At 60.0% G+C, this 60,948-nt stretch overlaps 4 protein-coding genes across 11 annotated transcripts; 3 read left to right on the top strand and 1 right to left on the bottom strand.

The window, feature by feature from the left end:
• The first annotated feature begins 22,887 nt into the window (after positions 1-22,887).
• SALL2 (spalt like transcription factor 2) lies at positions 22,888-37,902 on the top strand. Of its 3 annotated transcripts, none has more exons than XM_044986465.1 (4): positions 22,888-22,987; positions 34,425-36,682; positions 36,824-37,222; positions 37,613-37,902. In XM_044986465.1, the coding sequence occupies exons 1-3, from the start codon at positions 22,915-22,917 to the stop codon at positions 37,202-37,204; spliced, it is 2,712 nt and encodes a 903-aa protein (XP_044842400.1). In that variant the 5' UTR covers positions 22,888-22,914; the 3' UTR covers positions 37,205-37,222; positions 37,613-37,902. The 3 variants fall into 3 exon arrangements, with proteins under 3 accessions (XP_044842400.1, XP_044842402.1, XP_044842401.1); XM_044986467.1 differs by having other exon boundaries at positions 34,425-36,409; XM_044986466.1 differs by lacking the exon at positions 22,888-22,987 and adding an exon at positions 32,431-32,535.
• Positions 37,903-40,409: 2,507 nt separating this feature from the next.
• On the top strand, positions 40,410-45,734 carry METTL3 (methyltransferase 3, N6-adenosine-methyltransferase complex catalytic subunit). Of its 2 annotated transcripts, none has more exons than XM_044985177.1 (11): positions 40,410-40,639; positions 41,540-41,730; positions 42,030-42,428; positions 42,887-43,062; positions 43,360-43,576; positions 43,993-44,180; positions 44,898-44,936; positions 45,018-45,126; positions 45,215-45,280; positions 45,383-45,495; positions 45,577-45,734. In XM_044985177.1, the coding sequence occupies exons 1-11, from the start codon at positions 40,546-40,548 to the stop codon at positions 45,686-45,688; spliced, it is 1,704 nt and encodes a 567-aa protein (XP_044841112.1). In that variant the 5' UTR covers positions 40,410-40,545; the 3' UTR covers positions 45,689-45,734. The 2 variants fall into 2 exon arrangements, with proteins under 2 accessions (XP_044841112.1, XP_044841113.1); XM_044985178.1 differs by lacking the exon at positions 40,410-40,639 and adding an exon at positions 41,241-41,376.
• A 123-nt stretch (positions 45,735-45,857) lies between these two features.
• On the bottom strand, positions 45,858-57,062 carry TOX4 (TOX high mobility group box family member 4). Of its 2 annotated transcripts, none has more exons than XM_044985175.1 (9): positions 56,914-57,062; positions 53,663-53,731; positions 52,610-52,852; positions 52,079-52,336; positions 49,865-50,104; positions 49,684-49,755; positions 48,587-49,282; positions 46,153-46,316; positions 45,858-46,069 (listed from the first exon to the last, which is right to left on the bottom strand). In XM_044985175.1, the coding sequence occupies exons 1-9, from the start codon at positions 56,917-56,919 to the stop codon at positions 46,006-46,008; spliced, it is 1,812 nt and encodes a 603-aa protein (XP_044841110.1). In that variant the 5' UTR covers positions 56,920-57,062; the 3' UTR covers positions 45,858-46,005. The 2 variants fall into 2 exon arrangements, with proteins under 2 accessions (XP_044841110.1, XP_044841109.1); XM_044985174.1 differs by having other exon boundaries at positions 49,865-50,107.
• Positions 57,051-60,679, top strand: RAB2B (RAB2B, member RAS oncogene family). Of its 4 annotated transcripts, none has more exons than XM_044985183.1 (8): positions 57,051-57,171; positions 57,648-57,719; positions 58,226-58,293; positions 58,611-58,693; positions 58,797-58,889; positions 59,221-59,332; positions 59,676-59,744; positions 60,072-60,679. In XM_044985183.1, the coding sequence occupies exons 3-8, from the start codon at positions 58,246-58,248 to the stop codon at positions 60,174-60,176; spliced, it is 510 nt and encodes a 169-aa protein (XP_044841118.1). In that variant the 5' UTR covers positions 57,051-57,171; positions 57,648-57,719; positions 58,226-58,245; the 3' UTR covers positions 60,177-60,679. The 4 variants fall into 4 exon arrangements, with proteins under 4 accessions (XP_044841118.1, XP_044841115.1, XP_044841116.1 ...); XM_044985180.1 differs by having other exon boundaries at positions 57,075-57,178; XM_044985179.1 differs by lacking the exon at positions 57,051-57,171 and adding an exon at positions 57,204-57,515.
• Positions 60,680-60,948: the final 269 nt, after the last annotated feature.

Below are 60,948 nucleotides of genomic sequence, written 5' to 3' on the forward strand. Positions count from 1 at the left end.
CTGGCTCTCTGCTCTATTTAAATGGCAGCTTTTCGGGACAGGGCCCATCTATAAAGTGGATAGAAAGTTGGCTAGATCATCGGGCTCGACGGGTAGTGATCAATGGCTCCATGTCTAGTTGGCAGCTGGTTTCAAGCGGAGTGCCCCAAGGGTCGTTCCTGGGGCTAGTTTTGTTCAATATCTTCATTAATGATCTGGAAGATGGTGTGGACTGCACCCTCAGCAAGTTTGCAGATGACACTAAACTGGGAAGAGTGGTAGATATGCTGGAGGGTAGGGATAGGATACAAAGGGACCTAGACAAATTAGAGGATTGGGCCAAAAGAAACCTGATGAGGTTCAACAAGGACAAGTGCAGAGTCCTGCACTTAGGACGGAAGAATCCCATGCACTGCTACAGACTAGAAACCGAATGGCTGGGCAGCAGTTCTGCAGAAAAGGACCTAGGGGTTACAGTGGACAAGAAGCTGGACATGAGTCAACAGTGCGCCCTTGTTGCAAGGGGGGAGGGAGGGAGGAGAGAGAGAGAGAGAGAGAGAGAGAGAGAAGCTCAGTGGTTTGAGCATTGGCCTGCTAAACCCAGGGTTGTGAGTTCAGTCTTTGAGGGGGCCACATAGGGATCTGGGGCACAAATCAGTACTTGGTCCTGCTTAATTTATGCCAAGCAAGGACCAAAGTATTGTGCCAAGTCCTTTATTCTTTCATTATTTTAGCTTCCTCCCAAAAGATGACATTACCTGCCACCTTTTGCCAGTTCTGTCTCTGTTTACATGGCCCCTATCAGCTCAGGCACACTGATGGATTTGTCCTCACACTAGCCCCAGGAGGTAAGAAAAGGTTATCATCCCCATTTTACAGAGGGGGAAACTGAGGCAGAGAGTGACATGGCTCAGGTGACACAGCAGAGCTGGGAATAGAACCCAGGAGTCCTGGTTCTCAAATCCACCCACACCCCCATGCTAGCCAATTAGGCCCCACTCCCCTCCCAGAACCCAGGAATCCTGGTTCCCAGCCCCACTACTTTAACTGCTACACCCCACTCCCTTCCCCAGGAGAAGAACTAAAACCACACAGTAAAGTGGCAGGAAGGCAGAGAATCCAGTCAGCCCTCCAGGGAGCTGAGTCTGTGGGTGCACTTCAGAGCAGGTGCTTGCAGAACCGACCCTGCCCTGCGCCGCTGAGAGAGTCTGTCTGGCTGTAAATCACTGGGTTTTGGAGCTGGTTCTTGGCACCCAGTCTGCACTAGCTGAGAACAGGAGAGATCCAGACACACAGGCTTGGAGTGCCTAAGGGAATTAGACACTCAAGTCCCTTTGAATTTCCCGGCCCGTCATTTATCCCCTAGTTTGGTTCAAATAAAAGTGAGAATTTTAAGACCAGGTCATATCTCAGGAACCTCTGGTCCAAATGATCTGATCTTTCCCGCACATACCTCCCATCTATCCTAGCAGTTTTCCAGCAGATCTCATGCTGCATGCAGATTCTAGAGCACTTTGAAAGTCTTTTGAACAGAAGAGGTGCTTCAGCTTGAAGCGAGGGGCACCCAGTGCTGGGCTGGCTCAGGAGGACCCAGCAGGAAGCCAGGCTGCAGGTTTCTGTGCAGCTGGCACCTGGGTTCCCCTCGCTGTGTCTCTCACTGCGCAGTAGTAGATGCCGGCGTCACTCAGGCTGGCTCCATCTCGGGTGAGGTTGGTGGAGCGGGAGGCCTTGTCCACCACCATGGTGAATTCTCCAGCGGTGGAGGAGCCGTCATGCCCAATTCCTAGAAAGCTCGGTGCCCTCCAGCCCTGCTGGGCTGTTTGTACCAAGACATCGAGTTATGGGAGGTGGCGTTTTGGCTGCATGGGATCAAGATCCTTTCTCCTTCCACATACGTGAGCTGAGAGGGCTGGAAAACCTGGACCAGGGCCCATCTCGGAGCCACTGCAGGAAGAGAGGCAGGAAGTGAGAGAGGGAAGGACTCTCAGCCACTTGGGCGGTGATGCACAAATTGCCTAGGGATAGAGAAAACCTGGGTGCAGAGACACTGACCTCAAAGAATGAGCGTCTCTAACCCATACTAAAGGTGCTTAGAAGTGCCATGCTGGAGAGAGAGCAGGAAGACAGGTGGATAAATTGACGGATCCTGCCAGGGGTAAGGTGACCAGATGTCCCAATTGTATAGGGACAGTCCCGATAATCAGGGCTTTTTCTTATATAGGTGCCTGTTACCCCCCACCTCCGTCCCAATTTTTCACACCTAGCCAGAGGATTGATGAAGACAAGAGACGGGGAATCTTACCCACCGAGTAGGGACAGCACAGGCAGTAATTCCTTCATGGCAATGCTCAGAGCACTGCTCGCGTTCTGTGCTTTCCAGCCATGACTGATGCCTGCCACCCAGCTGCCTCTGCAACCGCAAACACCCTGTCTGCACAGAGCACCTAGCCCACCCCTCCCCTCCACCCACCAGCCTCTTCCCTTCTGAGCTGGTCACAACAGCAGAGCAACCCCTTTGAGCTCCTCCGAGGTAGCAAGAGCGATGCAGCAATTGTAAAACTTCTCTCTTCTAGCTCGCAAGCTGCATTCCCAGGGTCTCCATGTGCTTAGGTCTTCAGTGGGGCCTGGTGCTCAGGTGCGAACGTCACCCCCCAGTGCGCAACTCTGAGACTGTCCTGTCCCGTCACACAGCCATGATCCCACCCCTGAGCTCTCAGGGCTGCGGGCGGGGGTGCGGGGGCTGGGCTGGGAGGCTCTTCTACAAGGGGAGTGGGTTGTGGCTGGGAGATCCTCGCCTGCGGCAGCAGTCGCTGCAGGGAGGCGGTGGGGTTGGGATTGGGAAATCCTCACTCTGGGACAGAATGGGGCTGGGGATGGAGGGGGCTGGGGGGGCTAGTTGGGGGGATCATGCACAGAGGAGGGGGCTGAGAGGGCTGGGGCTGGGTAGGGAGGTTCTCGCCCTGGGACAGGATAGGGCTGGGGGGGGGAGTTGGGGGGATCATGCACAGAGGAGGGGGCTGAGAGGGCTTGGGCTGGGTAGGGAGGTTCTCGCCCTGGGACAGGATAGGGCTGGGTGGGGGGGAGTTGGGGGGATCATGCACAGAGGAGGGGGCTGAGAGGGCTGGGGCTGGGCAGGGAGGTTCTCACCCTGGGACAGGATAGGGCTGGGGGGGGAAGATGGGGGGATCATGCACAGAGGAGGGGGCTTGGGCTGGGTAGGGAGGTTCTCACCCTGGGACAGGATAGGGCTGGGGGGGGAGTTGGGGGGATCATGCACAGAGGAGGGGGCTGAGAGGGCTTGGGCTGGGCAGGGAGGTTCTCACCCTGGGACAGGATAGGGCTGGGGGGGGAGTTGGGGGGATCATGCACAGAGGAGGGGGCTTGGGCTGGGTAGGGAGGTTCTCTCCCTGGGACAGGATAGGGCTGGGTGGGGGGGGAGTTGGGGGGATCATGCACAGAGGAGGGGGCTGAGAGGGCTTGGGCTGGGTGGGGAGGTTCTCACCCTGGGACAGGATAGGGCTGGGGGGGGAGTTGGGGGGATCATGCACAGAGGAGGGGGCTGAGAGGGCTGGGGCTGGGCAGGGAGGTTCTCACCCTGGGACAGGATAGGGCTGGGGGGGGAGTTGGGGGGATCATGCACAGAGGAGGGGGCTTGGGCTGGGTAGGGAGGTTCTCACCCTGGGACAGGATAGGGCTGGGGGGGGGGGAGTTGGGCGGATCATGCACAGAGGAGGGGGCTGAGAGGGCTGGGGCTGGGCAGGGAGGTTCTTACCCTGGGACAGGATAGGGCTGGGGGGGGAGTTGGGGGGATCATGCACAGAGGAGGGGGCTTGGGCTGGGTAGGGAGGTTCTCACCCTGGGACAGGATAGGGCTGGGGGGGCTAGTTGGGGGGATCATGCACAGAGGAGGGGGCTGAGAGGGCTGGGGCTGGGCAGGGAGGTTCTCACCCTGGGACAGGATAGGGCTGGGTGGGGGGAGTTGGGGGGATCATGCACAGAGGAGGGGGCTGAGAGGGCTTGGGCTGGGTAGGGAGGTTCTTACCCTGGGACAGGATAGGGCTGGGGGGGGAGTTGGGGGGATCATGCACAGAGGAGGGGGCTGAGAGGGCTGGGGCTGGGCAGGGAGGTTCTCACCCTGGGACAGGATAGGGCTGGGGGGGGAGTTGGGGGGATCATGCACAGAGGAGGGGGCTTGGGCTGGGTAGGGAGGTTCTCACCCTGGGACAGGATAGGGCTGGGGGGGGGGGAGTTGGGCGGATCATGCACAGAGGAGGGGGCTGAGAGGGCTGGGGCTGGGCAGGGAGGTTCTCACCCTGGGACAGAATTGGGCTGGGGGGGGGAGTTGGGGGGATCATGCACAGAGGAGGGGGCTGAGAGGGCTGGGGCTGGGCAGGGAGGTTCTCACCCTGGGACAGGATAGGGCTGGGGGTGGGGAGTTGGGAGGATCATGCACAGAGGAGGGGGCTTGGGCTGGGTAGGGAGGTTCTCGCCCTGGACCAGGATGGGGCTGGGTGGGTGGAAGTTGGGGGGATCATGCACAGAGGAGGGGGCTGAGAGGGCTGGGGCTGGGCAGGGAGGTTCTTACCCTGGGACAGAATTGGGCTGGGGCTGAGGCTGGAGGGGGCTCAGGGGGAAAGTTGGGCGGATCATGCACAGAGGAGGGGGCTGGGGCTGGGTGGGGAGGTTCTCGCACAAGGCAAGGCCAGGGCTGCAGGGCTGTGGGACTCAGTGCGCAGAAGAACACAGCCGGAAGCAGCTGGTGCCAGCTGCTGTCATAGGCATGAGACTGAGTGAGATGATTGCTGGGAGTGGCAGCCCTTCTGTTCCTTTGCAAGTGGTCATTAATAACACTGCCGTCTTTCTCTCATATAGCATCTCCCAATCTTTCACATATTGATCCTTCCAGCCCTCCCTCCCCCGGGAGGCAGGGGAGGGCAGTTTTCCCCTTTGGACAGATGGGAACTGAGGCTAAGTGCTGGCCCAAGATCACCTGGGAAGTCTGTGGCAGAGCAGGGGCCTGAATCCAGTAACCTCTTCACTGTTCGCAGCAGCATGAGATAACTGCTCTCAGCAGGAGGGGAGATCTGAGGAGCCCATTCCCCCACCATACACACACCTGCTCCAGATACTGCAGAGCTCAGGAAGCCTCTGGAGTCAGTGTGTCTCTCACAGCACAGGTAGGAGGCAGCCCAGCATCTGAGACCCAGTAGAAGTTGGCAGTTTGGTATGTGCAATTGATCTGGAAGGCGTCCCCTTCCTTGGCGGTGACCGGTCCCTCTGGCTGGTGTACAATGGTCTGGGCCATCACACCTGGAACAAAACAATCATTGGGGGTCTCATACTGACAGCCACAGAGAGATTGTGTAAAGCCCCGGGCGGAATGGACAGCGAGCGTCGGGTGAGACAGTCAGAGGCTGTGCAGCAGGGTACTGCTCACAAAGACAGGAAAGTCCAGAGGGAAGCCTGGCTAGAGGGAGGGAGCTGTCATCTGTCTTGCACATGGGGGTGAATCACACCTGGTCCATGGACACACCTTGGTCATCTCGGGGAGATCAGGAGGCTGGGCTCCCTGTGCCCTGCAGAGACAGCTGAGCTGAGCCCCAAGCCCAACACGGGACGGAGAGGCTGGCAGGCTTTTGTGAGCAGGGACGCTGAGTTCCCAGTCCAATGTGGGTGCCAGGGCACAGGAGTAACCCACGCTGTCCTGCAGGGCTGCCCCTAGGATGCTGAGGGGAGCCATGTGGTTCTGCGGATGCAATGCTGCCCAGAAGTGCCCACTCTGGGACAACTCCTGCCCATAGTTGTTGACACGCATGATAAGCTGGGGTGGCTGCTCCTGGCGCTGCCGGCACCAAAACACATCCAGCTGGGAGCGGCTGCTGGAGAAGTTACAGCGCAGGGTCATGCTCTGCCTCTCTGTCAGCATCACCTCCGCAGGCACCCAGAACACCGAGTCACTGAGGGCCTGAGCTGGAAGGCAGACAAATGGCAGGATCAGCTGCTTTGGTGCATGCAATCCCAGCAGGGCTCCCCAAAACCCAGCACTGCATTAAGCTGAGATTATAAAAGCTGGGCAGGAGCCTGACCCCGCCAGGTCCCACTGTTCATGGGAACTGGCCATTCCACTCCCTTTAGCAGCTTTGGAAGTCTCATGCTCCACTGGCTGCTAAAAGCTAACGGCTGATCAGCCAGCAGCAGACTGGGGATAGAGAGATCTTTTCTGGCTCGGTTTTCGGTTCTCCGCTGCAAAGGTTCCGGGATCTGTGAAGGAATGGCCAAAAACAAAGCAAAGAGAGATCCCCACCAATCTGCATTTCCCCAGCATTAAAACCAGCCCCCAGCGCTTTCAGTCAGCACGTTCCATTCCCTGCAGAGACCTGGGAAGGGCCAAAGGAGACGGGAGGAACTTCTTAGGAGAGGGGCTAATAAGTTGGAGGCCAAGTCCATGCTTACCCCAAAAGCCGCTTAGAGCAGCAGCGAGGAGGAGACTCCTGAGGTGCATGTTGAAATCTCTCCCTCTGTGTGGAGGAGACACAGAAAAGCTGAAAGAGCAGTGAGTCAGGAAATGACTCAGCCATCAGAGCAAAGAAACCAGAGGCAGAAGGCCCTGTTCCTCCAATCCCCTGTCATGGCCTCCCTTCTAGAGACTAACTGGGTATCCCTGCAGCCAGCACCAGACTCAAACTGACCACAGCACGAAGACCATGGGCTGAATGAGTCAGCAAGAATGAGTGAGAGCTGGATGGATGGCTGCATGTGAGAATGGATGGGGAGGCTGCTGAAGGTTGTGCATTGGGAGAGAGAGAAGGTGGGTAAGGTAATAACCTTGATTGGACCAGCTTCTCTTGGTGCCCAAGAAAAGCTTTCGAGCTACACAGAGCTCATCTTCAGGTCAGCGTCTCACAGCAAAACAGAAGGTAGAACAGATGGTTTAGCCCCAGTAATTAACATATTCTGAGCCCATTCGAGGTGACATGGCCCATTAACACCCCTGCAGTTATAGGACAAAAAAGAAGGGTTAGTGGGGTTCATATTGGTGTAGCAAGCCATAAAGATGGTGCCTTTATTAAGACCATGATTTTTGGTGTGTAACAAAGTCAGGAATTGAAGCTCTCCTGCTTGTCTTTCGCAGGTGCTGTGCAGGTTCCTTTGAGGACAAGCCCTGAGAGGTCAGATGTGGAGTGATCACTTTGTTACAAGTGTTTGCCCAGGGCAGGCAGGGTGTTTTTATCTTTTGTTCATTGTTCCATGTGAGGGGTTGTGAGACCATAGTGAGCGTCTGGTTTGAGCCACATACTTGTTACTGGGGCATTTAGTGCACTGGATGAGGTACATCACATGTTGCAACAGGCGTGTGTCAGACAGACAGATAGATAGATAGATAGATAGATAGATAGATAGATAGATAGATAGATAGATAGATAGATAATGATGTGTATGTGACTGGATGGATGGAGAGTGAGAGAAACAGAGCACTCCTCAACTGGTGTAAATTAGAGTCATGCTGATTTGCACCAGTGGCGATCTGGTCCCAATCATGGTACAGTCTGTGTGGGGGAGGGGGGGTGCCCTTACACATGCTGTAGAAATAAACAGAGGAGTCAGACTCCAGGGCATGTTCCCCAGTGCTACAGACGCTCTGTACAGACCTGAGTCATCACTGGACTGATTCACTTCAAACAATTCCCATTGACCGTGAGCTGAAAGCCACTGCAGTCTTGCCCAGAAGCACAGCAACCCCTGCTCAATGCTTAGGGCATGCTGCCCTCATCTGGGCATCTGATGTGGTTCATTCATATCTGAGCCTTAGTCAGGGGGCAGAGCTATCCAGAAAGTCAGGGCTTTATAAAGCAGTGATCAAGCGACCAGGGGCTGCTAACAGGGAGTTTTGCAAGGGAGTTTGGAAGGGGAATGGGAAGGGGCCAAGGTTCACTTGCTGTTCTTTAAAACCTGTAAACTAAACTACATTCAAAACTTCTTGATTTAAACAAACCCCTTTCATTAACCTAGGTAGCTGCAGGAGACAATGCAGGCAGAAGCCCAGCAGCAGAGTGGGGGCTATCCAGTTTATTGCGCTGAGTGCAGCATGTATGATTCCCTGCCCTGTGGGCAGGTGGCATATGTGTGCAGTCGGTGCAAGGGCTCCTGGCCCTCAGAGACCATGTATGGGCTTTGGAGGCCAGGGTCGGAACTAGAGGAGCTAAGAGAGCAGAGAGGTATGTTGATGAGGCTTTCTGGGACACTGTAGGATTGTCCCACCTTCAGACAGCCCCTGCACTGTTGAGGAGGATGAAAGGCCCAGGGAAGGAGAGCTGTCAATGGGAGCAGAGGGAAACCTTCCCATAGATGGGACCCTCTTTCCAGATGGTATTGGGGTATCCTCTCGCACTGAGGTTACCTCTCAGTGGGAGGGAACTCCAGTCACTAGGAAAAGGCAGGTGTTAGTAATGGGAGATTCAATCATTAGAAACATAGATAGCTGGTTTTGTGATGACTGGGAGAACCATATGGTGACTTGCCTGCCTGGTGCGAAGGTTGCGGATCTCTTGAGGCATCTAGACAGACTTATGTGTAGTGCTGGGGAGGAGCCAGTGGTCATGGTACATGTAGGTACCAATGACATAGAGAAGGGTAGGAGAGATGTCCTGGAGGCCAAATTTAAGCTGCTAGGGAGGAGACTGAAATCCGGGACCTCTATGGTGGCATTCTCAGGTGTTCCCAGTTCCACGCACAGAGCCAGGTAGGCAGGCAGAGCTTCAGAGTCTCAATGCGTGGATGAAACGATGGTATAGAGAGGAGGGGTTTAGATTCATTAGGAACTGGGGAAACTTGGGATGGGGGGAGCCTATACAGGAGAGATGGGCTCCACCTAAACCAAAGTGGAACCAGACTGCTGGCACTAAACATTAAAAAGGTTGCAGAGCAGTTTTTAAACTAGGAGATGGGGGAAAGCCGACTGCTGCAGAGGAGCATGTGGATCGGACAGAGACTTCTCTCAGGGGATAGTCTAATGATAGAGATTCTCTAGGTTATAGTCAGAAGCAGAGGATGGAAGAGGATAATGTAAGGGCCAGATCAGATGAGAAACAGTCACATAAAAAAGAATGAGACACATCAGAAAAGAGCAGACAAATAAACAATGACACGTTTTTAAAGTGCTTGTACATAAATGCTAGAAGTCTAAATAATAAGATGGGTGGATTAGAGTGCCTTGTGATAAAGGAGGATATTGATATAATAGGCATCACAGAAACCTGTTGGACTGAGGACAATCAATGGGACACAATCATTCCGAGGTACAAAATATATCAGAAGGACAGAACAGGTCATGCGGGGTGGGGGAGAGGGAGTGGCACCATATGTGAAAGAAAATGTAGAATCAAATGAAATAAAAATCTTAAGTGAATCCACATGTTCCATAGAATCTCTATGGATAGAAATTTCATGCTCTAATAAGAATATAACAGTAGGGATCTATTATCGACCACTTGACCAGGACAGTGATAGTGATGATGAAATGCTAATGGAGATTAGAGAGGCTATCAAAATTAAGAACTCAATAATAGTGGGGGATTTCAATTATCCCCATATTGACTGGGAACATGTCACCTCAAGACGAAATGCAGAGAAAAATTTCTCGATACTTTAAATGACTGCTTCTTGGAGCAGCTGGTACAGGAACCCACAAGGAGAGAGGCAACTCTCGATTTAGTCCTGAGTGGAGCGCAGGAGCTGGTCCAAGAGGTAACTATAACAGGACCGCTTGGAAATAGTGACCATAATATAACAACATTTAACATCCTTGTGGTGGGAAGAACATCTCAACAGCCCAACTCTGTGGCATTTAATTTAAAAAAGGGGAACTATGAAAAAATGAGGGGGTTAGTTAAACAGAAATGAAAAGGTATGGTGACTAAAGTGAAATCCCTGCAAGCTGCATGGGCGCTTTTCAAATACACCATAATAGAGGCCCAACTTCAATGTATACCCCAAATTAAAAAACACAGTAAAAGAACAAAAAAAGAGCCATCGTGGCTTAACAACCATGTAAAAGAAGCAGTGAGAGATAAAAGGGCATCTTTTAAAAAACGGAAGTCAAATCCTAGTGAGGTAAATAGAAAGGAGCATAAACACTGCCTAATTAAGTGTAAAAATGTAATAAGAAAAGCCAAAGAAGAGTTTGAAGAACAGCTAGCCAAAAACTCAAAAAGTAATAAAATGTTTTTTAAGTACATCAGAAGCAGGAAGCCTGCTAAACAACCAGTGGGGCCCCTCGATGATAGAGATACAAAAGGAGCGCTTAAAGACGATAAAGTCATTGCAGAGAAACTAAATTGCTTCAGTCTTCACGGCTGAGGATGTTAGGGAGATTCCCAAACCTGAGCCGGCTTTTGTAGGTGACAAATCTGAGGAATTGTCACAGACTGAAGTGTCACTAGAGGAGATTTTGGAATTAATTGATAAACTTAACAGTAGCAAGTCACCAGGACCGGATGGCATTCACCCAAGAGTTCTGAAAGAACTCAAATGTGAAATTGTGGAACTATTAACTATGGTTTGTAACCTGTCCTTTAAATCGGCTTCGGTACCCAATGACTGGAATTTAGCTAATGTAACGCCAATATTTAAAAAGGGCTCTAGAGGTGATCCCGGCAATTACAGACCGGTAAGTCTAACGTCGGTACCGGGCAAATTAGCTGAAACAATAGTAAAGAATAAAATTGTCAGACACATAGAAGAACATAACTTGTTGGGCAAAAGTCAACATGGTTTCTGTAAAGGGAAATCGTGTCTTACTAATCTATTAGAGTTCCTTGAAGAGGTCAACAAACATGTGCACAAGGGGGATCCAGTGGACGTAGTGTACTTAGATTTCCAGAAAGCCTTTGACAAGGTTCCTCACTAAAGGCTGTTATGTAAATTAAGCTGTCATGGGATAAAAGGGAAGATCCTTTCATGGATTGAGAACTGGTTAAAAGAGAGGGGGAAAAGGATAGGAATAAATGGTAAATTCTCAGAATGGAGAGGGGTAACTAGTGGTGTTCCCCAAGGGTCAGTCCTAGGACCAATCCTATTCAATTTATTCATAAATGATCTGGAGAAAGGGGTAAAAAGTGAGGTGGCAAAGTTTGCAGATGATACTAAACTACTCAAGATAGTTAAGACCAAAGCAGACTGTGAAGAACTTCAAAAAGATCTCACAAAACTAAGTGATTGGGCAACAAAAAGGCAAATGAAATATATTGTGGATAAATGTAAAGTAATGCACATTGGAAAAAATAACCCCAACTATATATACCAGGCCTGCACAACATACGGCCCGCGGGCCACATGCGGCCCGCGGAGCCTCACTGTGCGGCCCACCGGGGGATTCTAAATCTGCCCCCACACGCCGCTCTGCGGGCAGCCCAGAGCCCTTTGAATTCCAGCGGCAGCAGGGAATCAAAGGGCTCTGGGCTGCCTGCAGGAGGCATTGGAAAAAATAACGCCAGCTATACATACAATATGATGGGGGCTAATTTAGCTACAACAAATCAGGAAAAAGATCTTGGAGTCATTGTGGATAGTTCTCTAAAGATGTCCATGCAGTGTGCCACGGCGGTCGAAAAAGCAAACAGGATGTTAGGAATAATTAGAAAGTGGATAGAGAATAAGACGGAGAATATATTATCATCCTTATATAAATCGATGGTACGCCCACATCTTGAATACTGTGTACAGATGTGGTCTCCTCATCTCAAAAAAGATATACTGGCACTAGAAAAGGTTCAGAGAAGGGCAACTAAAATGATTAGGGGTTTGGAACGGGTCCCATATGAGGAGATAGTAAAGAGGCTAAGACTTTTCAGCTTGGAAAAGAGGAGACTAAGGGGGGATATGATAGAGGTATATAAAATCATGAGTGATGTGGAGAAAGTGGATAAGGAAAAGTTATTTACTTGTTCCCATAATACAAGAACTAGGGGGCACCAAATGAAATTAATGGGCAGCAGGTTTAAAACAAATAAAAGGAAGTTCTTCTCCACACAGCGCACAGTCAACTTGTGGAACTCCTTGCCTGAGGAGGTTGTGAAGGCTAGGACTATAACAGTGTTTAAAAGAGAACTGGATAAATTCATGGAGGTTAAATCCATTAATGGCTATTAGCCAGGATGGGTAAGGAATGATGTCCCTAGCCTCTGTGTGTCAGAGGGTGGAGATGGATGGCAGGAGAGGGATCACTTGATCATTACCTGTTAGGTTCACTCCCTCTGGGGCACCTGGCATTGGCCACTGTCGGTAGACAGGATACTGGTCTAGATGGACCTTTGGTCTGACCCAGTACGGCCGTTCTTATGTTCTTATGTTCTTTTATACACTTCTGCTTCTATGCAGTCACTTCTCTCTCCTGGCCTAACAAATCCTACTCTATTTTCAGCTTCTTAGATTCTCCATCTATGTTCTAGGTTACTCACTGGGTTTCTAGGTTAGTCACTGGGGTTCTTCTGGATATATATTTCTCATTGGGTTCAAGATTCTCCACTGGGAGTATAAATTCTCCCATTATGGTTCTAGGTTCCATAGAAGAGTGTTGGGGAACTTCTGGATATAGATTTCCCATTGGGTTTCTAGATTCTCCATTGAGGCTATAGATTACTTGTTGGGGTTCAAGATGGTCAGGTTCATCTGTGCTCTAGATTCTCCTGCTGCGTTCTAGGTTCCCTAGAAAAGTGTTGGGTTCATTCTGCGCCATTTTCCTCACTGGTGTTTTTGATTATTCACGGGGGAGTAGCTATCCCATTTTATAGGTGCCATGTGTGAATTTTAGGTTCCTGGTAGAGGTGTAGGATCTTCTGGGTAGAGATTCTTCAGTTGAGGAGAACTAGATTTTGTATTTGGGCTTCAAGTTCTTCCACTGGGGTTCTCAATTCCCTGGTAGCAGTTTGGGTTAGTCTGGGTACAGATTTCCCTTTATCATTCCTGGAACAAAATCTTCCCCCACCTCCTTCCCCTGCCCACAGGGAACAAATTGCTAGAGTTTCCTCATCAATCTTTTAGTTTGTGCCAGCTCCAAATACACCTCCTGCCTGATTATTCCCTCTGAGATAGAGCATGCAGCAGCAGCCAGGTGGCAAAATCTCCCCCCACCTGCAAAAAGGAACTCTCCCCAGCACCATCAGAGGTATTCTAGTCAGTATGTCATATTAACCAGTCCAGATGGGTTAACTTGCACCTCCAGATGTGACGCTGGATCAAGTGATAACCATATAATTTGCACAAATCTAGATGCTTGTGATTACAGCCTATTATTTTACCCAGGTGTCGTTTATGATTGTGTCATAATCACCAATCCAGATGTGGTTTACACCTGCACTCAATTAACCAACCCAAATAAGAGTCACAATTGTATTGTGTTCACAAATCTAGTTGGGGTTCATGATTGTGCATCATAATCCCCAACTCAAATGTGGTTTTTGAGTGTATCCCTATTCATATATCCAGATGTGACACAGTGGCCAATACTAGCTGCTTCAGAGGGACTGAACAGAACAGGTAATCATGAAGTGATCTATTCCCAGCCACCCATTCCCAGCTTCTGGCAAACAGAGGCTACGGACACCATCCCTGCCCATCCTGGCTAATAGCCTTGATGGACCTATCCTCCATGAACTTACCTAGCTCTTTTTTTTAACCCTGCTATAGTCTTGGCCTTCACAACGTCCTCTGGCAAGGAGTTCCACAGGTTGACTGTGCATTTTGTGAAAAAATACTTCCTTTTGTTTGTTTTAAACTTGCTGCCTATTAATTTCATTTGGTGGCCCCTCGTTCTTGTGTTATAAGAAGGAGTAAATAACACTTCCTTGTTTACTTTCTCCATACCAGTCATGATTTTATAGACCTCTATCATATCCCCCCTTAGTTGTCTCTTTTCCAAGCTGAAAAATCCCAGTCTTACTAATCTCTCCTCATACAGCAACTGTTCTAAACCCCTATTTATTTTTGTTGCCCTTTTCTGAACCTTTTCCAATTCCAGTATGTCTTTTTTCGAGATGGGGCAATCACATCTGCACGCAGTATTCAAGATGTGGGCATACCATGGATTTATACACAGGCAATATGGTATCTTCTGTCTTATTATCTATCCCAGGGTAGGCAACCTATGGCACATGTGCCGAAGGCGGCATGCGAGCTGATTTTGAGTGGCACTCACACTGCCCGGGTCCTGGCCACTGGCCCGGGGGGGCTCTGCATTTTAATTTAATTTTAAATGAAGCTTCTTAAACATTTTAAAAACCTTATTTACTTTACATACAACAATAGTTTAGTATCAGAGGGGTAGCCGTGTTAGTCTGGTTCTGTAGAAGCAGCAAAGAATCCTGTGGCACCTTATAGACTAACAGATGTTTTGCAGCATGAGCTTTCGTGGGTGAATACCCACTTCTTCAGATGCAAGGCGAAAGCTCATGCTGCAAAACGTCTGTTAGTCTATAAGGTGCCACAGGATTCTTTGCTGCTTCAACAATAGTTTAGTTATATATTATATAGACTTATAGAAAGAGACCTTCTAAAAACGTTGAAATGTATTACTGGCACACGAAACCTTAAATTAGAGTGAATAAAAGAAGACTTGGCACACCACTTCTGAAAGGTTGCCGACCCCTGATCTATCCCTTTCTTAATGATTCCCAACATTCTGTTTGCTTTTTTGATGCCTCTGCACATTGGCCTCCTATTTGCTAATCCAGATGTGGGCTGGTGCTGTATCCTACTCACCTGTCTAGGTGGGATTTATGCCTGAGTTGCACCTACTCCCCCATCCAGATGTGAGTCTGTGATTGCCTGATGTTTACACACCCAGATGCAGCCCATCAGGAACATGACCCACCACGCTACGCCCCTAGAAGCTCTTGACTAAGAGCACAGAGCAATCCGTCTGCCTAGCTAAGATGCACTGGTTCCCTGCACCCCCCAGGAGCAGCTGCCCTGCAAATTTGTTCCATTGTAGCCAAAAGGCTTTGAATGTGCAGTTCTGACCTTTTCACACCCGGGTGGGTCCCCTCCCCAGACTTCTCCAGTCCCACCAGGAAAAGCTCAAGAAAGGAGCCAGGGCAGAACATTGGACCTTAGTGTCTCCTCTAGGGCAGTTTGGCCTCTTCCCCAGCCGGGGGTGCTGCTTCCTCATCAGGCTGCAGCGGACTTAAAACACAAAGATAGGGCCAGATCCCCCAGCTGGTGTCAGTTGGCCGCAGCTCCATTGGAGCCAAGCCAGGCCGGATCCCCAGCTGGTGTCAGTCGGCCACAGCTCCATTGGAGCCAAGGCAGGCCGGATCCCCAGCTGGTGTAAATCGACTGCAGCTCCATTGGTGCCAAGGAAGGCCGAATCCCTGGCTGGTGTAAATCAACTGCAGCTCCATTGGAGCCAAAGCAGGCCGGATCCTCAACTGGTGTAAATTGACTGCAGCTCCATTGGAGCCAAGGAAGGCCAGATCCCCAGCTGGTGTAAATCAACTGCAGCTCCATTGGAGCCAAGCCAGGCCGGATCCCCAGCTGGTGTCAGTCGGCCACAGCTCCATTGGAGCCAAGGCAGGCCAGATCCCCAGCTGGTGTAAATCGACTGCAGGTCCATTGGTGCCAAGGAAGGCCGAATCCCTGGCTGGTGTAAATCAACTGCAGCTCCATTGGAGCCAAAGCAGGCCGGATCCTCAGCTGGTGTAAATCGACTGCAGCTCCATTGGAGCCAAGGAAGGCCAGATCCCCAGCTGGTGTAAATCAACTGCAGCTCCATTGGAGCCAAGGCAGGCCGGATCCTCAGCTGGTGTAAATCAACTGCAGCTCCATTGGAGCCAAGCCAGGCCGGATCCCCAGCTGGTGTAAATCGACTGCAGCTCCATTGGAGCCAGTGGGGACAGATCTGGAGTACTGCCTCATCTGGTGTACTGTGTCCAGTTTTGAGCCCCACACTACAAGAAGGATGTGGATAAATTGGAGAGAGTCCAGCGGAGGGCAACAAAAATGATTAGGGGGCCGGAGCACATGACTTATGAGGAGAAGCTGAGGGAACTGGGATTGTTTAGTCTGCAGAAGAGAAGAATGAGGGGGGATTTGATAGCTGCTTTCAACTACCTGAAAGGGGGTTCCAAAGAGGATGGATCTAGACTGTTCTCAGTGGTACCAGATGACAGAACAAGGATTAATGGTCTCAAGTTGCGGTGGGAGGGTTTAGGTTGGATATTAGGAAAACCTTTTTCACTAAGAGGGTGGTGAAGCACTGGAATGGGTTATCTAGGGAGGTGGTGGAATCTCCTTCTTTTGACAGGTTTCAGAGTAGCAGCCGTGTTAGTCTGTATCCGCAAAAAGAACAGGAGTACTTGTGGCACCTTAAAGACTAACAAATTTATTTTAGCATGAGCTTTCGTGAGCCTTCCTTAGAGGTTTTTAAGGTCAGACTTGACAAAGCCCTGGCTGGGATAATTTAGTTGGGAATTGGTCCTGCTTTGAGCAGGGGGTTGAACTAGATGACCTCCTGAGGTCCCTTCCAACCCTGAGATTCTATGATTCTATGATCCCTGGCTGGTGGAAATCAGCCAGCTCAGGATCTGTCCCACATTCCTTCTCTCTGGCCTGGTCTACACTAGGCGTTTAAATCGGTTTTAGGAGCCTAAAACCGATTTAACGCCACAGCCGTCCACACTAGGAGGCACCTTATATCGATTTTAATGGCTCTTTAAATCGGTTTCTGTACTCCTGCCCGACGAGAGGAGTAGCGCTAATATCGGTATTAACATATCGGAATAGGGTTAGTGTGGCCGCAATCGACGGTATTGGCCTCCGGGAGCTATCCCACAGTGCACCACTGACCGCTCTGGACAGCATTCTCAACTCGGATGCACTGGCCAGGTAGACAGGAAAAGCCCCGCGAACTTTTGAAATTCATTTCCTGCTTCGACAGCGTGGAGAGCTCATCATCACAGGTGACCACGCACAGCTCATCAGCACAGTTAACAATGCAGTCTCCTGAGAATCGAAAAAGAGCCCCAGCATGGACCGCTCGGGAGGTAATGGATCTGATCGCTATATGGGGAGAGGATTCAGTGCTAACAGAACTGCGTTCCAAAAGACGAAATGAAAAAGTATTTGAAAGAATTTCTAAGGCTATGACGGATAAAGGCCACAGCAGGGACTCCGTGCAGTGCAGAGTGAAAGTTAAGGAGCTCAGACAAGCCTACCAGAAAACCAAAGAAGCAAACGGAAGGTCCGGGGCAGGTCGAAAAACATGCCGCTTCTATGATGACCTGCATGCAATTTTAGGGGGCTGCGCCACAAGTACCCCACCCCTGACCGTGGATTCCGAGGTGGGGGTTGTAATCTCTGCCATGTCAGACGGGGAAGATGAAGAGGAAGAAGAAGAGGAAGACCTCGCAGAGAGCACACAGCACTCCGTGACCCCCAGCAGCCAGGAGCTTTTTATCACCCTGACGGAATTACCCTGCTCCCAGCCCTCACAAGCAACTATTCCAGAGAATGACGCCATGGAAGGGAGCTCTGGTGAGTGTACCTTTGCAAATAGCAAACAGTGTTTTTTAAGCAAGCCTTTTTTAATGATTGATTTGCCCTGAGGACTTGGGACGCATTCGCAGACAGTATAGTTACTTAGAAAAGTTTGTTAACATGTCCGGGGATTGAGAGGAAATCCTCCAGGGACATCTCGATGAAGCGCTCCTGTAGGTACTCCAGAAGCCTTTGCAGAAGGTTTCTGGGCAAGGCATCCTTGTTCCGCCCACCATGGTAGGACACTTTACCATGCCATGCATGTAGCAAGTAATCAGGTATCATTGCGTGGCAAAGCATAGCGGCGTATGGTCCCGGTGACTGCTGGCATTCAAGAAGCATCCGCTCTTTATCTTGTTCTGTTATCCTCAGCAAAGTGATATCGTTCAGGATAACCTGGTTAGAAATCAGGAATTTAAGTAAGGGGGGTGGCCATTTTTCTACTGGGTTCGTGGAATGCAGCAGCTTAAAAAAAACACTTTCCTGCACGTAGCGAAGCGGGGGGAGGGGAGGAGTGAAATGCCGATGATCTTTTCTGTTTGGTCATCGGCGAGGCGATCTTCCCCAAGCTACCGGACAAGCAGTGGGTGGGGGGGAGGGGGAAGGTTGTTGATTAGCAGGGAGCTAGCGTGGTATTAGCCATGCGTTGGGGGGGAGGGGTAAATCACTGAGACAGTGGCTTACCATGGCCGCATGCAAGCTGAATCCTGATGCCTGGACCTGTGTCTGAGATCTGTAACCCAAGAGCTGCAAGCAGGCACTATTAAGATGAAAAATGCGACCTTGTAGGGAAATCACATGTGCTATGTAAGGTGAATAGTGCTTTTCACTGTGAAAGAGTATAACCATTGTTCTGTAAAATGTATCTTTCTAAATATTTATCTCCCTCATGCAGCTGCAAATTTTTCAAGCGTCCCTCCTCCATCCCAAAGGCTAGCACAGATAAGGCGGAGGAAAAAGAAGACGCGAGATGAGATGTTCTCGGATATTATGGAAGTTACACGCAATGAAAGAGGTCATCTGAATGAGTGGAAGGACGTGGTTTCAAATTACAGGAAAGAGGCCAGTGAACGTGAGGACAGGAGGGACAACCGAGATGAGAGGTGGCGGCAGGAAGACCGGCAGGAAAATCAGCGGTTGCGGCAGGAAGATCAGCGGTGGCGGGATGCAACTCTGGGGCTGCTGCGTGATCAAACTGACATGCTCCGGCGTCTTGTGGAGCTTCAGGAACGGCAGCAGGATCACAGAGTGCCGCTGCAGCCCCTGTATAACCACCCTCCCCCCTCACCATGTTCCTTAGCCTCCTCACCCAGACGTGTAAGAACGCGTGGGGGGAGGCTCCGTGCACCCGCCCACTCCACCCCCGTGGACAGCCCAACCAGAAGGATGTCGTTACTCTGAATTTTTTTTTTAATGGCCTTCTCCATCCCTCCTTTCCTCCTCCCAAAGCACACCCTTACTTCTCTCCCTCTTTTTATAATGAATCAATAAAGAATTCATGCTTTTTAAATGAGAGTGACTTTATTTGCATAAGTAAGCTGTACTCGAAGGGGGAGGGGGAGTTGCTTACAGGGACTGAGTCAATCAAGGGGGTTGGGTGTTCATCAACAAACACAGCAGTCACACTGTACCCTGGCCATTGATGAAGCTCGTTTTCAAAGCTTCTCTGATGCGCACCGCTTCCTGGTGTGCTCTTCTAATCTCCCTGGTGTCTGGCTGCGCGTAATCAGCGGCCAGGTGATTTGCCTCAGCCTCCCACCCCGCCATAAAGGTCTCCCCCTTACTCTCACAGAGATTGTGGAGAATACAGCAAGCAGCAATAACATAGGGGACATTGGTTTGGCTGAGGTCTGAGCGAGTCAGTAATGTGCGCCAGCGCGCCTTTAAACGGCCAAATGCACATTCCACCACCATTCTGCACTTGCTCAGCCTGTAATTGAACAGATCCTGACCACTGTCCAGGCTGCCTGTGTATGGCTTCATGAGCCATGGCATCAAGGGGTAGGCTGGGTCCCCCAGGATAACGACAGGCATTTCAACATCCCCAACTGTTATTTTCTGGTCTGGGAAGTAAGTCCCTTGCTGCAGCCGTTTAAACAGAGTAGTGCTTCTGAATACGCGAGCGTCATGAACCCTCCCTGGCCATCCCGCGTGGATGTTTGTGAAACGTCCCTTGTGATCCACCAGTGCTTGCAGCACCATTGAAAAGTACCCCTTCCGGTTTACGTACTGGGTGCCCTGGTGCTGCGGTGCCAAGATAGGGATATGGGTTCCATCTATCGCCCCCCCACAGTTAGGGAATCCCATTGCAGCAAAGCCATCCACTATGGCCTGCACGTTTCCCAGAGTCACAACCTTTCGTAGCAGCAGCTTAGTGATTGCTTTGGCTACTTGCATCACAGCAGCCCCCACAGTAGATTTTCCAACTCCAAATTGATTCCCGACTGACCGGTAGCTGTCTGGCGTTGCAAGCTTCCACAGGGCTATCGCCACTCGCTTCTCTACTGTGAGGGCTGCTCTCATCTTGGTATTATGGCGTTTCAGGGCAGGGGCAAGCAAGTCACAAAGTTCCATGAAAGTGCCCTTACGCATGCGAAAGTTTCGCAGCCACTGGGAATCGTCCCACACCTGCAACACAATGCGGTCCCACCAGTCAGTGCTTGTTTCCCGGGCCCAAAAATCGGCGTTCAATGGATAGAATCTGCCCCATTACCATCAGGATCTCCAAAGCGCCGGGGCCCGCGGTTTGAGATAATTCTGTGTCCACGTCCTCATCACTGTCATCGCCGCGCTGCCGTATCCGCCTCTTACTCGCCTCGGTTCGAAGGTCCTGGTTCAGCATATACTGCACGAGAGTGCGCGAGGTGTTTAAAACATCCACGATTGCGGTATGGAGCTGAGCAGGGTCCATGCTTGCTGTGCTATGGCGTCTGCACGGTTCACCAAGCAAAAAAGGCGCGAAACGGTTGTCTGCCGCTGTCAGCGAGGGAGGGAGGGGTGAGGCTGTACCCAGAACCACCCGCGAAAATGATTTTTGCCCCATCAGGCACTGGGATCTCAACCCGGAAATGCCAAGGGGCGGGGGAGGCTGCGGGAACTATGGGATAGCTACGGGATAGCTACCCACAGTGCAACGCTTCAGAAATCGACGCTAGCCTCGGACCATGGACGCACACCACCGATTTAATGTGTTTAGTGTGGCCGCGCGCACTCGATTTTATAAAATCTGTTTTACAAAACCGGTTTATGCAAATTCGGAATAGTCCCGTAGTGTAGACGTACCCTCTATCTTGCTGCCCACCCACACTCACACACTCACACACTCTCTCTCTCTCTCTCTCTCTCTCTCTCTCTCTTTCACACACACACACACACACACACACACACACACACACACACACACACACAAAATCAGTTTCAGTATCTGAGTTCCTCTCTCTTTCCTGATCCTTCTCTTCAGGCCCTGGAGTTTCCTGGGGCCAGGCAAATTGGCTGTGTATGCCCTCCACAGACCCCCCACTCCCCAGCACGACGGGCTGGGGCGCAGCCTCCTGTCTCCTCTTCCCCCAGCCCACACCCCTTGTCTTTGTGCATTCAAGGGGAGCTGTGTGGGGCTGGGTGCGAGGCACGGAGGGGTGTTACCTCTGCCCAGGGACTCAGGGAGGGGGCCAGGGACAGATCCAAGGGGATGGATGGGGCAGAGAGATAAAGCTGCATCTGCACCCCTCGGCTCAGCCCCACAGCAGGACTGGGGGCGCTCTGTGCTCATAGCTGTGAGGGCCTGTATTCTCAGACACTTCTAGGCACTGCGGGTCACAGCTGGCAGCTCTCCAGTGGGGCCCCTCAGGGGCCGCTCAGCTCCTGGGAGACTTCTCAAGCTAGGCACCAAAAACTGGGGGCCACTTTTGAAAACCAGTGCCCCGCTTCTGCTCAGCTGTTTACAAAAGGGTTGGGGGAGGAGCATGGTCCCTGTCTGTGCCCTCGCGCCCACCCACCCCCAGCAGTGCCCCTGGTGCAGCTGAAGCTCCCCACACATGTCCACAAACACAAGGGCCAGCTACACCCCTGGGGGGCAGAGAACATCACCCTGTGGGCTTCAGGAGCTTAGCTTCCATGCATGTGTCAGGGAGGCTGGACTGGGCAGGAAGGGATGAGGATTAAAGTCCATGGGAAACCTCCCCCCCCCCCCCAGTGCCCCCTTAACACAGGGATTGGGGCCCTATGGAAACACAGCCCCCCCCCGCACTCCATTTACATGGAAAGCATGGGCCTATGGTAAATTCAGCCCCCCCCACACCCTGCACCCCCTTTATACAGGGAGGGGGGCCCTGCAGGGGACACAGCCCCACACCCCCTATGCATCCCCCCCCCCTCCAGCCCCAGTGCCTGAGTCTCCTCTCAACTGCATGAATGGAAGGGGGCAGGCGTGGCTCCCACAGGCAGCATGTTGAGAGGTTCTCAGAACCCTCCCCCACCATCCCCCCCAACCCCTCCCCACTGAGCCACACACAGCAGTGAGCCTGTCTCAAAGGGGCCCTTTCTGAGGGTTTTTTCGAAGTCTTTTCCCCCTTTGTGCTGCGGCTTCATTAACATTCCCGCAGCGCCGGCTCTGCCGAGGCCTGGGCTTTTGTGGTGCTCGGGGAGGTCAGGAGGCCACGAGGAAGAGGTGAAAAGAAAAGGGGAAGAAAGAGGAAGGAAGGGTGTAATGGGGGGTGGAGGAGAGCGGGGTTGGGGGAGAGGACACGGCTGGAGGAGGGAGGGGCATATGCTGGGTATGGGGGGCTCTGCTGCAGGGTGTGGGGTGAGGGGCTCAGTAGGGGGCGCCCTCTGGGGCTCTCAGTGCTGACCCCAATGCCCCAGTGCCCCGGGGGGGCATGTTTGGGGAAGTTCTGCCCACGTGGTGAGTGGTAAAGGGATGCTGCATTTCCCCGAACTGAGGTATGAACGCCAGTGTCATGGTTCACCTGCCTGCGGGCAGCGCCTTCACTTCCCATCCTAACCCCGCTCTGCCTGGCTTAGAGGGGCTACAGCATTGCCAACCCCCCGCCCCCCAGAGTGCAGCTGTTCAGCTCCCCCTGCCCCACCCCAGAGGCAGCTGCATCTCAGCCCCCGGCCAGGGCTCCGTAGAACAGCCCCAGCGCCGCAGCTCGGGGCCAGGCCGGCCCAGGGTAACCAGCCACCGCAGCCCAGCGCCCGGCCCTGCCAGGCAGCAAGGGGTTAAGGAGCACAAAGGAGACCCGAGTGACCGGCCGGATTAGGACTTTGCTTCCAATGAGGGGCGCAAAGGAGGGGGCGTGTCCATGCTCCGGGGAGGGGGCGAGACCCCGCCTGGGAGCGTCCCGGTGCCCACGGGCTCCCGAGCCGAGCGGCGGACCCAGGGGGGCCCGGCCCGGCGCCCCCGCGGGGATGTCTCGCCGCAAGCAGCGCAAACCCCAGCAGCTCATCTCGGACTGCGACGGGTCCACGGGCTCCGAGAACGGTGGGTGCCGGGGGCGGGGGCCCGGGGGCGGCAGGTGCTGCTGGGAGGGGCCGGGGCCGGCAGGGGAGCCGGGCAGAGCGGGCAGGAGGACTTATCAAATGCGTGAAACTCGCCAAAGTCTCCAACTCCCCCGGGCTGTGCCCCCTGCGCCAAACACCGATCCCTGAACCCCGCCATGGGTCCCCCGGAGCCCCATCTAGCTATGTATCCCCTGCACCCCCCATGAGTCCCCCGGAGCCCCATCTAGCTATGTATCCCCTGCACCCCGCATCTGTCCCCTGCACCCCCCATGGGTCCCCCGGAGCCCCATCCAGCTATGAATCCCCTGCACCCCCCATGAGTCCCCCGGAGCCCCATCTAGCTATGAATCCCCTGCACCCCCCATGAGTCCCCCGGAGCCCCATCTAGCTATGTATCCCCTGCACCCCGCATCTGTACCCGGGACCCCCCCATGAGTCCCCCGGAGCCCCATCTAGCTATGAATCCCCTGCACCCCCCATGAGTCCCCCGGAGCCCCATCTAGCTATGTATCCCCTGCACCCCGCATCTGTCCCCTGCACCGCCCATGGGTCCCCCGGAGCCCCATCCAGCTATGAATCCCCTGCACCCCGCATCTGTCCCCTGCACCCCCCATGGGTCCCCCGGAGCCCCATCCAGCTATGAATCCCCTGCACCCCCCATGAGTCCCCCGGAGCCCCATCTAGCTATGAATCCCCTGCACCCCCCATGAGTCCCCCGGAGCCCCATCTAGCTATGTATCCCCTGCACCCCGCATCTGTCCCCTGCACCCCCCCATGGGTCCCCCGGAGCCCCATCTAGCTATGAATCCCCTGCACCCCCCATGAGTCCCCCGGAGCCCCATCTAGCTATGTATCCCCTGCACCCCGCATCTGTCCCCTGCACCCCCCATGGGTCCCCCGGAGCCCCATCCAGCTATGAATCCCCTGCACCCCGCATCTGTCCCCTGCACCCCCCATGGGTCCCCCGGAGCCCCATCCAGCTATGAATCCCCTGCACCCCACATCTGTCCCCTGCACCCCCCCATGGGTCCCCCGGAGCCCCATCTAGCTATGAATCCCCTGCACCCCGCATCTGTCCCCTGCACCCCCCATGGGTCCCCCGGCACCTCATCTAGCTATGAATCCCCTGCACCCCCCATGAGTCCCCCGGAGCCCCCCCATGGGTCCCCCGGAGCCCCATCTAGCTATGTATCCCCTGCACCCCGCATCTGTCCCCTGCACCCCGCCATGGGTCCCCCGGAGCCCCATCTAGCTATGAATCCCCTGCACCCCCCATGAGTCCCCCGGAGCCCCATCTAGCTATGTATCCCCTGCACCCCGCATCTGTCCCCTGCACCCCCCATGGGTCCCCCGGAGCCCCATCCAGCTATGAATCCCCTGCACCCCGCATCTGTCCCCTGCACCCCCCATGGGTCCCCCGGAGCCCCATCCAGCTATGAATCCCCTGCACCCCCCATGAGTCCCCCGGAGCCCCATCTAGCTATGAATCCCCTGCACCCCCCATGAGTCCCCGGAGCCCCATCTAGCTATGTATCCCCTGCACCCCGCATCTGTCCCCTGCAACCCCCCATGGGTCCCCCGGAGCCCCATCTAGCTATGAATCCCCTGCACCCCCCATGAGTCCCCCGGAGCCCCATCTAGCTATGTATCCCCTGCACCCCGCATCTGTCCCCTGCACCCCCCATAGGTCCCCCGGAGCCCCATCCAGCTATGAATCCCCTGCACCCCGCATCTGTCCCCTGCACCCCCCATGGGTCCCCCGGAGCCCCATCCAGCTATGAATCCCCTGCACCCCACATCTGTCCCCTGCACCCCCCCATGGGTCCCCCGGCACCTCATCTAGCTATGAATCCCCTGCACCCCCCATGAGTCCCCCGGAGCCCCCCCATGGGTCCCCCGGAGCCCCATCTAGCTATGTATCCCCTGCACCCCGCATCTGTCCCCTGCACCCCGCCATGGGTCCCCCGGAGCCCCATCTAGCTATGAATCCCCTGCACCCCCCATGAGTCCCCCGGAGCCCCATCTAGCTATGTATCCCCTGCACCCCGCATCTGTCCCCTGCACCCCCCATGGGTCCCCCGGAGCCCCATCCAGCTATGACGCCCCGCCACCCCGCATCTGTCCCCTGCACCCCCCATGGGTCCCCCGGAGCCCCATCCAGCTATGAATCCCCTGCACCCCGCATCTGTCCCCTGCACCCCCCCATGGGTCCCCCGGAGCCCCATCTAGCTATGAATCCCCTGCACCCCGCATCTGTCCCCTGCACCCCCCATGGGTCCCCCGGCACCTCATCTAGCTATGAATCCCCTGCACCCCCCATGAGTCCCCCGGAGCCCCCCCATGGGTCCCCCGGAGCCCCATCCAGCTATGAATCCCCTGCACCCCCCATGAGTCCCCCGGAGCCCCATCTAGCTATGAATCCCCTGCACCCCGCATCTGTCCCCTGCACCCCCCATGGGTCCCCCGGAGCCCCATCCAGCTATGAATCCCCTGCACCCCCCATGAGTCCCCCGGAGCCCCATCTAGCTATGAATCCCCTGCACCCCGCATCTGTCCCCTGCACCCCCATGGGTCCCCCGGAGCCCCATCTAGCTATGAATCCCCTGCACCCCGCATCTGTCCCCTGCACCCCCCATGGGTCCCCCGGCACCACATGCAGCTATGAATCCCCTGCACCCCGCATCTGTCCCCTGCACCCCCCATGGGTCCCCCGGCACCACATCCAGCTATGAATCCCCTACACCCCGCATCTGTCCCCTGAACCCCCCATGGGTCCCCCGGAGCCCCATCCAGCTATGAATCCCCTGCACCCCGCATCTGTCCCCTGAGCCCCCCCCATGGGTCTCCCGGCACCTCATCTAGCTATGAATCCCCTGCACCCCGCATCTGTCCCCTGCACCCCCACATGGGTCCCCCGGAGCCCCATCTAGCTATGAATCCCCTGCACCCCGCATCTGTCCCCTGCACCCCCCATGCGTCCCCCGGAGCCCCATCTAGCTATGAAACCCCTGCACCCCGCATCTGTCCCCTGCACCCCCCATGGGTCCCCCGGAGCCCCATCCAGCTATGTATCCCCTGCACCCCGCATCTGTCCCCTGCACCCCCCATGGGTCCCACGGCACCTCATCTAGCTGTGAATCCCCTGCACCCCGCATCTGTCCCCTGAACCCCCCCATGGGTCCCCCGGCACCTCATCTAGCTATGAATCCCCTGCACCCCGCATCTGTCCCCTGCACCCCCCATGGGTCCCCCGGCACCTCATCTAGCTATGAATTGCCTGCACCCTGCATCTGTCCCCTGAACCCCCCCATGGGTCCCCCAGCACCACATCTAGCTATGAATCCCCTGCACCCCGCATCTGTCCCCTGCACCCCCCATGGGTCCCCCGGAGCCCCATCTAGCTATGAATCCCCTGCACCCCGCATCTGTCCGCTGACCCCACCCATGGGTCCCCCGGAGCCCCATCTAGCTATGAATCCCCTGCACCCCGCATCTGTCCCCTGCACCCCCCATGGGTCCCCCGGAGCCCCATCTAGCTATGAATCCTCTGCACCCCGCATCTGTCCCCTGCACCCCCCATGGGTCCCCCGGAGCCCCATCTAGCTATGAATCCCCTGCACCCCGCATCTGTCCCCTGCACCCCCCATGGGTCCCCCGGAGCCCCATCTAGCTATGAATCCCCTGCACCCCGCATCTGTCCCCTGCACCCCCCATGGGTCCCCCGGAGCCCCATCTAGCTATGAATCCCCTGCACCCCCCATGAGTCCCCCGGAGCCCAATCTAGCTATGAAACCCCTGCACCCCGCATCTGTCCCCTGCACCCCCCATGGGTCCCCCGGAGCCCCATCTAGCTATGAATCCCCTGCACCCCGCATCTGTCCCCTGCACCCCCACATGGGTCCCCCGGAGCCCCATCTAGCTATGAATCCCCTGCACCCCGCATCTGTCCCCTGCACCCCCCCATGGGTCCCCCAGAGCCCCATCTAGCTATGAATCCCATGCACCCCGCATCTGTCCCCTGCCCCCGCCATGGGTCCCCCGGCACCTCATCTAGCTATGAATCCCCTGCACCCCATATCTGTCCCCTGAACCTCGCATCTGTCCCCTGCATCCCTCACCTGTCCCCTGAACCCCCCAAGGGTCCCCTGGCACCCCATCTAGCTATGTATCCTCTGCACCCCGCATCTGTCCCCTGAACCCCCTCATCAGTCCTCCGGCACTACAATTAACTATGTATCCCCTGCACCCCTCATCCCTCCTCTGCACCCCGCATCTGTCCCCTGAACCCCCATGGTTCCTCCGGCACCCCATCTAGCTATGTATCCTCTGCAGCCCTCATCTGTCCCCTGAACCCCTCATCTGTCTCTTGTACTCCTCCTCTGTCCCCTTCACCCCTCATGTGTCCCCTGAACCTCCAGCACCCCATCTAGCTATGTAACCCCTGCACCCCGCATCTGTCCCCTGTCCCCTGATCCCCCTCATCTGTCACCTGAACCCCCGCATCTGTCTCCTGTACCCCTCCTCTGTCCCTGTCTCCTGAACCCCTCCTCTGTCCCCTGAACCCCGCATATGTCCCCTGCACACCTCATCTGTCCTCTGCACCCCACATATGTCCCCTGACCCCTTCATCTGTCACCTGAACCCTATCATTAGTCCTCTGGCACCCCATCTAGCTATGTATCCCCTGAACCCCTCATCTCTCCCATGCACCCCGCATCTGTCTCCTTCACCCCCATCTGTCTCCTGTCCCCTGCACCCCTCCTCTGTCCCCTGAACCCCTGATATTTCCCCTTCATCACTCATCTCTCCTCTGCACCCCTCATCTGTCCCCTGAACCCCCTCCTCTGTCCCTTGCCACCCCTCATGTGTCCCCTTCACCCCTCATGTGTCCCCTGAACCTCCAGCACCCCATCTAGCTATGTATCCCCTGCACCCTGCATCTGACCCCTGTCCCCTGAACCCCCTCATCTGTCCCCTGAACCCCCGCAACTTTCTCCTGCACCCCCTCCTCTGTCGTTGCACCCCTCCTCTGTCACCTGAACCCCCTCATCTGTCACCTGAACCCCCACAACTTTCTCCTGCACCCCTCCTCTGTCCCCTGAACCCCTCCTCTGTCCCTTGACCCCCGCATATGTCCCCTGCACCCCTCATCTGTCCTCTGCACCCCACATCTGTCCCCTGACCCCTTCATCTGTCACCTGAACCCTATCATTAGTCCTCTGGCACCCCATCTAGCTATGTATCCCCTGAACCCCTCATCTCTCCCATGCACCCCGCATCTGTCGCCTTCACCCCCATCTGTCTCCTGTCCCCTGCACCCCTCCTCTGTCCCCTGAACCCCTGATATTTCCCCTTCACCACTCATCTCTCCTCTGCACCCCTCATCTGTCCCCTGAACCCCCTCCTCTGTCCCTTGCCACCCCTCATGTGTCCCCTTCACCCCTCATGTGTCCCCTGAACCTCCAGCACCCCATCTAGCTATGTATCCCCTGCACCCTGCATCTGACCCCTGTCCCCTGAACCCCCTCATCTGTCCCCTGAACCCCTGCAACTTTCTCCTGCACCCCCTCCTCTGTCGTTGCACCCCTCCTCTGTCACCTGAACCCCCTCATCTGTCACCTGAACCCCCACAACTTTCTCCTGCACCCCTCCTCTGTCCCCTGAACCCCTCCTCTGTCCCTTGACCCCCTCATATGTCCCCTGCACTCCTCATCTGTCCTCTGCACCCCACATCTGTCCCCTGACCCCTTCATCTGTCACCTGAACCCTATCATTAGTCCTCTGGCACCCCATCTAGCTATGTATCCCCTGAACCCCTCATCTCTCCCATGCACCCCGCATCTGTCGCCTTCACCCCATCTCTCCCTTGCACCCTGCATCTGTCCCCTGATACCCTCTCATCTGTCCTCTAGCACCCCATCTCGCTATGTGTCCCCTGCACCCCTCATCTCTTCCATGCACCCCGCATCTGTCTCCTTCACCCCCTCATCTGTCCCCTGAACTCCCTCCTCTGTCCCCTTCACCCCTCTTCTGTTCCTGTCCCCTGAACCCCTCCTCTGTCCCCTGAACCCTGCATATGTCCCCTGCACCCCTCATCTGTCCTCTGCACCCCTCATCTGTCACCTGAACCCCATCATTGGTCCTCTGGCACCCCATCTAGCTATGTATCCCCTGTACCCTGCATCTGTCCCCTGTCCCCTGCACTCCTCATCTGTCCCCTGAACCCTGCATCTGTCCCCTGAACCCCTCATCTGTCACCTGAACCCCCTCATCGGTCCTCTGGCACTCCTTCTAGCTATGTATCCCCTGCAGCCCGCATCTGTCACCTGAACCCTCTCCTCTGTCCCCTGCACCCTGCATCTGTCCTCCAGCACCCCATCTAGCTATGTATCCTCCGGCACCCCCCATCTATCTATCCCCATACACACCGCTCCTCCATATATCCCCATGCACCCAATCTATTGGTCTGTGCTCTCCTACACACTTTTCTACCTGTCCATCCACCCACCCATCTCCATACACCATCCGTCCTCCGTCTATGTGTCTCTTCCGCACTCTGTGCAGTGCAGGTCCTGTCCCAGCCCTCTCAGGACCCTTTGTGCGGTTGCTAGGTAACCCTGTGAGCCCTGGAAATCTTCTCTTGTGTTGAGTTTGGGGGTTTTCTGTTTGGGACTTTGGCTGCGGCCGAGGGAGCCAGAGAAACAGGTCGGGGCTCCCTGGGAGGTGGCTGGTCAGAGCGAACATGTCAGGGACAGTCCCCCCGTCCGGCTCCCCTGCGTCTATTTGTCTGTCTGGTGCCAAGGCCTGAAGCCTCCGCTGTGCACACTGACCCCTGCTGCTCCAGAACCAGCGGGGCTGGATCCCAGCCAGGCTGGTGTGAAGGAAGCCAGGCCAGTTCACCCAGCTTCTGGGTCCCCAGGTTACCCCGCACCTGTGGCAGCGCTCGGAGCCCCGGGGTACACGTCAGCTCAGCTGGAGATTGGCCTCGTTTACAACAGGCTACAGAAGAAGCCTGTGGAAGTCAGTACAAACAAACATGGCTACAGTGACTTGTTTGTGCTGCTCTCCCCACCAGAGATGGAAATGTGGGTACAATAGCGATGTGCCCATTGGGTCGTTGTATGATTATAGGGTCAAAGCGAGGAAGTCAGCCCTTGTTCAGCGCTAGTGTGCTGGGCCACTCTGCTCTCTCATGTCTGGTTTTGTCAGCAAGTCGTTTTTAAGAGAGGTGAACTTGGGGTTACACAAGACAAATCAGCCTCCTGGAAGGGGGACAGTCGTCTGGAAAGCTTGAGAGCCACTGGCCTAGTGGGACTCCAGCCGCAAACCCATCTCCATCCAGGGGCGGCTCTACCTTTTTGGCCGCCCCAAGCAGTCATGCGCGGGAGGCGCCGCGGACCTCCCGCGGGCATGACTGCGGAGGGTCCGCTGGTCGCGCGGCTCGGCTGGACCTCCCGCAGCTGCGGACGGTTCGCAGGTCCGTCGGCTCCGCTTGAGCTGCCGCAGTCATGCCTGTGGGAGGTCCACTGGAGCCGCGGGACGAGCGCCCCCTCCGCAGTCATGCCTGCGGCAGGTCCGGTCGTCCCGGGGCTCCGGTGGACCTCCCGCAGGCATGACTGCAGCAGGTCCGCCGGCCTAGCCTGCCGCCCCCCCGGGAAAGGGCCGCCCCACGCGCGTGCTTGCCGCGCTGGGGTCTGGAGCCGGCCCTGCCTCCATCTGTCCCACACACTCCCCTGGAGGGCAGCTGCCCTGGGCATGGGGGAGGGCGGCTGTGGGGGAGTATCAGGGGGCAGGGATCCCGGTTCTTCAGGAGGGGCAGGGACCCGCAGCTGGGATCTACAGGGTGCAGGGACAACCCCTCCTCTATATGAGGGTGCAGGGACCCTTGGCTGAGCTTGGAGCTCGGGGACCCCCAGTTGGACTTGGGGACCACCCAGGGCCAGGTGTTGGGGTGCAGGGACCCCCGTCTGGGCTCAGAGCTGGGGGACCCTCAGCTGGATGGGGGACCCCCCAGGCATTGGGGTGTAGGGACCCCTGTCTGGGCTTGGGAACCCCCTGTCTGGATTCAGGGCACAGGGACCCCCGACTGGGCTTGGGAACCCCACGGCTGGATTCAGGGTGCAGGGACCCCCGGGCATCGGGGCGCAGGGACCCCCGGCTGGGCTCGGAGCTCAGGGACCCTCAGCTGGACTTGGGGACCCCCAGGCGTTGGAGTGCGGGGACCCCCGGCTGGGCTTCAGAACCCACAGCTGGACTCAGGGCGCAGGGACCCCCGCTGGGCTTGGGAACCCCACGTCTGGATTCAGGGTGCAGGGACCCCCGGGCATCGGGGCGCAGGGACCCCCGGCTGTGCTTGGGAACCCCACGTCTGGATTCAGGGTGCAAGGACCCCCGGGCATCGGGGCGCAGGGACCCACGGCTGGGCTCGGAGCTGGGGGACCCTCAGCTGGATAGGGGACCCCCCAGGCATTGGGGTGTAGGGACCCCTGGCTGGGCTTGGGAACCCCCTGGCTGGATTCAGGGCACAGGGACCCCCGACTGGGCTTGGGAACCCCATGGCTGGATTCAGGGCACAGGGACCCCTGGGCATCAGGGCGCAGGGACCCCCAGCTGGGCTCAGAGCTTGGGGACCCTCAGCTGGACTTGGGGACCCCTGGGCGTTGGGGTGCGGGGACTCCCGGCTGGGCTTCAGAACCCCACAGCTGGATTCAGGGTGCAAGGACCCCCGGGCATCAGGGCGCAGGGACCCCTGGCTGGGCTTGGGAACCCCACGGCTGGATTCAGGGCACAGGGACCCCCGGGCATCGGGGCGCAGGGACCCCCGGCTGGGCTTCAGAACCCCACAGCTGGATTCAGGGTGCAGGGACCCCCGGGCATCGGGGCGCAGGGACCCACGGCTGCGCTTTGTAACCCCACGGCTGGATTCAGGGCACAGGGACCCCTGGGCATCGGGGCGCAGGGACCCACGGCTGGGCTTGGGAACCCCATGGCTGGATTCAGGGCACAGGGACCCCCAGGCATCGGGGCGCAGGGACCCCCGGCTGGGCTTGGGAACCCCACGGCTGGATTCAGGGCGCAGGGACCCCCGGCTGGGCTTGGGAACCCCACGGCTGGATTCAGGGTGCAGGGACCCCCGGGCATCGGGGCGCAGGGACCCCCGGATGCGCTTGGGAACCCCACGGCTGGATTCAGGGCACAGGGACCCCCGGGCATCGGGGCGCAGGGACCCCCAGCTGGGCTCGGAGCTCGGGGACCCCCGGCTGGGCTCCACACGGAGCGGGGCCCCCGTGCGTCGAGGCGCCCGCAACGCTGGCCCCGAGCTCGCCGCCCCGGACTCCGGACACCAGAGGTCCCTGCAGCCCCGGCGGGTCGGATCCGCTCCGGCTCCTCCCTGCATCCGCTCCCTCCTCCTGCTTCCTCCCCCCGCATCCTCCTTCTCCTCCGCCCGGAGCGCGCAGGCCCCGCGCCGGACAGCCCCGCGCCCGCAGCTCCAGCGCCCGGGGACACGGGCCATGGCGGAGCCCGCAGGTGCGGAACTGCCCCTCGGCCCGCCCGGCTGGGACCGGTCCCGGGCCCCCTCCGCAGCCGCAGACAGGAGAGGGGCGTCTCGTCCGGCCTCTGTCCCCGCGTCCATGCGCCCCTGTCCGTCCGCCTCCTGCACCCTCTGTCCGTCCCGTGCTCCCTCTGTCTGTCTGTGCATCCATGCGCCCATCCCTGCCTCCCCTGCACCCTCTGTCCGCCCCGTGCACCCTCTGTCCGTCTGTCTGTCCCCCGCACCTTTCTGTCTGTCCGTCCATGTATTCCCTGCGCCCTCTGTCCAGGGGCGGCTCTAGGTATTTTGCCGCTCCAAGCAGGACAGGCAGGCTGCCTTCGGCGGCTTGCCTGCGGGAGGTCCCCGGTCCCCTGGATTCAGCAGCATGCCTGCGGGAGGTCCGCCAAAGCCGTGGGACCAGCGGACCTTCTGCAGGCATGCTGCCCAACGCAATCTGCCTGCCGCCCTCGCGGCGACTGGCAGAGCACCCCCGTGGCTTGCCGCCCCAGGCACGCGCTTGGCATGCTGGTGCCTGGAGCCGCCCCTGCCTCTGTCTGTCCATGCACCCCTGTCCGTCCGCCTCCTGCAGCCTCTGTCCGCCTGTGCATCCATGCGCCCATCCCTACCTCCCTGCACCCTCTGTCCGCCCCGTGCACCCTCTTTCCGTCTGTGCATCCATGCACCCTACCTCCCCTGCACCCTCTGTCCGCCCCGTGCACCCTCTGTCCGTCTGTGCATCCATGCGCCCATCCCTGCCTCCCTGCACCCTCTGTCCGCCCCATGCACCCTCTGTCCGCCTGTGCATCCATGCGCCCATCCCTACCTCCCTGCACCCTCTGTCCGCCCCATGCACCCTCTGTCCGCCTGTGCATCCATGCGCCCATCCCTACCTCCCTGCACCCTCTGTCCGCCCCGTGCACCCTCTGTCCATCTGTCTGTCCCCTGCACCTTTCTGTCTGTCTGTCCATGTATTCCCTGTGCCCTCTGTCTGTCCATGCACCCCTGTCCGTCCACCTCCTGCAGCCTGTGTGTCTCTCTGTCCCCTGCACCTTTCTGTCCATCTGTCTGTGTGTTCACTGTGCCCTCTGTCTGTCCGTGCATCCATGCGCCCCCGTCCGTCCATCCCCTACACCCTCTGTGTTTCCATCTGTCCCCTGCACCTTTCTCTCTGTCTGTCCGTGCCGCCCCTGTGCCCCATGTCTGTCTGTCCATCCCTCCCTCCCCTGCACCGTGTGTCTGTCTGACCCCTGCAGCCTCTGTCTGTCTGTCTGTCCCGTGCACCCTCTGTCTGTCTGTGCATCCATGCGCCCATGTCTGTCCATCCCTACCTCCCCTGCACCCTCTGTTTGCCTGTTCCCCAGCACCTTTCTGTCTGTCCGTCCATCCATACTCTGCAGGCTTCTGTGTGTCTGTCTGTCTGTGCATCCCCTGCACCCTCTGTCTGTCTGTCTGTCCATATGTCTCATGTGTCCGAATGGGGTTACTCCTGATTTACACCCTGGGGAAAGGAGATCCCTGCGCTGTCTCCCTCTCAGCCTGGGTAGCTGACCCCCCTCCCCGGATTCTCTTGTGCCTGTGGGGGGTGGGGTGCGTGGAGTCAGGAGGTGCCGTGCGGGGAAAGCCAGCTGGGCACTGTGTTCCGGGCAGATTTCTGAGTGGGGAAGGGGGAGGACTTGAGGGGAGCAGGCTCCTCTGCCCCCTATAGCTTTGGGGGGATGTAGGAACACTCCCTATAGATATAGTGGAGGTCTCAGTTTCCTGTATAGATATGGGAGATGTCTCTGATTCCCCTGTGGTTTGGGGGAGCTGCAGAAGCTCTGGGGTGCAGGGGGCTCCCCTGGCATTGCCCCCCAAGGTCTGACCCTCTGTCTCTCTCTCTCCACAGGGGACACAAGTGACGAGGCAGCCCCGTCCTGCCCCACGGAACTGGCTGCCCACCGGGACACCTGTCACCCCAACCAGCCCCCTCCCTCCTCCTCCTCCTCAGCCAACGGGCAAGACAGCGCTGGCTCCTCCTCCTCCTCCTCCTCCTCCTCTTCCTCCTCGGAGCCCCGGCCCGACAGCCCCCCAAGCATGGAGACAGAGACGGGTCCTCTGGCCGGCAACCCCTTGGCCCCGGAGCCGCTCCCTCCTCCGCCGCCACCGCCCCTGGCTCTGCCGGCTGCTCCCCCCCACTCCGGGCACCTCAACATCCCCCTGATCCTGGAGGAGCTGCGGGTGCTCCAGCAGCGCCAGCTGCACCAGATGCAGATGACGGAGGAGATCTGCCGGCAGGTGCTGTTGCTGGGCTCCCTGGGGCAGCCTTCCACCTCAGCCCCCGCCCCAGAGCCAGCCCCAGGGGCCTCCCACCAGGCCAAGGCCCCCTTGCCTGTCTTCTCCATCAAGTCCGAGCCGGTGAGGACCCAGGTGTCGGGCTCCCCAGAGGTGCCCAAGCCCACCTTCTTCCACCTCTACCACCCTTTCCCTGGCAGCGCCAGAGGCCCCAAAGCGGAGCCCATCCTGGCCCCGGCATTCCCCTCTACGGGACTCCTGGCCGCCCAGTGTCTGGGGGCGGCGCGGGGCCTGGAGCAGGCCACCTCCCCAGGGCTGCTGCGGCAGAAAAACGGGGCCGGGGGGGCCGAGCCGGGGCTGGAGGAGAAGCCAGGGGGTCGGCACAAGTGCCGCTTCTGTGCCAAGGTCTTCGGGAGCGACAGTGCCCTGCAGATCCACCTGCGCTCCCACACGGGTGAGCGCCCCTACAAGTGCAACGTCTGCGGCAACCGCTTCACCACCCGGGGGAACCTCAAGGTGCACTTCCACCGGCACCGGGAGAAGTACCCGCATGTCCAGATGAACCCCCACCCGGTCCCCGAGCACCTCGACTACGTGCTGACCGGCGCCGGGCTGCCCTATGGCATGTCGGTGCCGCCCGAGAAGGCCGAGCCAGGCGAGGAAGCGGCGCCCCCCGAGCGCAAGGGGCTGAGTGCCACTGAGAGTCTGACGCTGCTCTCGGGCACTGCGGCCGGGGGCGCAGCCGCTGCTCAGACCCTGCCCGTCTTCAACAAGCTGGTGCTGATGAAAGCGGCCGAGGGGCGGGGCAAGGGGGATGAGAACACGCCGCCGGGGAGGGAAGCAGAAGGAGCACGGGTGCCCCTGGGCAAGCTGTCCAGCTGGGCCCTGCTGGCCAACCACTTCAAGGCGGGCAGCACTGGCTTCCCCTTCCCCTACGTGCTGGAGCCACTGGGAGCCTCCCCCTCGGAGACCTCCAAGCTGCAGCAGCTGGTGGAGAAGATCGATCGACAGGGGGCCTCGCCTGGACCCGGCCCGGCAGCTCCCTCGGCCTCCTCACCGCCCTCCTCTTCCTCCTCGGGGCCCAACCAGTGCGTGATCTGCCTGCGGGTGCTGAGCTGCCCCCGGGCACTGCGCCTCCACTACGGGCAGCATGGCGGGGAGCGGCCCTTCAAGTGCAAGGTGTGTGGCCGGGCCTTCTCCACCCGGGGCAACCTGCGGGCACACTTCGTGGGCCACAAGGCCAGCCCGGCTGCCCGAGCCCAGAACTCCTGCCCCATCTGCCAGAAGAAGTTCACCAACGCCGTCAGCCTCCAGCAACACGTCCGCATGCACCTCGGGGGCCAGATCCCCAATGGGGCCCTGCTGCCCGAGCCCCCTGCTGCCCTGGGGGAGGGCACCCGCCAGCCCGAGGTCCCCGCCCCGCAGAGGGATGAGGAGGAGCTGTCTGAGGAGGAGGAGGAGGAGGAGGAAGGCAGCGATGAGGACTCACTGGACAGCAGCACGGAGAAGGCCCCGGGGGGCTCAGAGGGGGCATCCAGCCCAGAGGAGGAAGCAGCCCCGGCTCATGCCAAGGAAGAGGAGGATGCTGGGAAGCTAGAGGTGGGGGGAGCAGCCGATCCCAGCACCTCGCCTCCTGGGGGAGGGAGCCCCCCACCTGCCATGGAGGGAGAAGGGGACCCCAGCACCCAGAAGGCAGAGGGAGGAGGAGACAGAGCACAGGAGGGAGAGGAGGAGGGGGCAGCAGGGGCTGGAGCCGAGGAGCCACGGGCCAGCCAGGCCAAAGAGGGGGTGGCGCTGGCCTGTGGGGTCTGCAAGGAGGGATTCCCCGATGGGGCAGCACTGCGTAAGCACGCCCTGGCAGCCCACCACCAGGTAAGAGAGCCCCTCCCCACCCCACCCCAAGCCTGTCCCCTGCCTCTCCCTGCTCAAACCTCCCTCATCTGCCCCTGCCTTTACACAGGGTCTCCCTTGAGATGTAATGGGCTCCCCTGTCTGTCTCTGTCCCTGTGGCAGGTTCCCCTGGGCAGCACAGCGTGGAGCTGCAGCACAGCACGGCGTGGCCGGCGTCTGGTCCCAGAGGCCCCAACAGTACCGGGAGGCGCAGCAAAGCTGCAGGAGTTCCTGGCGCGGGATGTGCCGACGCAGCTGGTGGGGCCCCTGTCCTTCTGGAACCAGTACACGGCCTTCATCGCAGGGGGGGGCCTGGCTGCCAAGACCTGCCGGGGCCCCCCTCCCACCACCACCCCCTCCTCCTCTACTGCACCCCCTGTACTTTTTGGCCCAGCCACTGCCCCAAGCAAGGCGGCCCCCACTGAAGCCAAGGAGAAGCCGGCAGGAGGACTTCCAGCTGCAGGGGAGGCTGCCCCAGAGAGCCAAGGCAAGGCGGAGAAGTAGCCGACAGGCCCTCAGCAGGTAACATCCCTCCTCCCCCGGGGAATAAAAAGAGGAGGAGCTTGACCCCAAAGTCCAGCCCCGTTGTGATGGGGGGCTGCCCCAGAGACACAGGAAATCCCCCCACTCTTCCCAGCCATGGCACAGCTCATTCCCCGGTTTAGCCACTGCTTGTGGGACAGGGAGCTGGGAGGGTGGTTGATGGAAAGCATGGGGGCCAGAGCAGACATGGGGTCACTTGGGAGAGGGCTGGGGTAGGAGGCTGCTTGGTGGGACAGATTTGGGGTCAGAGGTCAATCAGTAGGAGGGCTAGATGTCAGAGGTCATGCCATCAGTTTAGGGGATTGTGCAACCCCCACTCTCCCCAGCAGTGCTGTCCCCTAATCCCATCTCTCTCTCTCTCTCCTCCAGGGGGCACCAGCCCTGGCATGCTGCAAGAGGCACCAGCCACCACGGGGGGATCAGGCATCGGGGACACGGCCCCCACACAACTTTAGTGGCATTTTAGTCTTTTACTTTTACCGTAGCTCAGAGGGGACTGGACGGGAGGCAGGACCCTGGTGCAGGGACCAGGGCTCGTCCCAGCCATCCTGGACCCATAGTGAAGCGCCCTCTAGTGTAGAACAAAGGCCCAGCTGCTCTGGTCAGGGTCAGCAGGACTTTGTCTGTGTCCATCATTAAAGCAGTTTGACAAATCCCTAGAGACTCGGGTTTTATTCTCCCCAGGGAGGAGATGGCGGGGTGAGTAGAGAGATTCAGACGTTTCTCTGTATCACACACATGGCCAGGCTCATCCTCTCCAGCAGAGGGCAGCGCGCGCGCGCGCGCGCGCGCACACACACACACACACAGAGCAGGGTTCGTCCCCTCCAGCAGGGGGCAACAGAGACATACAGCAGGGTTTGTCACCTCCAGAAGGGGGCAGCAGGGACACACACCGCAGGGCTCATCTCTCCAGCAGGGGGCAGCAGGGACACACACACACACACACAGCAGGGCTTGTCCCTTCCAGCAGGGGGCAACAGGTGCACACATGGCAGGACTCATCACCTCCACTAGGGGGCAACAGGGACATGTACACACTTGGCCTCATTATCTCCAGTGTGACTAACGAGGCAGGCCCATGTGGTTGGGGGTGTAACATGCTCATGTTCTCTGTGGATCAGCACTGGGGGCGGGGGGAGAGGGGGTCGCACACACTCCGCAGTGGATTACAAGTACTCCCTGTCTCCAGCCCTGCTCCGCAGCTCCAGGCCCAGCTCTTTTCCCCTCCCCTGCCAGTTTCACATAATGCTCCTGAGCTGCTTAAGCCTGAGCCAGACAGAGCTGCTTGGGAGGCCTCTGGTGAGGGGAATGTCCAGCCAGCATGTTGCCGGACCAGAGGGCCCGAGGGGGGGGGGGGGGCAACAGCAGGGTTCGTTGCCCGGTGTGCGTCGCACTAATTAACACACCAGGGTGGAGAAGCAAATCAAGTTTATTTGAGCTCAAATAAGGTGCAAGGGAGAAATAGCCATCTCAAATCCTGCACACCCGCACGCAGGCGGGGTCCCAGTATTTATACCCCCTTTGTTTTTGTTTTTTTGTACTTTTCCACTGTGGGGGCTACTTTCTCATGCATATAACCTTGATTACAGCATCTGCTTTCCGCCGATCTTATCTAGTATTGGCTGCATCTAGTGCTAACCGGCCTTGCAGCTGCTAGCAGTCAGCACATAGCACAGGAGGTTACAAAAGTTTAGTAAGGCTAACAAAAGCGCTTAACATAGAAGTACTTTGGTTCACATAGGCCCAGAGCCATCCTCCCGAGTTACCTAGATTTATACCTAGTGACACCAACAAGCACTAATCCCCAAAGTTGTCCCCCCCATTCCTTCTCCAGCTCAGCTGTTCTTCCCTCCCCTCCTACCTTGCCACCCATTCAATTTTCCCTCCCTCCTGCATCTGCCAGCTCTTCCTCTCTCTCTCCCCTCTCCAGCCCCCGCACCAGGGCAGAGCAGCCGCCCCATCAGCCCAGGTGCCATGTTAAAGTCAGGGGGAGGGAAGAGTTCTTTACCCCCAGGAGGGAGCTAGGGCTAGATTCAGGGACAGTGAGTCTGTGGGACTGGGACTGGAACTCAGGGGTCCTGAATCCTAAGGTGTGACCCGCCTGGCAATCTAGGGCTCCCCTTTGCTCCACATGGGGCAAACATCCAGGGGTGTGTTTTCTGCTGCCCCAAACAGTCCTGCTGCCCTCCAGATGTGGCTGCATGTTGTGTGTGTGTGGGGGGGGTGCTTGGGGACACAAAGGGGCTGGAGGAATGGCAAATGTTATCCTCCAACCAGCCTAAAGCACACCAGGGAAAGGAGAAGCTGCAGCAGAAAAGGGAGCAGGGTTAGGCCCCCATCCCTGCCCAGAGCTAGTCACTATCACTGGGTTTGTTGGTCATCCCCAGGATCGGATCAGTGCCAGGCACTCACTACCAGGCTCCTTCGTGCCAGAACAGCCTCCCTAGTGTCTGCGACCAGTCACCAGCAGGCTCGGCTTTGTGCCCAGGTGCCAGTGATCAAGATGGCTGCCTCCACAGGTCCACTGCATTGACAACAAGGCTTGTGGCTTGGGCAAGCAATGCTCCAGTGCCAGTAGCCAACATGGCCACCAAAACTTCACACTGAGATTGCCACGTCCTCTATTCACCACCTTGATGCGAGAGACCAATGGGGGGGGGGAGGGGGGCTGCCACCTCGGATGGGGGCCAGACACCAACATGGTTGCAACCACTGCCCTGTGAGGGGGGTGAGTCACATTCTGCCAACCATCAACGTGGCTGGTGTGGAGTCGAAGTACAGCCGAAACTAATGACCAACAAGGGCCAAAAAACCTTTGTGCCAGTAACAAGAATGGTGGGTAGGCGCCTCTGTGCCAGTAAACAAGATGGCCGCCAAGACATCAGCGTTCGTCACTAATTAAGATGGACGCCAAGTATGCCCCAGTCAAAAATGGCCGCCGTGGAGGCTTTAAAACCAAGATGGCCGTCGTTTGCCAGCAAATAAGATGGCTGTTTTTAAAAACAAAGATAACCAAGATGGCGGCGTTCAAAATTACCCCTAACCAAGATGGCCGCTCTGTACACACATCCATAACCAAGATGGTCGTCGCTTGCCAGTATACGTGATGGCGGCGGCGGATTCGCGGTGTGGGCAGAAACAGGAAGTGCTCGCTCCTAATCTCCATCCCCCCGAGGCACTTCCGGTTACTCGTGTTCGCGCAGCCTGCGTGAGCAGCATCGGTTCGTCCCGGTGCCCGGGGCTGCCTGAGCGGGGAAGGGCGGCGGGGCTGGAGACCGCGCCCCGGGCCGGGCCGGGCCATGTCGGACACGTGGAGCTCGATCCAGGCCCACAAGAAGCAGCTGGACTCGCTGCGGGAGCGGCTCCAGCGGCGGCGGAAACAGGATCCGCTGGGTGAGCGGGTGGGGTGCGCGGGGCTCAAAGGGCAGAGCGGTACCATGGAGTTCAGGGGTCAAAGGGCACGGGATCAGGGGCCAATCCTAGGCCATTGGTGATGCAAGGAGGTCAGGGGGCAAAGGGCATGAGGGGGCAGTGGTGACACCAGCAGGAGTCCCTGGGGGGGTAGGGGTCGGGGGTGTCACAGGGTCAAAGGGCAAGTGGCATGAGTGAAGGACTAGGGCCTAGAGGATACCAAGGGGTCGGGGTAACTAGAGGAGGTGAAGGCACAGTGGTCATAGGGGTTGGTTGGGATTGGGGTTTGGCCGGGGTAGTGGGGGCTCAGGGAGGTATCGATGGTAGTGGGGGGGGGGGGCTAGATCCCTTGGTTGTGAGATCCAGGAGCACTGTGAGGGTCAAAGGTCAGCAAGGTCATGACTGGATCAGATGGGCAGACGCAGGGGCACTGTGGGCAAGGGGCACTGTGGCAGGGGGAGATTGGGAACCACGAGGCAGGGGCAGAGGGTGGCTGTATCAGTGACAGAAGCAGGACCCCTTGGGGTCAGAAGTGAAAGGGTATTTTGGGCACAGGGCTCAAGTGGTCCCCAAAGGGCACTAGGGCATCAAGGTGCTGGGGATACAGGGGGGTCAGGAATCAGGATGCATTGGGTGGCAAGAGAAGCCATGGCGTCGTGGCACTAGGGGGGTCAACAACAGCTGCAGCAGAGACCCCAGCTGGACCCACTGGCACAAGGGTGAGAGGCAGTGGGGGAGGGGGCAGGACTGATTGGCTGGAGCTGGGTGGAGAAGTTGGGATGCGGGGGGTTGGTGTAGTGGGTGGGTGCTGGGGAGGTCGGGAGGGGGGTGTCACCTGTCGATACTCAGACATCACCAGCGTTATCCCATCTCTCTCCCTAGACCTCAGGAACCCAGAGCTGGCATCACCTTTCCGCAGTGACAGCCCAGTGACCGCAGCCCCCACACCCAGCAGCGCAGCTAGAGAGCTGGCCACTGACCCCGAGCTGGAGAAGAAGCTGCTGCATCACCTCTCGGACCTGGGGCTGGCGCTGCCCACCGATGCCCTCTCCATCTGCCTGGCCATCTCCACGGTGAGAGCCCATTCCCTCCCCCTTGCTGCCGGTGCCCTGGGGCCCAGCCCCATTCCTCTCCCCCTCCACCGCCTGTCCATGTGACAACACACCCGCTGTCCCCCAGCAACACCTGCTCTGTCTACTATTTGCTGTTCCTTCGTTCCCTGGATTGGCTGATCCTCTGACACATCCCTCACCCTCCCTCCAGTTTGACCATCTCTTCCCCCGGGGGACCCTGTCTCTTCCCCTGCCAGGCACTGGGGTAACCCCATCTCTTTTCACACTTGCCCCACCCTGTGATCCTGTCTGTCCCACAGCCGGAGGCCCCCGTCACCCAGCGCAGCGTGGAAAGCCTGCTGCAGAAGTTTGCAGCTCAGGAGCTGATTGAGGTGCGCCGGGGGCTGCTGCAGGATGACGAGGAGCAGCCCACCCTGGTCACCTATGCTGACCACTCCAAGCTCTCTGCCATGATGGGCGCTGTGGCTGAGCGGAAGTGCCCTGCTGAGCCAGGCAGCGCTGGGGGCCAGAAGCGCTGGGCGGAGCAGGATGCTGGGGGTGCTGTTCCTTCCCCAGCCGGTGCCACCCCCTCTGCCTTGACCACCTCGGAGCTGGGCAAGGAACCGGCCAAGAAGTCTCGGAAGCAGGCGTCAGACCTGGACCTGGAGATTGAGAGCCTGCTGAGCCAGCAGTCCACCAAGGAGCAGCAGAGCAAGAAGGTGCCAGCTGGACACCTGGATCCTAGCCTCAACACAGGCTGGGGGATCTCGCCGTGGTTCTGGGAGGGGAGTGTGGTCTAGTGGGTTAGGGTCAGGGGCTGGGAGCTAGGACTCCTGGGTTCTGTCCCTGGCTCTGGGAGGGGAGTGAGTCGGAGCAGACATGATCTCAACCCTGACCTTGGGTGGGATCCTGAGACCTTTTTCTTTGGACCAATACAGTCTGTCTCCTTTTCACACCTCATTAACATTTAGTAACATTCATTGGTACAGGCTATTGTGACCATATATGAACCCTTACCCACTTTCCAGCACTTGAGGAAGGTCTGCTAGACACCCATTATTCCCACAGGGAGGGGCGGGGGAGGCTGAGAGTCAGGACTCCTTGGTTATGGGAGGGGAGCAGGCAGAAGGGAACCCCGGATTCCTGGGTCCTTCTCACAGCTTTCCCCACACCCTAGGTGAGCCAGGAGATCTTGGAGCTGCTGAACACAACCACGGCCAAGGAGCAGTCAATCGTGGAGAAGTTTCGCTCGCGGGGCCGCGCCCAAGTACAGGAGTTCTGTGACTATGGCACCAAGGAGGAGTGTATGAAAGCCACAGACGCTGAGCGGCCCTGCCGCAAACTGCACTTCAGGTGACAGCCTGTCCTGGGGCTGGGAATCAGGACGCCTGGGTTCTTTCCCCGGCTCTGGGAAGGGAGTGGGGTATGATGGGTTACAGCAGGGCAGGCTGGGAGCCAGGACTCCTGGGTTCTCTCCCTGGCTCTGGGAGGGGAGTGGAGGCTGGTGGGTTAGAGCAGGGGAGCTGGGAGCCAGGACTCCTGGGTTCTTTCCCTGGCACTGGGAGGGGAGTGGTCTAGTGGGGGGAACGGCAAGTTGGACACCCCGACTCCTGGGTTCCATGTCCGTCATATATCACTGTCCCCCCCCAGGCGCATCATTAACAAGCACACGGATGAGTCTTTGGGCGACTGCTCCTTCCTCAACACCTGCTTCCACATGGACACCTGCAAATACGTTCACTACGAGATTGATGCCTGCGCCGACCTGGATGCCCCCGGGGGGCGTGACCACAATGCTGGCCAGGAGCTGGCACTGCCCCAGGCGGTGGGTGGGGACCCCAGCATCGACCGCCTCTTCCCCCCGCAGGTATCGGTGGGGGTGGGGAGCAAGTGTCTGGGCGAATCAATTTGGGGGTGGGGGGTTAGGCAGGAAGTGGTATGGGACAGCAGGGCTGGTGGCGTTACAGGGGTGGGGCTGTCAGGTCTCTGGGGAAGAATTTGGGGGACGATGGGGGGGCAATGGGCAGCGTTACAGGGGTGGGGCTGTCAGGTCTCTGGGGAAGGGTTTGGGGGGGGTTCTGGTCAGCGATATGGGGGTGGGGCTGTCGGGTCTCTGGAGAGGGGCACAGTGGCTGGTGAGCTGTGAGATGACACAGTTCTGGGGGTTCCAGTGGAGGGCGGAGGCTTCCTGCTGCCCCATCAGCAGCTAAAGGCCGTTCTCCTTGAGGATGGGGGAGGGTAGTTTTGGTTTCTCTCTGACCCCCACCACCACCACTACCACAGTGGATCTGCTGCGACATCCGCTACCTGGATGTCAGCATCCTGGGCAAGTTCGCGGTGGTCATGGCCGACCCGCCCTGGGACATCCACATGGAGCTACCCTATGGCACCCTGACCGATGACGAGATGCGACGCCTCAACATCCCTGTGCTGCAGGACGAAGGGTTCCTCTTCCTCTGGGTCACTGGCCGGTACGCCGGCGGGGGCTGAGCCTGTGGGTCACCGGCTGGCATGGCGGGGGGGGGGGGAGGAGCCTGAGGGTCACCGGCTGGGGGAGGGCTGAGCCTGTGGGTCACCGGCGGGGGGAGGGCTGAGCCTCTGGGTCACTGGCTGGTACGCCGAGCCTGTGGGTCACCGGCTGGCATGGCGGGGGGGGGGGGAGGAGCCTGAGCCTGTGGGTCACCGGCTGGGGGAGGGCTGAGCCTCTGGGTCACTGGCCAGTACGCCAAGCCTGTGGGTCACCGGCTGGCATGGCGGGGGGCCTGAGCCTCTGGGTCACCAGCCAGTACATGCGAGGGGGGGTGGGGGGCCTGATCCTCTGGGTCCCTGGCTGGCATTTTGGGGGGGGGGGGCTGAGCCTCTGGGTCCCTGGCTAGCATTTGGGGGGGGGGCTGAGCCTCTGGGTCCCTGGCTGGCATTTTGGGGGCGGGGCTGAGCCTCTGGGTCCCTGGCTGGCATGGGAGAGGAGAGGGGAAAACGGCTGAGCCTCTGGGTCACCGGCTGCTTGGGGGGGAGGGGGGTGTGTGTGCACAGCAGAGGCTCTGGGTCACCAGTGAGCACGGGGAGGCAGTTGAGCCTGCCAGGGGGCCTGGGGTGGGCCGGGCTGCAGGTCACTGTGTGGCTATGGGGCAGGTTGACAGAGTGTCTGGGCCAGTTCAGCATCTCACCCCCACCTGCTGTCCCCGCAGGGCCATGGAGCTGGGACGCGAGTGTCTCAACCTCTGGGGGTGAGTGTCTGATCAGTCCCCACTCCCTCGCCACCACTGCTCCCCCGGCCCAGTCGCTAACCCCCTCCCCTTCTCCCCCAGGTACGAGCGGGTGGATGAGATCATCTGGGTGAAAACCAACCAGCTCCAGCGAATCATCCGCACGGGGCGGACAGGGCACTGGCTGAACCACGGCAAGGAGCACTGCCTGGTACGGGGGAGCACTGCCTGGGACCAGCTTAGATGGGGGGGTCCCCCCAGCTCCTGGCTCAGCCTCTTTCTCTCTCTCTCCTGTACAGGTGGGGGTCAAGGGGAACCCCCAGGGCTTCAACCGGGGTCTGGACTGTGATGTCATCGTAGCTGAGGTGAGTTCAGCCCCTCCCCATGCTCTGGCTCCCCCCTGCGGGGAGTGGCTAGGGTTCCTTCCCCGCACCCCACAGCTCCCCCATGGTCACCCCCTCTTGCAGGTCCGCTCCACCAGCCACAAGCCGGACGAGATCTACGGCATGATCGAGCGCCTCTCTCCCGGCACCCGCAAGATCGAGCTCTTCGGCCGCCCGCATAATGTGCAGCCCAACTGGTGTGCCCCCCCCCCCCCCCCCACTCTTCCCAGGACACCTGGACCCCCTGCCCGCTAACCCTGCCCTCCTCTCTCTGCCAGGATCACACTGGGCAACCAGCTGGACGGCATCCACCTGCTGGACCCTGACGTGGTGGCCCAGTTCAAGCAGCGCTACCCAGATGGGATCATCTCCAAGCCCAAGAACATGTAGGGGGCGGAAGGGACGGGGTTATTTCATAATAAAACGAGAAAACGAATGCTGGGCCTCGCTCGCTGGGCACAGGCAGCTCCCAACTCCTGGCTCGAGGGGATTCAGGCCAGGCAGCGGGGACGATGTTGGGGGCCATGTCCCCCTGGCCCCAATAAGCAGCTCACAAAGCTCCAGCCCCTCCCACTTTAATCAGCTCCAGAGGCATAGCCTGGCGTAAGAGCAAAGTCTGTGCCATCACCACCTCCCCCCGGGTCCCTGGCAGTGTCTGCGCCAGGCGCTGCCCGCACTCAGAACAGGCTCCATCCTGGCCACGCCGCTCACTTCACAAAGACCACGCTGCTGTTGGAGTTGCGAGAAGCCAGCCAGGCTAGGAACACATCCCTGCGAAGGGAGACAGAGCGAGTGTCAGCAGGTGAGAGGGAGGGGTGCCCGGGGACATGGGGGAGGCGCAGCACCCCCCTCACCTGCAGTGCTTGACGACGCACTCGCTGCTGCAGTACTCGTTGTCCCAGTCGCTGCTGCTGACGGGCAGGTTGTCGCAGCCGGAGCGCACGCAGCGGGGACGGGGCGACAGCCCCACAGGGGACTCGGACACCAGCTCCACATCCATCTGCGTCGGGGACTCCACCTGGGCGGGGGGAGTGGGGTCACTGGCTGCGGGGCGACGCCCTGGGGCGTCTCCCCGAATCACGCCCCTGCCGCCAGGCCACTCCCACCTCAGCGTGCTACAACCTCACGCACCCAACTGCACCCCCATGCCCAGCCCGTCCCCACACAGCACCCCTTCACCGCAGCCAGGACACTCCCGCCTCAGCAGGCTATGACCTCACGCACCCGACTGCACCCCCGTGCCCAGCCCGTCCCCACACAGCGCCCCTCCACCACCCCCTGCAGCCAGGACACTCCCGCCTCAGCAGGCTACGACCTCACGCACCCGACTGCACCCCCGTGCCCAGCCCGTCCCCACACAGCGCCCCTCCACCACCCCCTGCAGCCAGGACACTCCCGCCTCAGCAGGCTACGACCTCACGCACCCGACTGCACCCCCGTGCCCAGCCCGTCCCCACACAGCGCCCCTCCACCACCCCCTGCAGCCAGGACACTCCCGCCTCAGCAGGCTACGACCTCACGCACCCGACTGCACCCCCGTGCCCAGCCCGTCCCCACACAGCGCCCCTCCACCACCCCCTGCAGCCAGGACACTCCCGCCTCAGCAGGCTACGACCTCACGCACCCGACTGCACCCCCGTGCCCAGCCCGTCCCCACACAGCGCCCCTCCACCACCCCCTGCAGCCAGGACACTCCCGCCTCAGCAGGCTATGACCTCACGCACCCGACTGCACCCCCGTGCCCAGCCCGTCCCCACACAGCGCCCCTCCACCACCCCCTGCAGCCAGGAAACTCCCGCCTCAGCAGGCTACGACCTCACGCACCCGACTGCACCCCCGTGCCCAGCCCGTCCCCACACAGCGCCCCTCCACCACCCCCTGCAGCCAGGACACTCCCACCTCAGCAGGCTACGACCTCACGCACCCGACTGCACCCCCTTTCCAAGCCCGTCCCCTCACAGCGCCCCTCCACCACCCCCTGCAGCCAGGACACTCCCGCCTCAGCAGGCTACGACCTCACGCACCCGACTGCACCCCCGTGCCCAGCCCGTCCCCACACAGCGCCCCTCCACCACCCCCTGCAGCCAGGACACTCCCGCCTCAGCAGGCTATGACCTCACGCACCCGACTGCACCCCCGTGCCCAGCCCGTCCCCACACAGCGCCCCTCCACCACCCCCTGCAGCCAGGACACTCCCGCCTCAGCAGGCTACGACCTCACGCACCCGACTGCACCCCCGTGCCCAGCCCGTCCCCACACAGCGCCCCTCCACCACCCCCTGCAGCCAGGACACTCCCGCCTCAGCAGGCTACGACCTCACGCACCCGACTGCACCCCCGTGCCCAGCCCGTCCCCACACAGCGCCCCTCCACCACCCCCTGCAGCCAGGACACTCCCGCCTCAGCAGGCTATGACCTCACGCACCCGACTGCACCCCCGTGCCCAGCCCGTCCCCACACAGCGCCCCTCCACCACCCCCTGCAGCCAGGACACTCCCGCCTCAGCAGGCTATGACCTCACGCACTCGACTGCACCCCCGTGCCCAGCCCGTCCCCACACAGCGCCCCTCCACCACCCCCTGCAGCCAGGACACTCCCGCCTCAGCAGGCTATGACTGCTATGCTCACACATCCAACCACTCCCCTTACAGCACCTGTCTGTTCCCCCGCACCCAGCCCATCCCCACACAGCGCCCCTCCATCGCCCCCTGCACCCAGCCTACCCCCCGCGGCCGGGCCACTCCCGCCTCATGCTCAGCATGCTATGACCTCACGCACCTGACTGCACCACCCCCGCGCCCAGCCCAGCCCCACACAGCGCCCCTCCCGCCTCAGCGTGCTACGACCTCATGCACTCGACTGCACCCCCCCGCCCAGCCCATCCCCACAGTGCCCCTCCACCACCCCCTGTACCCAGCCTGTCACACCACCCCTCCATGACCCCCTGCACCCAGACTCTCCCCCATGCTATCCCTCCGTCCCCCTGAACCCAGCCCATCCCCGATCCCCTCCATGACCCCCTGTACCCAGCTGTCACCCCTCCACAACCCAACACCCCCCTGCACCCAGCCTATCCCCCCACGACCCACATAGAGAACCCCCAGGTCATCTACAACCCTCCAGTCCATCCCACCCCATGGCCTCTGAATGTGCTGGCTCTTTGCCCCGCCAGCCCCTCATCGACCGCAGGGCAGGGGAGAAATACAAGGACACAGGAGGCACCGTGTCTCAGTCCAGCCCTCCCCTGCCCAGGAGCAGGGCCATAGGACCCCCGTTCCCTCCCCCTCACCTCAGGCACCACGTCAGCCGTGATCATCTCCACAGGCTCCGGGGAGCCCTGGGGCTCTGGGCTGGGCCGCTCGGGACTGGCCTCCTCGGGCTGCAGGGTAACAGGCTGGATCTGCAGGGCTGGCGGAGGCAGGATCTTGATCTGCAGGGGCGGGGGCTGCTGCTGCAGGTGGAGCCGCACCTTCTGCTGCAGGGCGGGCTGCTGCATGGCCTGCAGGGGTGGCGGAGGCTGCAGGACAGCGACCTGCTGGGCAGGGGGCTGGGGCGGGGGCATCTGCTGCAGGGGCGGGGGCTGGAGCCGGGGCAGCTGCATGGAGGAGGCGGCCGCGGCAGCGGCCGCCGCAGCCTGCAGCACAGAGCGGGTGACAATCTGGGTGGCGCCCGTGCCCAGCTGCAGCCCCCTGGAGGTGACAGAGGTGACGGGGATGACAGTGACCACCCCGCCCTGCGAGGACAAGGGTAGCATCTGCTTGGGGATGATGATCTTGGTGAAGCTGGGCTGGGCTGGTGGTGGCGAGCAGAGGTTCCCGGGGGCGGGCACTGGCTGAGGGGTGGCCGGTGGGGACTCGAGAACTGGCGAGGGGGCAGGGGGTGTGGGGGCCGGCAAGGGAGCCGCAGGGGCTGGAGCTGGCGCTGGCTGGGGAGCTGCTGGGGGCGGCACTGGGTTCAGGTCCAGCTCCGCCGTCTCGGCTGCCGTCTGCAGAGAGGGAGAGTAAAGATTAGCCCAAGAGCAGAGAAAGCAGGCGGGGGGAGGCCATGAACAATGCAGGGCAGCCTCCTCCTCCCTGGAGCAACCCAGAGAGGAGCCCTAGGGGAGAACGGACGAGCCGGAGCCTCCTGCCAGGCGCGGGAGAAGCAGCTGAAGCAGGGACCTTCCGAGAACTTGCTACAGTTTTGCTGGACTCCCTCAGCCGTTTTCTCTGACCCTCTCCCTCCTCCATCTCTGCTTCGTTCCACCCTGCTCCTCATCCAGCCCCCCTCTCTCCACTGAGCCCAGCCCACCTTCAGAACTGCAGGGTGCAGAGCGGCTGCTTGCTGCCCTCAGCCTGGGACTAGGCATACAGCACCGAGCGCAGTGAGACCCTGTGCCTGACACACCTGGATAGCCCGATAGGCCGCCAGCGCCTTCAGATACTCCTTCTTCGCCGCCTCCGTCTTCCGCTTGTAAACCTGGCGAGGAAGGACAGGGGGTGAGCAGCAACACCCACCCCCAGCTCTGCCCCTCCCCAGCCCTCACCTGCCTGTGCTCTTCCCCCCAGGCTCCCACTGCCCTACCCACCTGTTTCTGCTCCTCGCCCAAGCTGTCCCACATGGAGGCCACGATCTTGGAGACCTCCCCGAAGGTGGCGTTAGGGTTCTGGCCCTTGATGGCGGCCTGTGTGTCACGGAAGAACAGGGCGTAGGCCGAGACTGGTTTCTGCGGCTCATTTGGGTCCTTCTTCTTCTTCTGCTTCTTGGCAGGTTTCTGCTTCCGCCCCACGTCCAGCACCACCGGCGCAGCCTTCTGGGCTGGCACCTGCTGCTGGAGACAGACCTCACCATCAGCAGCACACATGGGGGAGCCAAGCGCCTGGGGGCGGGTGGGGGGAGCGGGAGCGAGGGGCCCCGGCGCTGCCCACAGAGGGGAGGAGGAGCGGGAGCGAGGGGCCCCGGCGCTGCCCACAGAGGGGAGGAGGAGCGGGAGCGAGGGGCCCCGGCACTGCCCACAGAGGGGAGGAGGAGCGGGAGCGAGGGGCCCCGGCGCTGCCCACAGAGGGGAGGAGGAGCGGGAGCGAGGGGCCCCGGCGCTGCCCACAGAGGGGAGGAGGAGCGGGAGCGAGGGGCCCCGGCGCTGCCCACAGAGGGGAGGAGGAGCGGGAGCGAGGGGCACCCGCGATGCCAACAGAGGGGAGGAGGAGCGGGAGCGAGGGGCCCCGGCGCTGCCCACAGAGGGGAGGAGGAGCGGGAGCGAGGGGCCCCGGCGCTGCCCACAGAGGGGAGGAGGAGCGGGAGCGAGGGGCCCCGGCGCTGCCCACAGAGGGGAGGAGGAGCGGGAGCGAGGGGCCCCGGCGCTGCCGGGGGGGGGATGGGGGGAGGAGCGGGAGCGAGGGGCCCCAGCATTGCCCAGGGGAGGGCGAGGGGCCCCGGCGCTGCCCAGGGGAGGGCGAGGGGCCCCGGCGCTGCCCACAGGGGGGGGGAGGAGCGGGAGCCCCAGCGCTGCCCACAGGGGGGGGGGGACGAGCGGGAGCGAGGGGCCCCGGCGCTGCCCGGGGGGGGGGACCGGGAGCAAGGGGCCCCGGCGCTGCCCGGGGGGGGGACCGGGAGCGAGGGGCCCCGGCGCTGCCCGGGGGGGGATGGTGGCAGGAGCGGGAGCGAGGGGCCCCAGCATTCCCCAGGGGGGGAGAGGGGCCCTGGCGCTGCCCGGGGGGATGGGGGGAGGAGCGGGAGCGAGGGGCCCCGGCGCTGCCCGGGGGGAGGAGGAGCGGGAGCGAGGGGCCCCGGCGCTGCCCGGGGGGAGGAGGAGCGGGAGCGAGGGGCCCCGGCGCTGCCCGGGGGGAGGAGGAGCGGGAGCGAGGGGCCCCGGCGCTGCCGGGGGGGAGGAGGAGCGGGAGCGAGGGGCCCCGGCGCTGCCCGGGGGGAGGAGGAGCGGGAGCGAGGGGCCCCGGCGCTGCCCGGGGGGAGGCGGAGCGGGAGCGAGGGGCCCCGGCGCTGCCCGGGGGGAGGAGGAGCGGGAGCGAGGGGCCCCGGCGCTGCCCGGGGGGAGGAGGAGCGGGAGCGAGGGGCCCCGGCGCTGCCCGGGGGGAGGAGGAGCGGGAGCGAGGAGCCCCGGCGCTGCCCGGGGGGGGGAATGGGGGGAGGAGCGGGAGGCTCCAGCATTGTCCGGGGGGGGGGAGGGGCCCCGGCGCTGCCCAGGGGGGAGGACCGGGAGCGAGGGGCCCCAGCGCTGCCCGGGGGGGGGAGGAGCGGGAGGCCCCGGCGCTGCCCACGGGGGGGGGAGGAGCGGGAACCCCGGCGCTGCCCGGGGGGAGGAGGAGCGGGAGCGAGGGGCCCCGGCGCTGCCTGGGGGGTGGGATGGGGGGAGGAGCGGGAGGCTCCAGCATTGTCCGGGGGGGGGGGAGGGGCCCCGGCGCTGCCCAGGGGGGAGGACCGGGAGCGAGGGGCCCCAGCGCTGCCCGGGGGGAGGAGGAGCGGGAGGCCCCGGCGCAGCCCACGGGGGGGGGGTGGAGCGGGAACCCCGGCGCTGCCCGGGGGGAGGAGGAGCGGGAGCGAGGGGCCCCGGCGCTGCCTGGGGGGTGGGATGGGGGGAGGAGCGGGAGGCTCCAGCATTGTCCAGGGGGGGGAGGGGCCCCGGCGCTGCCCGGGGTGGAGGACCGGGAGCGAGGGGCCCCAGCGCTGCCCGGGGGGAGGAGGAGCGGGAGGCCCCGGCGCTGCCCACGGGGGGAGGAGGAGCGGGAGCAAGGGGCCCCGGCGCTGCCCGGGGGGGGCCATGGCACAGGCACCAGCAGCATCTCACCCGTCTGAACTCCTCGGGCTCGTCCTCCTGCAGGGAGCTGGTGGGGGACGGCGTGGTGGAGAGCCGCTCCTCGGGCGACTGGGCCGCGGGCGGTAGGATGGAGCTGCCCCCCAGGCTCAGGCCCAGCTGGGAGCTCAGCTCGGACTGGTCGATGGTGGTCAGCTGGCCGTGCCCCATCAGTGCCCCAGGGCTCATGGGCACGTCTATCGTGACGGGCGGGTTGGTGCTGTACTGGGTGCCCATGGAGTGATCCAGGTCCTGGGGGGGCAGACACAAAGCTGGGGGGCCGGCGCTGGGGGGCCGGCGCTGGGGGGCACTGTCCTTCCCCCGAGGAAGCCCCCGGCAGCGCCAGCCTCCTGCAATACCCTAGTCTGCTGCTAGAGGGCACCAGCCCTGGCCCTCCCGGCACGTACATCCCCAGCCAGCCAGTAGGGGGCCCAGGCTCCTCCGCAGCCCACAGCCAGGCACTACTGGGCAGTGCCTTGCAAGGCAGCCCTCCCCTCCCCTGCCCTGCCCAGCCCGGCCCCTCACCATGGCCAGCCCCCCCGCCAGGAGCCCGCCGCCCTGCTCCATGAGGCTGTGGTTCATGCCCACGGGCATGTCGAGGGCCTGCACGCCATACTGGGTGGAGAAGCCGGCATCGGGCGCGCTGCTGGGGTCCCCCAGGTCATCGAAGTGCCCCACCACGTCTGAGACGGCCAGCGAGGGGTCGGCGTCCAGGGAGATGGGCGGGATCTCAAACTCCTCATCCCCCAGGCTGGGGGTGTGGAACGTCTGCAGAAAGGTCGGAGACTTGAACTTGGTACCCTGGTGCCCCCTTCCCCCGGCCAAGGTCCACCCCATCTCCCTGGTGCCCCCCACTATCCTTCACCTAGCCAGGGCTCAGCCCCATGACCCTGGTGCGCCCCCTGCCCCTGCCCCGGTCCCAGCCTCCATCTCCCTGGTATCTCCCTTCTCCCACCCCTGGCCAGGGCCCAGCCCCCATCTCCCTGGTGCCCCCCTGCCCCCTCCCTGGGCCCAGCCCCATCACCCTGGGGTGCCCATCACTACCCCTTCCCCGGCCAGAGCTCAGCCCTCATCACCCTGGTACCCCCCTGCCCCCTCCCCCAGCCAGAGATCAGCCCCCATCTCCCTGGTGCCCCTCACTACTCCAACCCTGGCCAGGGCCCAGCTCCCATCTCCCTGGTGCCTCATAGTGATCCAGAGGATCTGTGCCACACCCTATCTTTTAAACTGTCCCTCGGAGGAACCCCTTCAGTGAACCAGACCCCCAGGGGGTCCCACTCTTCCTTCAGAGTCGGCCACATGGCTCCACGACCGAGCTTCTGGGCTCCAGCCCCCCTGCTTCACCCCAGGAAGTCCCACTGGGGCAGCAACGTTTTCCCTCACGGGTCCTTCTCACAATGACCCTCTTAGTTTCCTCTCTCTGCCTCTGCTAGTCGCTCATTCCCAGGTGAGCCTTGGTCTCCGCACGGGCCAGCTCCAGCCTCCATCCATGGGCCTCCTCCCGCAGACCCTGCTCCGCTCAGCTCCCATCCCAAATCCATCTCCCATTTTCCACCCTCAGCCGCAATGCCATCTCACCTCTGCCCCCGACAGGAAGGGATGAGCCGTACCCGTGATGGCCAGGTAATTGTCATTTCCTCCAGGGAACTACGGGGGAGAGAAGAGATGTGGGCTGGTGAGGAAGAGGGAGCAGACCAGCCTGTGCCCTCGGTCTCAGTGCAAACCCCAGCCCACAGGCATTCAGGCCTGTACATGGGGTGACTGGCACCCAGTCCAGGCAGCAGCGAGGGGCAAACAAAGGAGTCCCAGGGGTGTTAATGGGGCTTTCCAGTCAGACACAGGCAACCACACCAGCCTCACCTGCACACACCAGAACCCGGGGCTGTAAGCTGGGCCAGCCACATTCGGGCAGGAAATCAGGCACCACTGTTGTTGGGGTTTTTTTGTTTTTTTAACAATGAGGGTAATTAACCACTAGGACAAACTCCTGAGGGAAGTGGTGGAATCTCCATCTCATGAGGGCTTCAGAGACAGCCCGGAGACCATCCTGGAAGGTGCTTTAGGAAGACAGGCATTGTTGAGCTCTGGCCAGCAGGAACTGGGAGGAATTCTCTGGTCTGTGACACACAGGGTCCCTGATGGCTTTAAAAAATCAATGAAAAGTCCCAGGGATTTAGTTTGAACCGTTTTCCAAACCAATTCAGTTACCCTGGTGCTGAGCCTTATAGAGATGCCCTCCTTACAGATTAAAGCAGGTACATTTCAGTTTGGGGCCACCCAAAATAACCAGTTAACCAACCCAAAATAAACTGGCTTTAATGGGAAATAAGGACACTCACGTGCTTCTGTTATGGTTTAACCGAATTTAAACCAACCTCTTAAACTAGCACAACAAGCTGCCAGGCTAAATAGTGCCTTCAAAGGTTTTATTTTGTCTAGATTTGAAAATTAATCCGGATTAAGGCAGGGAGAATTTAAACTACAGCTCTCCACATGTATAAACTCCCTGCTTTGTCACAGGCTCCCTGTGGAAGCTGAGACGAGTCACTGAGGGCTTGTTTACATGGGACACTCAGAAAAGTTAATCCAATTTAGCAAGTGTGAATTTAAAGTGGATTTGTTAAACTGCACACAACTCCTGTGTGGACAGTCTTATTCAGCATTTAAGTGGCCATAATTAACTAACTTTACTTAACTTCAAAGTGAGTTAAGTTAAATGTGGTTTAACTAATTCACTTCAAATGAATTCACATTAATTTTTCTGAGTGTCTCATGCAGAGGAGCCCTTAGCCTTTCTGCCTTAGTCCCCCAGCCGTACAGAGGGCATACTAGCACTGTGCTGCCTCTCAGGAGCACTGGGAGAAGAAATACACTCAAGATTGTCAGGCACTCAGATACTCTAGAAGTACTTTAGCTTGTTCCTGTGTAGCTGAATCCACTTTCATAGCAAAGCTATTCCTGAACAAGTCCATGTGCAGACAAACCCAATGCCTGCAGTTTAACCCACGTAAACTGGGCTCAAGCCAAGCCCTGGTCTAGGTTTAGTGGCAGAGCTATGTTTGTGACGCGTGTGACATTTATGCCAGAAAAACCCCACAGAAGCCACAGTAAAACTGGTATAAAAAGATATGCTAGGAGAGCTTATTTCGCTTCCCGGCACAAACACTTTTATACCAGCAGAGCTGTCTCTACAGTGGCTACCTTAACGCTGCTGACATGGCCATGTTTACGTGTAGACAAGACCTGGCTCACAGCCTTTTTGTCACTCTAAGGTGGCCTAGGGATCTGGGATTTCAGCCTGACCCACAGGCAGAGCCACGGGGATCTCTTTGAGGATGGGATTTTACACAGGTTCAATCGAACTGATGAGAGTTCGTGAGTGGATGCTCAGTTTACAGGTGTGAGTCAAACTGCCTGAACCAGTTTCACGCCAGCAGGAGGCAGGTGTTGGTCACAATCCAATCTCTTCATTACTTTGGCGTAAGGCTTCGTCTACACTAGCACGGGTTAGCTGGCAGAGCTGGACACCAGCGCAGCTCTGCTGCCAACGCTGCCCTAGCAGAGATACGCCTGATGCCAGTCCAAGAGAAACTGCATTTAAACAGCACACAGCTCAGGTCAGCTCCCAGAGCCAAACGAGCTGCACCAGCAAATGCGCTTTTGTGTTGGCATCACCACGCCCAGGGGGTCCCAGCTCCATTATTCTGGGGGGAGTGGGGGCAGGTGTGTGTGTTACACATGGACGATGGCAAAACCTTTACATGCAGAACAGGTCTGAGCCTCTGACTTCAGCACTCCCCAACCACCTCCTCAGCCCCCCACAATCACCCCCTAGCCCCCCAACCACTCCCCAGCCCGCCACAAACATTCCTCTGCAACCACCCCCAAGCCACCGCCCCAGCCCCCCAACCACCCCCTGCAACCACCCCTTAGCCCCCCAACCACTCCCCAGCCCGCCGCAAACATTCCTCTGCAACCACCCCCACCTCCCCAGCCCCCCACAACCACCCCCAAGCCACCGCCCCAGCCCCCCAACCACCCCCTGCAACCACCCCTTAGCCCCCCAACCACTCCCCAGCCCGCCACAAACATTCCTCTACAACCACCCCCACCTCCCCAGCCCCCCACAACCACCCCCAAGCCACCGCCCCAGCCCCCCAACCACCCCCCACAATCACCCCCTAGGCCTCCAACCACTCCCCAGCCCGCCGCAAACATTCCTCTGCAACCACCCCCACCTCCCCAGCCCCCCACAACCACCCCCAAGCCACCGCCCCAGCCCCCCAACCACCCCCCACAATCACCCCCTAGGCCTCCAACCACTCCCCAGCCCGCCGCAAACATTCCTCTGCAACCACCCCCACCTCCCCAGCCCCCCACAACCACCCCCACGCCACCGCCCCAGCCCCCCAACCACCCCCTGCAACCACCCCTTAGCCCCCCAACCACTCCCCAGCCCGCCGCAAACATTCCTCTGCAACCACCCCCACCTCCCCAGCCCCCCACAACCACCCCCAAGCCACCGCCCCAGCCCCCCAACCACCCCCCGCAACCACCCCTTAGCCCCCCAACCACTCCCCAGCCCGCCACAAACATTCCTCTGCAACCACCCCCACCTCCCCAGCCCCCCACAACCACCCCCAAGCCACCGCCCCAGCCCCCCAACCACCCCCCACAATCACCCCCTAGGCCTCCAACCACTCCCCAGCCCGCCGCAAACATTCCTCTGCAACCACCTCCCCAGCCCCCTACAACCGCCCCCAAGCCACCTCCCCAGCCACCCTCCCACCCCCCAGACACCTCCCCAGCCCCTCAGCCACCCCCCTCACCTCCATGGTCCCAGCAGCCGCCACCGCCTGCGAGTCTGTGAACGACCCCCCCACCCCGAGCCCTCTCCCGGAACCGGAAATCGCCGTGCTCCCCTGTTCTCCCCCCGCCGCCGCTGTTTGGCGTCACTTCCGGTACAAACCCCAAGCCCCCCGCAGAGCTGGGAGTGGAAGACAGCGGGATGCCCGGGCGGACAAAGCGGTTGGAGAGCAACCGAGTTTAGCTCTCCCCGAGATAGAATGGCGCCGGAAGTAGAAATGGTACTGGGTGAGGGATAGAGCGGCGCTGGAAATAGAGCAGTAGAGATGGCCCTATGCTAGGGCTAGAACGGCTCCGGAAGTGGATAATAGAGTCGGCATCGGAAGAAGGCTAGAGCGTACCGGAAGTAGAGCATAGAGTAGGCTCCGTGCTGGGGATATAGCGGCGCCACTCGCCGGAAGTAGTGCAGTGGAGACGGGTGACGGCACAGGCGGGGATAGAGCGGCACCAGGTGTAGAGCAGTAGAGTCGGAGCCTGGGCGGGGATAGAGAGGCCCTTGGCGGACCCGGTTGGGGCATCATGTCTTACGCCTATCTCTTCAAATACATCATCATCGGGGACACCGGTACTGTGGGGGAGGGGCGCTGGGCCCGTCCGGGCGGGGGGGGGGGGTCACTCACTGCCCCAGCCCCCCCGGGCCCCGGCTCCGGGGGGCCCAGGCGGGGCCGGGCCTGAGAGTCTCGTTTTGTGCCCCCAGGTGTCGGGAAATCCTGTCTCCTGCTGCAGTTCACCGACAAGCGCTTCCAGCCCGTTCACGACCTGACCATCGGTGACGGGCGGGGCTGCGGGGCGGGAGGGGGTGGAAGGGGGGCCTGCGGGCGGGAGTGAGGGGCACTGACAGAGCTGGGCTGGCAGGGGCTGCGGGTCCGAAGTGAGGGGCACTGACAGAGCTGGGTGGGGGCTGGGCTGGCAGGGGCTGCGGGTCAGGAGTGAGGGGCACTGACAGAGCTGGGCTGGCAGGGGCTGCGGGTCGGGAGTGAGGGGCACTGACAGAGCTGGGCTGGCAGGGGCTGCGGGTCAGGAGTGAGGGGCACTGACAGAGCTGGGCTGGGCTGGCAGGGGCTGCAGGTCGCGAGTGAGAGGCACTGACAGAGCTGGGCTGGTAGGGGCTGTGGGTCAGGAGTGAGGGACACTGGCAGAGCTGGGCGGGGCAGGGCTGGGCTGGCAGGGGCTGCAGGTCGCGAGTGAGAGGCACTGACAGAGCTGTGTACTGTACTGGGCCTGCCCCATTGGGTCCCCCTTTTGATGGTTTCTGCTGTTGTGTCTTTCTGCCAGGTGTGGAGTTCGGAGCTCGGATGATCAACATTGACAGCAAACAGATCAAGCTGCAGATCTGGGACACAGTGAGATGGGGCAGACACTGACGGGGGAGGCTGGATTCACAGTTGTGGGGAACAGTGGGGCTGGGAGACATAGCTGAGGAGGTGTGGGGGTAGGTAGCTAGGAGCAGTAGGAGTAATGGGGCTGGGAGCTGTGGGGTGTGGTTACACAGAGGGTGCTGAGGATTGTACTGCAGCTGTGGCGCAGGGGAGGAGGTGGGTGTGATGCAGAGGAATAGGGTGACTAGGAGAAGCCAGGTGTGGCTGGGGGAGCCAGGGGACCCAGCAGGGAAGTGGAGCCAGGTGAGCAGCTGCATTCACCCCCTTTTTCTCTCATCCAGGCTGGGCAGGAGTCTTTCCGTTCCATCACCCGCTCCTACTACCGTGGTGCAGCTGGAGCACTGCTGGTCTATGACATCACCAGGTAAGGCCTGGCTCCCTCACCCCACACTCCCCTCTCTCATGCGCTCAAAGCCTGGGGGCCGTCTGTCCCCGCAGCACCTTTCAACCCCTTCTCTGGCCCGCAGGCGGGAGACCTTTAACCACCTGACCTCGTGGCTGGAGGACGCTCGGCAACATTCCAGCTCCAACATGGTCATCATGCTTATTGGCAACAAGAGGTAACTGAAGTGGTTGGGTTCCAGGGCAGGTCCATGCCGAGATCTGCTGTCAAGGAGCTGAAGGAGCGGCCAGAGGGTTTCTCATCTCCGGGGGGGTGTAGGAACCCCGGGGGGGGGGCTGATATCTGCAGGGTCGGATGGGAAGCTGGCTTTCCGTGAGGGGATTCTCTGGGCAGTGCAGGGATTCAGGGTGAAGCATGGTCATCCCTGCCAGGACAGGCTCCACAGCTGAGGGCAGGGCTCCCACCATGGCCTTTGGGGGGCCCTAGGACTCACCAGGGCAGGACCCCTGCCCAGCCATGCTCACCCCGCACCTGTGGTGTCCCCGCAGTGACCTGGAGTCCCGGCGGGATGTGCAGAAAGCAGAGGGAGAGGCCTTCGCGCGGGAACATGGGCTGGTCTTCATGGAGACCTCAGCCAAGACGTCCACCAACGTCGAGGAGGTGACCGAGGGGAAAGGGGGACTGGGATCACGGCCTGGGACTGCCCCTTCTCCCTCTCTCCCGCAGTCCCCCCACCCACTCTCCCACCTCATTCCTTCCTGTTCTGCCCACCCCATTCCCCTTCCCACACTCTCCGCTCGGCCAAGACAGCTGTCAGTGGCAGAGGGGACTAGAAGGGACCTGGGGTCACCTCCCACAGTGCCCCTTTCCACACCCCGTTACACCCAGGAGCCCCCCTCCTTACAGCAGGCTAGGGGGTGCATCTGGGAGCCACATCCTGGGTGCAGGGGACAGACGGCTCCAGGCCAGCCTGCTTTCAGCTCCACGTGTGTTGGGTTTTCAGGCCTTCATTGACACAGCCAAGGAAATCTACAGGAAGATTCAGCAGGGGCTCTTTGACGTCAACAATGAGGTGAGCCAGACCCCACCACTTCTTGTCCCACCTGGGCCTCATTGCTCATCCGCTGGGGCCTGCAGGGCCTTCTGCCTGGGGGGTGCCCCGGCACTGCCATCCTGGATGTCTGGGTTCCCACTTCCTCTGCCAGGCATATGTTGCAGGAGTGAGTGCCCCATGCTGCTATCTCAGATCCCTGGGTCCCTTCCCCTAGGGGCCAGGAGCTCTGTGAGATCTTCTATGGATGATGGGGTCCCATTCCGAGACCCAGTGTCTTGTTGCAGGGCCCGCAGAGGCAGCGCCCTCTCCTGTCCACACCCGAGTAACCTTCCCTCTCTCTTCTAGGCGAATGGCATCAAGATCGGGCCCCAGCAGCCGTCGGGGGCAGCTCCTGGCGCCGGCTCTCGCCACAGCCCCCAGGGCTCAGGAGACAGCTCGGGCTGCTGTTGAGCCCCGCGTTGATGCCAGTGCCCCTGGAGTGGGGGGTCACCCTCGGCTCCCCTGGGGCTGAAACCAGCCCACCCCAGTCCCTGGTGGGGAAGGTGGCTCCCTGGCTGAGCTGTGGAGGTGGGAGGGGGCTCGTGACTCCTGTCCCGACCCCATGGAGGGGAACAGGTGTCCCCTGACGCACGCCTGGGGGGTGGTTAAAGACCCTGCCCATGGTTCCACACCCCCAAACATTCCTTCTTGTGGAGGGGGGGGAGGGCAGAGCCTGGTCTGGAGTCTCCCCCCATCAGTGCCTTTTCGCTTCAGCTGCATCTCTTGCTGCCTGGGCCCCAGTGAGGCCCCTGCTTCCCTGGGGCTTGTGGGTCCCAACTGGGGGCCCCCCACCCTGTTTGTGTGTTCCTGGCCAGGTGCCCAGCCCCCACCCCTCAGCCTGTATCGGCTTTTATCGTGTACTCCCTCTCTGTGGCTCCTCGTCTTATTAAACGTGTGCATGTCTGTAACCCGCACTCGCTGCATTTCTGCTTATGGGGCGGGGCACCATGGCGTGGTCCTTCCCCTCCCAGAGCCGGGGAGAGAACCCAGGAGTCCTAGCCCGCTCTAACCACTAGACCCCACTACCCTCCCAGAGCTGGAGAAAGAACCCAGGAGTCCTAGCTTCCCCCCTACACACACCAGCTCTAACCACTAGACTCCACTCCCCTCCCAAAGCTGGAGAAAGAACCCAGGAGTCCTAGCTCCCCCCCCCACACACACACACACCAGCTCTAACCACTAG

Source organism: Mauremys mutica, chromosome 13 (genome assembly GCF_020497125.1).
Source record: "Mauremys mutica isolate MM-2020 ecotype Southern chromosome 13, ASM2049712v1, whole genome shotgun sequence".
Lineage (NCBI taxonomy): Eukaryota > Metazoa > Chordata > Testudines > Geoemydidae > Mauremys > Mauremys mutica.

Coding starts and splice junctions, on each gene's coding strand:
- SALL2 (XM_044986465.1), top strand. CDS start 22,915: ATGTCTCGCCGCAAGCAGCGCAAACCCCAGCAGCTCATCTCGGACTGC. Junction 22,988..34,424: donor GTCCACGGGCTCCGAGAACG/GTGGGTGCCGGG, acceptor CTCTCTCCACAG/GGGACACAAGTGACGAGGCA. Junction 36,683..36,823: donor CCCTGGCAGCCCACCACCAG/GTAAGAGAGCCC, acceptor TCCCTGTGGCAG/GTTCCCCTGGGCAGCACAGC.
- METTL3 (XM_044985177.1), top strand. CDS start 40,546: ATGTCGGACACGTGGAGCTCGATCCAGGCCCACAAGAAGCAGCTGGAC. Junction 44,181..44,897: donor TTCCTCTGGGTCACTGGCCG/GTACGCCGGCGG, acceptor CTGTCCCCGCAG/GGCCATGGAGCTGGGACGCG. Junction 45,127..45,214: donor ACGGCAAGGAGCACTGCCTG/GTACGGGGGAGC, acceptor TCTCCTGTACAG/GTGGGGGTCAAGGGGAACCC.
- TOX4 (XM_044985174.1), bottom strand. Junction 50,108..52,078: donor AGCCCGAGGAGTTCAGACGG/GTGAGATGCTGC, acceptor GTCTGTCTCCAG/CAGCAGGTGCCAGCCCAGAA. Junction 49,756..49,864: donor TGGGCGAGGAGCAGAAACAG/GTGGGTAGGGCA, acceptor CTTCCTCGCCAG/GTTTACAAGCGGAAGACGGA.
- RAB2B (XM_044985179.1), top strand. CDS start 57,470: ATGTCTTACGCCTATCTCTTCAAATACATCATCATCGGGGACACCG. Junction 57,516..57,647: donor CATCATCATCGGGGACACCG/GTACTGTGGGGG, acceptor TTGTGCCCCCAG/GTGTCGGGAAATCCTGTCTC. Junction 59,745..60,071: donor TCTTTGACGTCAACAATGAG/GTGAGCCAGACC, acceptor TCTCTCTTCTAG/GCGAATGGCATCAAGATCGG.